The sequence below is a fragment of the Triticum urartu genome, chromosome 7 (assembly GCF_003073215.2).
Source record: "Triticum urartu cultivar G1812 chromosome 7, Tu2.1, whole genome shotgun sequence".
Taxonomy (NCBI): Eukaryota; Viridiplantae; Streptophyta; class Magnoliopsida; order Poales; family Poaceae; genus Triticum; species Triticum urartu.
The window spans coordinates 442,469,303-442,541,197 of NC_053028.1; the positions used below are offsets into that span (position 1 = coordinate 442,469,303).

Below are 71,895 nucleotides of genomic sequence, written 5' to 3' on the forward strand. Positions count from 1 at the left end.
AACTTCTTGACATGGCGGTACGCGGGCGGCGCCTGCGAGCCACCGAGGAGGGCTGCGACGGCGTGCGGTGCTGGTGCCGCGAAGTGCATGATGAAGAGGCTGCGCGGCTCCTCCCAGGATTCCGTAGAAGACCCTGGCAAGTTGAGAAGCCAGGCATGCGGTGCGCCTGCCGGGGCCATGGGGAGCCAGTTCGCCATGACCTTGTCGTCGCCGCCGGCCGCCCAAACAGCCTCCTCGTATGCTTGGAGAAAGCCTGTCGGGTCCGCCGCGCCATCGTATCAGTGCGGCATGTATGGCCTGAACTTGGGTGGCCACTACACCCACCGCAGGCCGAGGGTGAAGGCTCGGAGGCCCTCGGCTCCTCCGAGAGCGTGTGTTGATCCAGTCAATGGAGAAGCGTCCGCCATGAGAACCGAACAACAGAGTGCAGTAGACAAGGTGGCGGATCTCTGACGCACCCCTACCTGGCGCACCAAATGTCGGGTTTTGGGTTCCGCAGACCCTTGAGAGGTTCGAACTCTGGGGTGCGTGCGAAGAACTCGTCCTCCCCAGTCTGCCTGCTTGCTAATCACGGCCTAGCTCGACGAACCGAATGGACAAGAGACACAGTAGTTTGCCCAGGTTCAGGCCACCTTGCGGTGTAAAACCCTACTCCTGCTTTGTGGTGGATTGGCCTTGAGGGGCTGAGGATGAACTAGTACAGTGGAGAATGACCTTAGGAGGAGAGGTGTTCTTGTGCACAATGAGCTGGTGGGTGTGAGTATGATCTGAATCCTTCGTCCCCTCTATGGTGGTGGCTAGGTCCTATTTATAGTTGAAAGTGCTAGTTATCGACTAGAGGGGGGTGAATAGGCAATTTTTATGAAAGTCTTCAAAACATGAAAGTTTCGAAGACAAACGATAGAAATGAACCTATTAACAAGCAGCGGAAGGTAGACTACACTAGGTCAGACATAGTCAAGTATTCGATGAAGTGAAAGCACGAAAACTATTAGCAGCTAGGCAGTATGGATCAGGATGGAAGATAGTATAAAGCCAATCAGAACAAGTAGTCACACAGTGAAGTCTAACAGATGATGCAAGCAGGCAATGACTTCACGAAGACAAACTGTAAGCAAAGAGAAGGAAGAGATAGAACCAGTTGCTTGGTGAAGACAAAGGATTTGTTGGACCAGTTCCAGTTCCTGTGACAACTGTACGTCTGGTTAGGGAGGCTGAGATTCAACTCAGAAGACCATGTCTTCACCTTATTCCCTTTGAGCTAAGGACACCCAGTCCTTGCCCAATCACTCAGGTAAGTCTTCAAGGTAGACTTTCAAACCTTCACAGACTTCGTTCACCGGCGATCCACAATGACTCTTGATGCTCAGAACACGATGCCTAACCGGCTAGAGGATTCACAGTCCTCAAGTGTAACAAGTCTTCAGATCGCACAAAAAGAAAGACTTCAGTGATGCCTAACACTCTTTGGCTCTGGGTGTTTAGGGCTTTGTCCTCGCAAGGATTTCTCTCTCAAAGGCTTCGAGGTGGGTTGCTCTGAAACGACAAAAGCCGTGCACTAACTCTGAGAAGCCACCAATTTATGGTGTAGGGGTGGGCTATTTATAGACACTGGGCAACCCGACCTGATTTGTCCAAAATGACCCTGGGTCACTAAGGAACTGACACGTGTTCCAACGGTCAGATTTCAAACACACGCGGCAACTTGACTTGGGTTACAAGTAAAGCAGACTCATCCAGCTCTGGATAAGATTTGCTCTCATTGTCTTTGCTCGAAGACTTAGGATTTGGTTGAGCATCGCTTTAGTCATTCTGACTTTGTTCACTTGGACCCCACTTAACAGTACGGTGGTTCCTATGACTCAACAAAGAAGAAAATGAAACTACGAAACAACTATGTCTTCGCGCTCCAAAGACTTCATGCGATGTCTTCTCATGTCATAGTCTTCAATGTGAATATCTTCACATACCACCATTATCTTCAATGTCTTCACACATTTTTAGGGGTCATCTCTGGTACGTAAACCGAATCAATGAGGGACTACTACCTATGTTATCCTGCAATTCTCACAAACACATTAGTCCCTCAACCAGATTTGTCATCAATACTCCAAAACCAACTAGGGGTGGCACTAGATGCACTTACAATCTCCTCCTTTTTGGTGATTGATGACAAACTGGTTGAAGTTTTCAGCGGGGATAAAAGTATGTGAAATTGTAAAGGATTAAGGGATTGTCTTCATAAGTAGCAAAAGGCTCCCCCTGAAGATGTGCATATAAGTATTTTGCTTTCGAATGCAAATGCACATGGCAGGTTGTACTTGTGGAGATCCTCTTCAACTTATGAAGACAATTCATCATGCATGTAGAGATATAACAAAGATAATGACATGCATAATGAAAAATGGATGTCTGCAAAATGACTTCGTGCGGAATTTATCGCCGCACATGTGGAATTTATTATCGCATAAAATAGTTAACAGAAAAGGTAGCAGACGACCATCAAGTTTAAGTGTTACAACTCAAAGAACCAAATGTATCAAAAGCAAGAGTTGTAAGCACTTGGCAAATGTAGCAAAAGTATAGCAACCACCCATATGGACCCGCTTGAAGACTATCAACTCATATGCTTCTCCCCCTTTTGTCAGTAATGACCAAAAAGGTTTGAAGACATAGAGCTTTCTACTCGTTCCCATGAGGAGTAGGCGAAGCAGCAGGGTCGTCGTTGAGGTTTGGTGGTGCAGAAGAACTTGGTGCAGTGTCGATACGCGCTGAAGTTGGAGGTGGTGAAGTAGCATCATCTTGGTCATCAATGACTCTGGCATTGACAGTTGCCGCTGAGGATGAGTAGTCAGAGTCTTCGAGTGAGGGAGTCCGATGCAAGTGAGCATTCCTTGGAGGAGTTGAGTCAAACTTGAATCTCTCCGTGAATCCATCGTCTTGAAGATCAGCTTCGGCAGTGAGCAATGTCAAGCTCTTCCACGACCTCCGATAGGTTTCATGAGTGACAAAGGCATTCTTGGTGGCAAGGTTGCGAATGCGAATGACATCCACTAAGAGGCTTTGCATTTGACGCTTGAGCTAGTCATGATGCTTATCCTATTTTTGATGCAAGGCGATGAGAAGCTCTCGGTCATTGAGAACACGAGATCGCTTCCGAGGCCTTTGAGCAATAGTTCTTTCAGTGGCTTCAGTATGGGCATGGTGAGGTGCACAAGGATTGCCAGCCAAAGGATAAACACGAGTGATGGTCTGAACTCCTTCAATGGGTTGGGTGAAACTTTGAGATTGACGTTGTGAAGATAAATTGGCTCCTTGGCAGGCTCTGGGTATATGGCTTCGACAGACAGATCAACCTCTGGCAAGAATATAAGATGATTGCGCGCAGAAGGCTGATAGTTGATAGCGGAGTGAAGCTTGATGAGGAGCATTACCCATGGAGCATAAAACTTCAGACCAAAGAGATCAGAGCCAGATGCAGCCAATTGACTGATGAAGAAGTCTTGAGCATTGAAGCTGATGCCATTGAAGATATACAAAACCAATGTTTTCATTGCTCCTTCAAGCTTTGCTGCAGAAGAATGTCCTTTTACAGGCCAGAGAGTTCGCCTGATAATATGATAAATAGTGTGGAGCAGATACTCTAGGTCTTCAACAAAGAACTCCTTAGGATATTCAGCGTCTTGTGGCAGTGGCTTCATCATGCTCAGCATTTGGCTCATGTTTGGCTCTGGCTTCTGGAAGATGCTCTCCAAGGCATTGAGGTGAAGCTGACAACCTGGTTCATAGTGTTCACCAGGAGTGGGCAGCACAGTAAGCTCAATGATGTCTTAGGCTTTGGCTTCATGGTGTACATCGCCTGTCATCCACTCAAGGATCCAAGTCTTCGGATCATTGTTGTAGCCGCGAATGTGGAGAGTTGCATAGAATTGCAGCAGAAGCTCTTCATTCCAATGCTCTTTATCGGTCACAAACTGTAGAAGGCCAGCATCTCTGAAGCAGTCAAGGGCTTCTTCTAGGCAGGGCAGGCCAGCCATGGCTTTGCAGTCTAGATGCATATGAGGAAAAATGCGCCCCTGATTGTATAGTATGCAGGAATAGTAACTGCGCTGCTGATAACTCCAGAACCTATCAGATGATATTCTTGGCTTGGAATATGGGTTCTTGGCGCTATCAAAGAAGGTGTTGTGTGATATGAAGCCATTCACATTGAATGATCCTGGTGAAGTTGCAGTACCTGGAAACCTTGGCAGCCTTGGCTTCGACTTCTAGACCTGAGACATGTGCTCTACATGATAGTCAAATTATGGACCGACAGCAGGTGGAGGAACCAGAATGGGCCAGAGGATGGTGGTAAGTTGACCTTAATAGAATGCTTGCTCAATGGTGTGTGGCCTGGGAGGTGGTACATGAGCAGATGCATTGTCTTCAAGCTGCGGATTTGCTTCAGGTGCAACATTGGCTTCAGGTGCATTCACTTCTGGCACCACATTAGCTTTAGGCGCCACATTAGCTTCGGCCATGACAATGTCATTGGCTTCAGTAGTGTTGTGGGTGGCCGCCTCAGTGTTTTCAACCTCCACTTGAGTAGCTGGAGAGTCGGGCACAGACTCGTTCTCCTCGAGAACAACTTCAGGGTTGGACGGGGGTGTAGCAACACGTTCTTCTTTTTCTCTTGGTTTTTCTTGTTCATCGGCTGATACAGCCGGAATGTCTTCGGCAGCTTTTGCTTCGGACCCAGAGACGTTCACAGTTGGAGTGGCTTCAGGGAACACTTGTCGTGCCACTGAGTTATGTTGCTCTTCTCCTTTTGGAACGCTCGACAGAGTGACTTGTGGCCTTGGTCCTTTGTGAAGCCTACGGAGTGCGGGCGGCGCCTTTGGAGAGGGAGTCGGCTGGACCGCAAAGTCATCATCTTCAAGCACCAGAGTGGTGACTTGAGGTGGGGGAGTACTTGGGGATTCCTGACGGGGGGAGTCTTGAGGGCGATCAACCCATGAATCATCCTGAGCAATTGGCGTCAAAGGACGACCAATGCTGCTCGTTGTTCGTGAGAACAGGCGATGATGCCATGTTGTGCTCGATCTGAGGAAGGACTTCATCATCTTCTACATTGTCTTGGGGACCAATGTCTTCAGCTGCAGTGGGGTCGACAGTTGGAATGTCTTCAGCTTCAGGAGCCTCTGTGGAAGCAGGCTCATGAACTATCAACTGATGCTCATGGTGTTATGATGCAGGGCGAGCAACTGAGATTGGCTCGACGACCATGGGCTCTGTGGGAGCAGCCTGATCTTTCTTCTTTGTCTTCCTTTTCTTGGTCGGTGGAGCATCGTCAGTGGTGTTCTTGGTCTTGCGCTTTCGGGCTTCGGCTTCAGCTGCCCTTGTCTTCTTCAGTTCTGAAGCAGTTGTGGGGACCTTAGGCTTCGAGCCTGTCATGCTGGCGGGGAAGACAATGCGAGGTTCTTCCTGCCTTGATGCTTCAGCTTGGGCCATAGCAGGCTCCTTCTTCTTCTTTGCAGCCATTCTGGGGTCGATGCCAGGGCGCCCCAAAGCCTTGCGCTTTTCAGCTTCATCGTGAGCTTGAACACTTTTCTCCGCAAAATACTTCATTCTCTCTCTTGAAACTTTTGCTTCCTGGCGTTTCTGGTGAAACTGCTCCTTGAGCTCATGCAGCGTCTGCTTGAAGCTTTGAACATCAGCCACACTGAGGTTAGCCATATTCTTCTTGAACTGAGCCTTCTCATAATCAATCTTGTTCTTCAGTTCAACAATCTTCTAAGCCAGAGCCAGCTCAGTAGCAATGGCACTGTGGAAAGAGACACTGATGCCAATTGGAAGCTCAAGGTCATCGAGGTTGATGTTGGGGTTTTCAAACCATTCATCAATGAAGTTATTTAAGATATCCACATCAAACAGGGGTAGATCATTGAAGATCTCTGCCTCTTCCTTGCTCTTTATCAGTAGCTCAAGAGCGTCATCGCCAAGATCGTCGTCACTTGACAGATCAATGGCTTCATTCTCGTTCCTCAGAACGGCAACTGGGGTCAGTGCTTGACCGGAAATCTGGATGGGCTTCTTCTTCTTCTCAGTCTTGGAGATGCGAGAGAGATCTTCCGACTGCACACTGACTTCAGGAGGTGCAGTGGCCAGAGGCTTCGCACGCGAAGCTTTTGGTGCAGTGGAGGGCTTTGAAGCCTTTGGTTTCTTCTGCTTCTGAGGCTTGGGAGGAGCAGACGCTTCATCAGAATCAGCGTCATCTGCAGAGTGCTCCACGGAGGCCCCCTGAACAGCAATGTGAGTGAGGAGACCGTCGAGGTTGTAGAAAGGCCCGATGATATTGGGTTCGGCATCACGAGTGCCATCGGCACGAGGAGCAGATGGACCCGGGTTGAAGTCTAGACCAAGGTCCTTCTTGTTCTTCTTTGCAGACTCCTTGGCAAACTAGAAGTTTTGCTTAAAGAGATTGTCTTCACGACACCATAACAGAGAGGATGGGTCGGCATTAGCAGGCTGAGGTCCACGGACCATGCAAGGGTAGAAGCCTTGAGAAATGGCTTCGAACTTGGACTTGGGCTGAAGACCTTTGTATATAATATCTCCCCAGGGGCTCTTGATGGCATTCTTTTCAGCATATTCGTCAGTGACAAATTTGTACTTGAACCATTCCTCTGCCCAATGTCTTTGAATCCATTGGATTCGGTTCTTGTGTTCACCATAGGTCTCTTCAGGATCTGACTTGTATAGCTCATAGAGATCTGGTGGCAGGTCCTTAGTTGTGTTCCCACGGAGCTGCCTGCCGCCCTTCCTGACTGACTTCTCTGTTGCCATGAAGTTCAGACTGAATGGCTTCAGAACTTGCAAAGGCTTCCGTCTGCTGGTCAGACAGGAACTGGCTTCGGGAGAATTGATGTGATGCTGTAAGAATTCTGCAAATGAATGCATACTATGAGAACCAAGGGATTCTTCCACGGACATGTACATGTGACAGCATTAGAGATGTGAGGGAAGGGGAAGAGGTCATATGCATTCTCAGAAGATTTTGAAGATAAATCAGTTTAGAAGACATTGACCTCATAGCGCGAAGACATTCACTTATATGATGAGAGTTGGTTCTAGATTTGTACGAATCCAAGAATAAGTACAAGTGAGGAATCTAACTGTGTGTGAAGCATAAGTGAATATAGTAGGCATGTTATGAGATGCAGAACAGGATAGATCCAAATTTGTAGGGACAGAAACCACTTGTGGTTGAAAGGGATGATAACATGCAGAACATGATAGATCCAAATTTGTAGGGACAGAAACCACTTGTGGTTGAAAGGGATGATAACATGCAGAACATGATAGATCCAAATTTGTAGGGACAGAAACCACTTGTGGTTGAAAGGGATGTATGAGATGCAGAACAGGATAGATCCAAATTTGTAGGGACAGAAACCACTTGTGGTTGAAAGGGATGATAACATGCAGAACATGATAGATCCAAATTTGTAGGGACAGAAACCACTTGTGGTTGAAAGGGATGATAACATGCAGAACAGGATAGATCCAAATTTGTAGGGACAGAAACCACTTGTGGTTGAAAGGGATGAATCTACCAGATCAAAAGGACAGTAAAAAGGATGTTTTATTTACCACACGAAGAACTGCTAGACGGAGTAGAAGATGAGGCCGAGCAGTTTGATCTTCCGTGCCCTAACTTGGCGACGGAGGACACCTATGGTGACGGCGGAGAAGACGATGTCCGCGATCGGCGTGAGGACGGCATCGGTGAGGTCGCGGCAGCTAATCGCTTTGTTGCCGGCATCGTCGAGAGCTAGCGGTGGTGCTAGGGTTTGTGTGAGAAGGAGAGGTGGAAGAAGAGATAATGACTGGGGTGTGGTGTGTATTTATAAGGACAGGGACGTCACAGCGTTATTACGCAGGTGCCCCTGGCGGTTCACATCTGAGGGACACATGGCGAACATGCAACACATTGGAAGCTGTTCCATGTTCCCACGCACGCCTGGATTGTCGGGTGGTCGTTCCCGCTTCTCTGGGTTTCGGGAAATAAGGATTGAGCATTTAAAACAGATTTAATGTTTGTTTCTGTATCTTCTGCTGACAAGGACGCAGAGAAGACATTCGACAGTTTCAATAGAATGCATATGATTTGGATAGATAGATTTGAGAAGGGAGCATAGAGAGGTTAGGGTCCGATCACATTCACTTAGTTAAAAAGATTCAAACGAGAAGACATAGCTATAAGTGAATGCTGTAGAGGACAGAACACTAACATATGTAAGTATCAGAATATGTCCAAATCAACATTGTGAAGATAAACATGGAGTCATGTCAATATTGAAGACAAACCAAATGCGAAGACTTTGCAAATGTAACACCAACAGAAAACACTCCAAACAAAAGTTTGGTGGTGGCATTACCCATCGTATAGGAAGTATTAGACCCAGACACGGCGCACAATTATCGTGGCGCTCCGAAGTCAAATTCCGCATTAATGTATTCCCACTTAGAGTGTAAGTCTTCATTAATTGAAGATATATGTTACTTCGTGTGTTGCACATCTAAGTCATCAACATGCATAAGTGTTAGGATGTGTGCCTAATCACAGGACATTTGAGGATTCCAAGATATTTAGCTCACACCGCAACTTGCAAAACCTTTTCTCATCCAAGGGCTTTGTGAAGATATCTGCCAGTTGCTCTTCAGTGTTGACGTGAATGATATCAATATCTTCCTTCATGACATGATCTCTGAGAAAGTGATGATGAATTTCAATGGGCTTTGTCTTTGAGTGCTGAACTGGGTTGTTGGCAATCTTGATGGCGCTTTGATTGTCGCAGTAGAGTGGTACTTGCTTCAGATGGATGCCAAAGTCTTCGAGTGTTTGCTTCATCCATAGAAGCTGAGCGCAGCAAGATCCAGCAGCAATGTATTCAGATTTAGCAGTGAAGAGAGATACACAGTTCTGCTTCTTTGAAGACCAACAAACAAGTGATTGTCCCAGAAAGTGACATGTGCCTGATGTAGACTTGCGATCCACCTTGTCACCGTCATAATCAGCATCCGAGAATCCAACTAGATCAAACTCTGAGCCCTTTGGATACCATAATCCTAGTGTTGGGGTGTAAGCCAAATATCGAAGAATTCGCTTCACAACTAAGTGATGCGATTCCTTTGGTTCCACTTGGAATCAGGTACACATGCAAACACTAAGCATTATATCTGGCCTAGATGCACATAAGTAAAGTAAAGAACCAATCATGGAGCGGTATACCTTTTGATCGAACTCTTTACCATTGGCATCAGGACCCAGATGATTCTTGGTTGACATTGGCGTCGTGTAACCTTTGCAGTCTTGCATTCCAAACTTATTCAGGCAGTCTTTGAGGTATTTCTCTTGAGATATGAAGATGTCGATGCTTTGCTGACGTATTTGAAGACCAAGGAAGAACTTCAGCTCACCCATCATGGACATTTGATATTGCTCTTGCATCATGTGTCCAAACTCATCACTGTATTTTTGATTAGTGCAGCCGAAGATAATGTCATCCACATATATATGGCACACAAACAGTTCACCATCATATGTCTTCATGAAGAGTGTGGGATCCAGGGAACCAGGTTTGAAGCCTTTGCTCTTCAGGAAGTCTTTGAGTGTGTCATACCAAGCACGAGGGGCTTGTTTGAGGCCATACAGTGCCTTGTTGAGCTTGTAAACCATGTCGGGATGTTTTGGATCTTCAAAGCCAGGTGGTTGTGCAACATACACTTCTTCTTAAATCTTGCCATTGAGAAAGGCACTCTTCAAATCCATTTGATACAGAAGGATGTTATGATGATTTGCGTAGGCTAGCAGTATGCGAATGGCTTCAAGCCTAGCCACGGGAGCAAATGTTTCATCGAAGTTGATCCCTTCAACTTGAGTGTATCCTTGAGCAACAAGACGAGCCTTGTTTCTGACAACTTGACCATGCTCATCTTGCTTGTTGCGATATATCCATTTAGTGCCTATGATATTGTGTTTACGAGGATCAGGACACTTGACCAATTCCCACACATTGTTCAACTCGAACTGTTGAAGCTCTTCTTGCATAGCTTGAATCCACTCAGGTTCCATGAAGGCTTCAGCAACTTTCTTGGGTTCAGATATTGAGACAAATGCAAAGTGCCCACGGAAAATTGCTAGATGTGTTGCTCTTGAACGAGTGAGTGGACCAGGTGCATTGATGTCATCAATTATCTTCTCAATCTGTACTTCATTTGCAACACGAGGATGAACTGGACGAAGACTTTTCTCTTGCTGATCATTGTCTTCATCTTCAGCATTGGCTTCAGGCTGAGCAGAGTCTTCAGGTTGATTTGGTGCAGAAATGATAAGTTCCTCTTCAGCCTGTGCCTCTGAAGGTATGATTTCTCTAGTACCCATAAGCTTGATGGATTCCCTAGGTGGAACTTCATCTAGCACATTTGGCAGGTGCTCTCTTTGCGAGCCGTTAGTCTCATCGAACCGCACATCGTTTCAACCACTTTATAGTGAAAGAGGTTGAAGACTCTGTAGGAGTGTGAATCCTTTCCGTAACCAAGCATAAAACCTTCATGTGCTTTCGGTGAAAAATTTGAAGTGTGATGTGGATCCTTGATCCAGCATCTGGCACCAAATACTCTGAAGTAACTTACATTTGGCTTCTTACCAGTCAGTAGCTCATATGATGTCTTCTCTAGAAGCTTGTGAAGATAAACACGGTTGATGACATGGCATGTAGTATCAATAGCTTCAGGCCAGAACTTTCTTGGAGTCTTGTACTCATCAAGCATCGTCCTAGCCATCTCAATGAGTGTTCTGTTCTTACGCTCCACAATGCCATTCTGCCGCGGCATGTCTGGAGCTGAGAACTCATGAGTGATGCCCAATGTATCAAGATAAGTGTCGAGGCTGGTGTTCTTGAATTATGTGCCATTATCACTTCTGATATGCTTGATCTTGACGCCATAGTTGTTCATGGCATGGTTGGTGAAGCGTCTAAAGACATCTTGCACTTCAGTCTTGTAGAGAATTATATGCACCCATGTATATCTTGAATAATCATCAACAACGACGAAGCCATAGAGACAAGCAGTAGTAGTGAGAGTAGAGTAGTGAGTAGGACCGAATAGGTCCATGTGTAGCAGTTCGAAGGGTTGAGTTGTAGTCATAATTGTCTTCGAGGGATGCTTGGCCCTCGTCATCTTTCCAGCTTCACAGGCACCGCATAAGTGATCCTTCTTGAACTTGACGCCCTCGATGCCTATGACGTGCTTCTTCTTTGCGAGAGTATGCAAGTTCCTCATGCCAGCATGCCCTAGCCTCCGATGCCAGAGCCAGCACTCTGAAGCTTTTGCCAGAAGACATACAGCAAGTTGTGGTCCTGCTGAGAAATCTACCATGTACAAATCATCTTTCCAATACCCTTCAAAGACTAGAGACTTGTCAGATTCCATTAGAACAAGGCAACGATATTTTCCAAATATCACAATCATGTTCAAATCGCAAAGCATTGAGACAAACATTAAGTTGAAACCAAGGGATTCAACAAGCATCACTTTATCCATGTGCTGATCCTTTGAGATTGCAACTCTACCTAGACCCAATACCTTGCTTTTACCAGTGTCAGCAAATGTGATGTGAGTCTTGTCAGATGGACATAAGGTGGAGTCCATGAGAAGACTTCGATCACCAGTCATATGATTAGTGCATCCACTATCAATAAACCATTCTGAAGCAGCTGGTGTCATACCCTACAGAGCAGTTAGGGGGATAGGCTTCACGAAGAGTATTCTGAAGCATAAACATTTGACGAGCAAGTGGATTATGAAAGCTCAGACCCAGGTTAGAACTGGTAGGATGCATGTCAAGCGACTCAGGAACAAAATACATAATAAGATCATTTGGGCATTTTATCTTGTGCCCCACAAGATGTTCTAGGTCCCCGGCAATAGCATCTGACGCATTTGATTTCAGGCTGGAGACCTTTCCCTGCAAAAGAGAGTTAAGTCTTCTAAACCACCCACATCTTCAGGGGTGGCTTCGAAGCAATGAGTCTAAGTGCAGCATCTGAGAACTTCGGCTTTGGAGCCCTAGCAAATAGCCTTGCAGAAGGCGAATAGTACTCATATGAATAGGCAGAGTAGTTCTTGGTCTTATGAGCATGGCGGTTTGATAAAACATGCTCATATTCATAGGCCTGAGTATGGTTTCCCTGCAAAACATTGGTGTTAGGGTGACTTAGGTGAGTCATGTGTCTGTATGAAGCCTTTGGACCATATGAAGCCTTTGGTCTGGGGTTTGTCTTCTTCCTTTGAAGATAATCATATGAAAGCTTTTCATGAGTTATTGAGAGTGTTTCATGACGACTTTCAAGTTCCTCATACTTAACATGAAGATTTTTTATGTCTTCAATTAAGGACTTAGATCGGGTCATTTCCACGTCCAACAGGTCATCGCTTTTGTCTAACAGTTTTTGAATATGTTTCATAGCTTTCTGTTGTTCAGTTGCAATTTTAGCAAGTGTTTTGTAGCTGGGTTTGGATTCACAATCAGTCATCTTCACTTGATGTTTGAAAGTAAGCATCGCGTGAGTTTACCTTGGCATCACGTGCCATGAAGCAGTAGGTGGGAGCGGAGTCGTCCTTGTCCTTAGCATCAGCGTAGGTGACGGAGCCATTGTCTTCAGTGTTGAAGATGGACTTGGCAACATAGGTTGTAGCTAAAGCTAGACTTGCAACGCCAGAGTCGGACTCCTCCTCAGACTCCACCTCCGCCTCCTCAGAAGCAGACTCCTCCTCTGAATCCATCTCCTTTCCAACAAAACCATGAGCCTTGCCAGATGAGCTCCTCTTGTGTGATGAAGACTTTGATGAAGACTTGGAAGAAGACTTTGAGGATTTCTTCGTCTTCTTGTCATCATAATCATATTCCTTGCTCTTCTTCTTCTTCTTCTTGTTTTCATTGTCCCACTGCGGACACTCAGAGATGAAGTGACCAGGTTTCTTGCACTTGTGGCATGTTCTCTTCTTGTGGTCATGAGTAGAAGCTTCATCATTTCTTGAGCTGGATCGTGAAGACTTTCTGAAGCCTTTCTTCTTGGTGAATTTCTGAAACTTCTTCACAAGCATAGCAAGCTCCTTTCCAATGTCTTCAGGATCATCAGAACTGCAGTCAGATTCTTCTTCAGATGAGGAAGCAGCTTTTGCCTTCAAAGCGTGAGTTCGGCCATAGTTGGGACAATAGATATCTCTTTTCTCAGATAGCTGAAACTCATGTGTGTTGAGCCTCTCAACTATGTCAGACGGATCGAGTGTCTTGAAGTCGGGGCATTCTTGAATCATCGGGGCTAGGGTGTCAAACGAGCTGTCAAGTGATCTCAGGAGTGTCTTGATGATTTCATGCTTGGTGATCTCAGTGGCGCCGAGAGCATGAAGCTCATTTGTGATGTCAGTGAGACGATCAAACGTGAGGTGGACATTCTCATTGTCGTTTCTCTTGAAGCGGTTGACGAGGTTGCGAAGGACATTGATCCTTTGATCTCTCTGGGTTGAGACACCTTCGTTGACCTTGGAGAGCCAGTCCCAGACTAGCTTCGACGTTTCCAGAGCACTCACACAGCCATACTGTCCTTTGGTCAGATGACCACAGATGATGTTCTTGGAAGTAGAATCCAGTTGAATGAACTTCTTGACATCAGCTGTGGTGACGCCTTTACCAGCCTTGGGAACGCCATTCTTGACGACATACCATAGATCAACATCAATGGCTTCAAGATGCATGCGCATCTTATTCTTCCAGTAGGGGTAATCAGTGTCATCGAAGACAGGGCACGCAGCGGAGACTTTGATTATCCCTGCAGTCGACATAGCCAAAACTTCAGGTGGTTAAACTGAATCACACAGAACAAGGGAGTACCCTGCTCTGATACCAATTGAAAGTGCTAGTTATCAACTAGAGAAGGATGAATAGGCGATTTTTATGAAAGTCTTCAAAACATGAAAGTTCGAAGACAAACGATAGAAATGAACCTATTAACATGCAGCAGAAGGTAGACTACACTAGGTCAGACATAGTCAAGTATTCAATGAAGTGAAAGCACAAAGACTATTAGCAGCTAGGCAGTATGGATCAGGATGGAAGATAGTATAAAGCCAATCAGAACAAGTAGTTACACGGTGAAATCAAACAGATGATGCAAGCAGCCAATGACTTCACGAAGACAAACTGTAAGCAAAGAGAAGGAAGAGATATAACCAGTTGCTTGGTGAAGACAAAGGATTTGTTGGACCAGTTTCAGTTGTTGTGACAACTGTACGTCTGGTTAGGGAGGCTGAGATTCAACTCAAAAGACCGTGTCTTCACCTTATTCCCTTTGAGCTAAGGACACCCAGTCCTCGCCCAATCACTCAGGTAAGTCTTCAAGGTAGACTTCCAAACCTTCACAGACTTCGTTCACCAGCGATCCACAATGACTCTTGGATGCTCAGAACGCGACGCCTAACCGGCTGGAGGATTCACAGTCCTCAAGTGTAACAAGTCTTCAGATCACACAAACAGAAAGACTTCGATGATGCCTAACACTCTTTGGCTCTATGTGTTTAGGGCTTTGTCCTCTCAAGGATTTCTCTCTCAAAGGCTTCGAGGTGGGTTGCTCTCAAACGACAAAAGCCGTGCACTAACTCTGAGCAGTCACCAATTTATGGTGTAGGGGTGGGCTATTTATAGCCACTAGGCAATCCGACCTGATTTGTCCGAAATGATCCTGGGTCACTAAGGAACTGACACGTGTTCCAACAGTCAGATTTCAAACACACGCGACAGCTTGACTTGGGCTACAAGTAAAGCAGACTCATCCAGCTCTGGATAAGATTTGCTCTCATTGTCTTCACTCGAAGACTTAGGATTTGGTTGAGCATCACTTTAGTCATTCTGACTTTGTTCACTTGGAGCCCACTTAACAGTACGGTGGTTCCTATGACTCAACAAGGAAGAAAATGAAACTATGAAACAACTATGTCTTCGCGCTCCAAAGACTTCATGTAATGTCTTCTCATGTCATAGTCTTCAATGTGAATATCTTCACATACCACCATTATCTTCAATGTCTTCACACATTTTTAGGGGTCATCTCCGGTAGGTAAACCGAATCAATGAGGGACTGCTACCTGTGTTATCCTGCAATTCTCACAAACACATTAGTCCCTCAACCAGATTTGTCGTCAATACTCCAAAACCAATTAGGGGTGGAACTAGATGCACTTACAATAGTGGCATTTGTCCTCTTCCCAAATGAAGGCGGGAAGGGATCCCAAAACGGCCAAATTTAAAGGGAGACAACTAGTACATGCTATCTTGACAAAAGTGGTCTTCGCCTACAAAAGTCACTAGTGATGACGCCACGGTGGGCTCGGTGATGACCTCCGTCCTGCCGTCCTGGCGGCTTGGTCTTGTTGCACCGGAATGAAAACCTTTGCTTGATTCCTCGGGGCTCCGTGCCCATGCTTGCCTCCTTAGCACCAAAGAGGAAACTGATACGCTACGCCCGCTGGCGCCCGCCTGGCCTTGGTCGTCATGGCTCACGTCATCTGAACCTCGCGAGGTGTGGCTTGCATAGATATCTCCGCTCCTCGTGAGCCAGCCTGGGGAGGCCGCCCCACGCGGAGGTCTTGAGTTGTTGACGTTTAAGCTGGGTCGTACAAGGCCGTTGATGAAGCCACGCAGTGGGACGCGGGCAGACAAGCCTGGGTACCCCCATTCCCAGAACGCTGACACCCTCTTGGGGCGTCGTCGTGGAGCTCAAGTACCCTTTGGTCACGTATCATCGTCATCAGCCGGCGAGCTCGGATCCTAACTCAACGCTCCTTGGGCTCTAACTAGGGGTGGCCCCGACGGTGTCCTATCTTTTACACGTGGCGTCGTTGCCATCGCGCTCGATCCTCGTTGTTTGCAGGCAGGTTCGGCGCTCCACGGATCGGAGCGAGATGGGAGGGGGCCATATCCGGCGACTTCTTGGTGTGTGTGTTGCATCGATATCCGATGGTTTCTCATGGAGGCGTGGTGTCTCTTCTAGGTAGTAGCCTCGGTGTTTCTTGGTGGGGTGTAGATGCTCTTGTATTTTTGTTTTATCTTTAATCCGCTTTGTAGAGATTTTTCTCATCTTGTATCGGTTCTATCGTGTTGCTTTATATATAAAGCGCGACGAGAGTCTTTTTCCGTATGTGAAGTAAGAGCCTATGATATTGCAGAAGCTCTTAGTATGTATGTTCGTCGCACTAGCAGTAAAACAATTCAGTAAGAGTGGTTGGCTTAAGGGAAAGAGCATGTACGTTCATAATATAATTCAGTACAGAGGTCTCGAGCGTTCTAAAATCTCACAGAAATTCCAAGATAGTATTATCACACCTTCAGAAATCACAGCGAAAATCATCTCAGAAACCACCAACCGATGCTTCTACTGTCTACGTGTGTCCCCTCTCCCCCGCTTGCCAGTCTCGATCCTCAAGACTCGAACGATGACGGCCAAGTGCTCGAATCCGTCGACGTGGAAGCACGGCCGCCGCGGCCCGCGGCCACCCTGAGCCGCAGCCGAGCCGTATTTATCCCACCACCACCCAATCAATCGCCAGAGGCACGCACGCACGCACCCGAGCCCCACAAACCCAATCCCCCACTACACTCCCCACCGAGAACCATGGCGCGGCGGAGCGGCATGCTCCTCCTGCTCGCCGCGGCCGCCCTGCTCGCCGCCGGCGCGGGCGCCGCCGTGCCGCCGTCGTGCGAGCGCATCGAGTGCCCGGCGTACGACGTGGTGGACAGCGCCAACGGGTTCGAGATCCGGCGGTACAAGGACGCGATGTGGGTCTCCACCGCGCCCATCGAGGACATCTCGCTCGTCGACGCCACCCGCTCCGGCTTCCTCCAGTAAGCACGCCGCTCCCTTCGCCATTGCCAAGCAGTAGTGCCACTGACTGAAGCTATCTTCTTGGGCTTGACGTGGGCCTAAACAAATGGGCCTGAGAGAGCAATAACGGGCTTCGCTTGTTTGTATGGGCCAGGCTTTTCAAGTACATCCAGGGGAAGAACGCGTACAACGAGACGATCGAGATGACGGCGCCGGTGCTGACGCGGGTGGCGCCCAGCGACGGGCCCTTCTGCGTCTCCTCCTTCGTGGTCAGCTTCTACGTGCCGGCCAAGAACCAGGCGGACCCGCCGCCGGCCGAGGGCCTGCGCGTGCAGAGGTGGGCCGGGGCGAGGTACGCGGCCGTGCGCCGGTTCGGCGGCTTCGTAGCCGACGCCGACGTCGGCAAGCAGGCCGCGCTGCTCGAGGCCAGCCTGCAGGGGACCAGGTGGGCCGCGCCCGTGTCCGACGGCCGCAAGGCCGACCCGGCGTCCGAGTACACCGTGGCGCAGTACAACTCGCCGTTCGAGTTCAGCGGCAGGGTGAACGAGATATGGATGCTCTTCGACACCATGGCCGCGTCCGACATGTAACTGTGCAAGCTAGCCGCTTGTTAGACTAAACCAGTGAGCTCGTATATATAAGAGTGTCTTGTCTTTTAAGCTTCTATGTAAGCCGACGAATAATGGTAGCGTATAAACTTGCGAGCAATAAAGTGCCTTTTCTTGGTGCAACAAACTGTTTGCCATTTTGGCGGCCGGCCCGTTGCTTTCGTTCGCATTTGAGAAGATTGTTCCGATGATACGCTTCCTATGAATGTCCCCGGCTATCACACTGGCGCTGCTTCCTATCTGGACTAGACTTGCCTACTCTCTCCCCGTGTGCCCATCCGTATTCCCGCATATGTAGCTTGATTTGATTGGAATAAATAAGACCTGGTCCCATCCCCTTAAAATCAGGGGGGAGATGATTAGATTAGAAAAGAAAAAGGAAAAAGACAGCCGTAGGATAAAGTGGGAGCACGGATGGGAGCATGGGGAAGGAGCAGGCAAGCCGGATCCTTCCTATTTGCTGCTCACGTGCGGCATGTTGGACCACGGCACGGCAGGTGGTTTTTTACTCCGTAACGGACGTGCGGCATGCACGAGGACGCCGGATCGCCTCTTCCCGTGTGACCCGATCACTCAGCTCCAAAAGTGGAAACAAACCGGGGGGCACGTACGTACGCCAGCCACTCCGCCGATCCGCCCGGGCGGCATGGCGTGGGTGCGCGTGCGGAGGCCCCCGCTGCTGCAGTCCAAGCTGCTCTGCCTCTCGCTGCTCTACCTCCTCACCACGCTCCCGCTCGCGCTCTACGTCTCCTTCTCCGACCCCTCGCGCTGCCTGTCCCTCCACCGCCTCCTCCTCCGCCCCGCCCGCCGCTCCCCTCCGCCGCCGACGCCGCTCTTCGAGTACCCGCGCGGCTACGGCGCGCACAAGCACGCCCTCCCCGTCCCGCGCGCGCTCTGCTCCGACCCGGCCGTCTTCTCAGGTCCCGGCCTCCGTCGCCCGCGGAGATCATTGCCGCTTTTCAGAGGACCCGATCGTTCGCTGCCTTTCTGACCCGCAAATTTCGTTCTTCGAGCAGATTATAACACTGTTCTGCAAGAGATCAATGGCCTCGGCCGCAACCTCTCGGCGGCTCATCGTCGTGCATCCCCTGCGTTGCGGTACCAGAACGGCAGGAGGGACTCGTTTGCGGGGAATTTGTCCATGGAGGAACGAAGATCGTTCTTCAGTAACACGGACAGCGCGGTGGAAATCCCATGTGGATTCTTCAAGGAATTCCCCCTCGCACAAGCCGGTGAGGTTTTTTTGTCCTCATTTCGTATTTTGCATGTAAAAGAAATTCGCTCTAGTGTAATCACGTCAACTTTTACCTAAAAAGATGCAACTAGACAAAATATTAATTAATGAGGAAAGAGCAATAACCAAAATGTGGCTCTTCTCTCATAAAATGTTGTTAAATCATAAGATACCCCAGTAAAGATGCTAGTGAATGGAAAATTGTACACCTAAAGTACATATTTAATGCATATTATAAGTTAGTACTCCACTACTGTACAAAGTCTTTGGCAGATTGTACTGCTTGAAAACATACTTGGTCCATATTATGATAAAATGTACAGTGTATAGAGATTTTGTGGCAAGTCAAAAAATTGTAGATTTTGACAATGCTTATAGAAACCTCAACATCTATAATTTTTTTAAACTTGGTTAAGCGTTACAAGGTTTAAGGGCTTAGACTTGTTACCATGCTCTTCTTTGACGTCGATGGTTTCAGACAGATTGGCCATGGAGGGCTGCCGAGGGGTCGTGGTCGCCTCGGCGATCCTGAACGACCACGACAAGATCCGGCAGCCGAAGGGGCTCGGCTCCCATACGGTCAAGGCGGCGTGCTTCTTCATGTTCATCGACGACCGTACCCACCGGGTCCTGGCGAGCCACGGCATCCTCAAAGACGAGCACGCCGCGTCGGCCAGCGCGGTCGTCGGCGCATGGCGCGTGGTGACGCTGCAGCAGGAGCAGCTCCCCTACGAGGACCCCGCCATGAACGGCGTCGTGGTGAAGCACCTGCTGCACCGGCTGTTCCCGAACGCCAGGTTCAGCGTGTGGGTGGACGCCAAGATGCAGCTCACGGTGGACCCGCTGCTGCTGGTGCACTCGCTCCTCCTCGGCAAGGGCGTGGACATGGCGGTCTCCAGGCACCCGTTCAACCTCCACGCCATGGAGGAGGCGATCGCCACGGCGCGGTGGCGCAAGTGGCGCGACGTGGACGCCGTCAGGGCGCAGATGGAGGCCTACTGCGGCAACGGCCTGCAGCCATGGTCCCCGGGCAAGCTCCCATATCCTTCAGGTATCCACTCAAGAAGAATTGCTCGCGTGCCCGCATTCTGATTCGATTCTGATTCGTTTGACGCCGTGCAGATGTGCCGGACACGGCGATCATCATGAGGAGGCACGGCTCGGCGAGCGACCTCTTCTCCTGCCTGCTCTTCAACGAGCTTGAGGCGTTCAACCCGCGGGACCAGCTGGCCTTCGCCTACGTGCGGGACCAGATGAGCCCCAGGGTGAGCATCAACATGTTCGAGGTGGAGGTGCTGGAGCACATCAGCGTCGAGTACCGGCACAACCTGAAGCGCGACAATGGCGGCGGAGGAGGAGGGGTCTCCAGGATGGCGTCATCGCGGGACATCGCCGGGAGCAGCTGCGAGGGGTACCTCATGAAGATGTGGGGGGAGCCTTCTGAATAAAAACAAGGTCTATGAAAATGTAGCATTTCATCCATTCATTTGCTCTGAAGATGGGCTTCCATTAAGGGCAGATATACAGCAGGGAAACTTTTGGTAACACAAAGTACCACACAGACTAGTGTGTAGAATATATGCATATGTAGCATTTCATACTTCCTGTAGGGTCTGAAGATTGCACTGTTGGTCAATATGACAGAGGGGAAACTTGGTAAACACAAGCACACAAAGAGATAAGACTTCATGATTACATGAACTCACGGACACTGAATCAACTACACGCGCAACTACGCTGGCAAGGCACAAAGATGCATCACAAGAGTGGTCAGCACTCAACACAAACATTTGCCTTCAGGCTTCAGGCAAGCAAGACACAAAGATTCTTCAGAAGAAATGTCAGTAGTGCACGCATCAGGTGGTCAGGTGCTGGACTCCGTTGTTCCCTTGGCCAGCTCGTACTTGTTCTTGAATTCTTTCCAGGCGTCCATGGCATTCTTGGACATCTTCTCAATGTCGTCGGCGGTGGCCGTCTCCGGGGATAGCATGGTCTCCACCGCCATCATCATGTTCACCACAGCCTGCACAAACACAGAGTTGAGCACACGAGAAATTGATCACATGTAGGCTAGGCAGGATGTATTAGCAGCGGATCTGCTAATTTACATCTGGATGAAAACAATTCGCTTTCATCCGTTTTCTGTGCCGTGCGATTTGTGCGCTGAGATTCGTGTGTTTGACCTGTTATTTGTCTCGTTTCTCTTATCGGGCCCGTGTGGTTGATCCGTTATTTTTCCCATCGCAACACCCGCGTGTCTGTGCCACCCTCTTCCTCCCAGACCCTTTGTCATTTCAATTCAAACACGCAACCCCGAACAGAGTCGAGCGAGAGAGAGATAGCCATGGCGACTGCTGTGGGATTGAGGATGGCGTTCTCTTCTCCTCTCGCTCTCCCCTTTCCTGGGGCGTCGCCGCCCCGCGGCCCTCCCTCGTCGGCGTCCCTGTCTCGTGCGGTTCCCCTCTCCCTCTCCCCTCCCCCGAGGTCTCCTCCGGGCTCCTCGCCGGCGGCGAGTCCAACCCCCTCCCTCTCCTCGGCTCCCCCCCCAGTGCTGCGGTCCTGGCTGCGCCCCGGGCCAACAGGTTTTGGGCGCTCGACTCGGATGACTCCGGCTCGGATTCTGAGGTTCTTCCCCCTCCTTCCCGTCCGGCTCTGGTGGGTGGGTCATCGGCTGCTCTGGCGGTGGGTCGCCGGCGTAAGTTTGCTCCGGGTGGTAGGGGGCGGTCAGTCGGGTTGGGTGTGGATGCGGATGGTTGGTGCCGCGTCGCACGTGGTCGCCGGCGCGCTGCCTCCTGGTCCTTGGATGATTCCCTGGTGGGCCCTAGGGTGGCAATGGTGGTGTCGCCGGCGTCTTCCCCTCCGGCGGCTGCCCTCCCTGGCTCGTCTTAGGCTGTGGTCCCCGCTCCCTCGGCGGCGGCGCCGCCCGTGCCAACCCTAGATCTGGGGTCGGGGCTGGCGCTGGTGCCCCGGGTTGGGTCGCGGGCTCCTTTGGGTGCTGTTGGGCCGGGTGGGCCTGTTTCGGTCCCCTTGTTGGCTTCTTCTGTTGATTTCCCCCCTCCTGTCGTTGGCTCCTGGGCCGAGGTTGGCCCAGATTCAGCCCATTCCTCCCCCGGCCCCCCTTGGTGAGCTCGGCCTGGCTAGCTCTGGCTATATTTGGGTTCGGAAGGGTGCGGTTCCCCCTTTTCTAGGGTTTCCTGCCTCCTCCTCTGACTTGCGCCGGTGCCGTCTCCCTATCCGCTGTTTCGTCAGATCTACTCCTCCACCCCCCTCCTCCTTCCCTTCGCGACGGTGGCCGCGATGGACCGCTCCCCCGGGTCCTCCAGTGAGGCGGTCTCCGGCCACAAGCGGGGGCGTGATGGCTCTGGCGACGCCGCCGCGGATCTGGAGTATGAGGCTTCGCTCCGTGCCAAGCTCCATGCCTCGCTCGCTCCGGGTGCGGGGGCTTCGGTGGAGGCGGCCGGTGCGTCCCCTCGTGCTTCTGGATCTGGGCCGGCGGTCCCTCCGCCTCCCGTGTCTGGTGCTCCGGTGGCTGCGGTCGATCCTTGGGAGCAGGCGGCGCTGGGGAGTCGGGCGGGCTCCTCGGGGCCTTCCTCGTCTCCCCCCTCGCTTGTCCCCCAGGGTGGCGGGCCGCCGCGGGCGCCGACTGGTGGCGGACCGTCTCGCTTCGTTCCCCGTGGTGCGTCGGGGGCCCCGGCCCGCCGCCCTTTCGGCGCTGCTGCGGGGCGTGGCGCCGGTGCTGGTGCTGGTTTCCCTAGTGATGGGATTCTCCCTCCTCCTCCCCCTCGAGGCCCTGGCCGCAATCCCCCTCATTCCCAGGTCTCCAACCCTATCCTCACTTGCTTTGCGTGTCATCGTCCTGGCCATTTCCAGTCCCGCTGTGAAAATCCCCCGTTTTGCCTCATCTGTAGGGAGGACGGCCACCTCACGGTGGACTGTCATAGCCGTGTCAAACCTCTTTCCTTCGTTCACTATGGGATCGGCCTCCCTGGCTGTTCTTTCTTTGCCCTTGATAAGGAGGTTCCTGTAGTTGCTCCCAACCCCTCGCTTTCCAGTGTTGGTGTCATATCTGTTCAGGACAAGCGCATCTCCCCCCAGGCCCTTCTTGATGAACTTCAACTGTGGGACGAGGGCGGGTGGGATTGGTAGATCCGCCAGTTATCTGATTTTGAGTTTGCTGCTACATTTCCCTCTAAAGAGAGCCTCCGCATGATATCCTCATGTACCAGTTTCACGCTCCCTCTGAATCAACTTGTGGTATCGGTCAAGGCCGCCTCCAATGGATCAAAGGCCATTGCTTCTCTTTCTGATGTTTGGGTGCTTGTGGATGACGTGCCTTCTAACATGCGCACTTCGACCTTCCTGATGGCTTTTGGAGTGCTCCTAGGGAAACCCATTGAGGTTGATCAAGACTCGCTGTCTGTTCTTGGACCAGTCCGTCTTCGGGTCTGGTGTGTTGACCCTATCTGCATTCATGGCTATGTTGACGTTTTCCCGGCGGCGGGTGGATTTCGGCTTCGGGTCCGGGTGGAGGGTGTTCCTGGCCCTGCTTCTCCTCCTCCTCCCCCTCCCCCCGGCCTCCGGCAACGATGACAAGAGTAAGGATGGTGTTGGGGGCCATGATGACTCGATGCATGGCACGGATCCTCGCTTTACCCAGTCCGAGTGGGATGGGATGTCCCTTGAAGAACAAGATCTGATGAAAGATTGTGCTCCGGCGGGCGGTGGGATCCAGGGTTCCTTGCCAGGATTGGGTGGTGGGGCTGCGGCTTATGGTGGGACGAAGGGCACCCCGCGTTTGGCGGCGTGTTCTAATCTTCCCACTCGCCCCACCTCCCCTTCGCTGTCTGGCATTGAAGATCTACCCCCGGCTGGCCCGTCGGCGTCCAAGAAGAGGAAGAAATCGTCGGTGAAGAAGTTCTCTGCGATGAGCAGGGCGTCTGGGGATTCCAGGCAGTCCGAGGCTGGGCTTTGCCGCAGGCTGGAGGTGGATTTGGGTGCGGCTTCGGGCCCGTCCTCGGCGGCTGCTTCCCCTGGCCGGGCTCCCCCTGTGCCTGTTCGTTCCCCTGCTTCTACTGCTCGCAAGAGTGGTCGGGTCTCCAACAGCGGCGAGCGTGTGGCTGACCGGGCGGCTCGGCGTGCGGCGGCGCGGGATCTCCCTCCTCCAGGTTCGGGCCCTACTCCGTCTCCTTCCCCTCCTTTGGTTACGTCTCCTGTTAGATTAGTTTTACCTTCTCAGTCTAATGAGCAGTTGTTTAAGATATTAGATGATGTTGGGATTTGTTTAGACTCCAGTTTGGGTTCCCCTTCTTCCTTACTTGATGTGATTAGAGCTAACGAGCTAGCTCAGGCTGACTTTGCGAAAGCCAAGGAGGCTGGGGCTGGTGTGTCCGCCCCTCTGGTTGTGGCCGGGGGGGTAGTGGGGGAGGCTGACAGGTGTCAGGTCTCCTCGGTTCAGAAACGTGGGGCTGGGAAACGCGCTAAACCCTGCAAGGCTCCGTGTAGGTCGAGTCTTAGAATCAAAAATCTTTCCTTCAGATGAAGGCCTTATTTTGGAACATCAGAGGTTTCTGCGCTAGGGGGCGCAGGGACCAACGATTTGGTGCGGTCTGAAAATGTTGATTTTATTGGCCCTGTTGAGACCCTCAAACCCTCCTTCTCCTCGAGTGAACTTTCGGCTATTGCTGGGATAGATAGATTCAGGTGGAATTTTGTGGCCTCTGTTGGTCAGTCGGGTGGCTTTCTTCTGGGCACCAATAATGATATATTTGATTTTGTAGCTTTTGACCATGGTAGGTACTGGGCTAGTACGGTAGTTTCCCATCGTTCCCTCAATTCTCTTCTCGAGTTCATGGTGGTTTACGGCCCGGCAGATCATTCCTTTTCGTACGATTTCTTGGACGAGATTTATAATAAAATTGACTCCTGCCAACTCCCCCTCTTGATTGGGGGTGATTTTAACCTGTTGAGATACCCTTCTGATAAGAGCTCCGCTAATTTCTCTTGGGCTCTGGCTGAGGCCTTCAATGCTTTCATCAGGGATACGACCATTCGTGAAGTCCCTAGGGTTGGGGCCCGCTTCACTTGGACTAACCGTCAAGCTTCCCCCATCCGCTCTGTTCTTGACAGGGTTTTTCTCTGTCCTGGCTGGGATGCCCTTTTCCCTCGGGTTTGTCTGCGTGCCCTGCCCATTGTGGGATCTGATCATGCTCCCCTAATCCTTGACGATGGGTCCGGTCCAATTGGTTGCCAAAGGTTTCAATTCGATGCGTCTTGGCTCTTAGTGGAGGGGTTCCCCACCATGTTGACCCAGAAGATCTCAGCATGTCTTTCATCTCCTCGTCGCTCTTTTGGCCCAATGGATGATTGGCATCATGTTTCCTACTGCCTGCACAAATTCCTCAAAGGTTGGTCTAAGAATCATTTTGCTGAGTTAAGGCGTGACAAAACGAGGCTGGGTGCCCAAATTGGCGATCTTGATATTCGTGCGGACAGTTCTGGTCTCTCTGAGGCCGAATGGCTGCTCCGCTATGGCCTAGAAAAGGCGCTCTTGGATATTCACCGCCAGGAGGAAGTTTATTGGAAACAAAGAGGCAGGATTAACTGGACTCTTAAGGGTGATGCGCCCACAGCTTATTTCTTCGCCATTGCGAATGGTAGACGTCGTAGATGCCTAATTGACAGCCTTCTGATTGATGGTGTTAGGGTTTCGGACCCTTCGGTCATTCTTCGTCATGTGGTCCAATTCTTCTCTAATTTGTTAGCGGCTAAACCTGAGATGGGTTTTTCGCTTGCTCCGGGCTTCTGGCCTCCCCTTGAGCAGTTGTCGAGCGTTGATAATGATCTCCTGCTTATTCCCCCCTCTGAAGAGGAAATATTTGAAACTATTCGGACCGCCAATTCTAATGCGGCTTCAGGCCCTAACGGCTTCTCCATTCCTTTCTTTCAGCATTTCTGGCCTCAGTTAAAATGCCTTATTAAAGCAATCATCCAAGGATTTTGGCTGGGCACCGTTGACATTTCGAGGCTCAATTACGCGGTTCTCACCCTTATCCCTAAAATCAAAGGTGCTGACTTGATTTCGCAATTTCGGCCCATTGCTTTAATTAACAACTTTGCTAAGATGCCAGCTAAGGGCATGGCCACTAGGGTGTCCCCGATAGCTCATCGGGTCATTAGCCCTTTCCAATCTGCTTTCATTAAAGGGAGATTCATCTTGGATGGGGTGCTGTGCCTACATGAGATAATCCATGATCTGCGGATTAAGGGGACCAAGGCTGTGGTCCTTAAGCTTGACTTTGAGAAGGCTTACGACTCGGTGAGTTGGAATTTTCTTCGGCAAGTCCTATTGGCTAAGGGCTTTGAGGGTCCGGTGATGCACCGTTTGATGCAACTTGTTTCTGGTGGGCACACGGCGGTGGTTGTGAATGGCCAAACTAGTGATTTTTTTGCTAATGGTAGGGGACTTAGACAAGGGGACCCGGTGACCCCTCTGCTTTTCAATTTTGTTGCTGATGCTTTATCTCGTATCCTCTCTCGGGCCGCGTTGGCTGGGCATATTTTCCCGGTGAGCTCTCACCTTATCCCTCATGGCATTACTCATCTTCAGTATGCGTATGACACCATCATTATGGTAGAGCTCAATGAGACCAGTCTCACCAATTTGAAATTCCTTCTGCTTTGCTTCGAAGCTCTTTCGGGTCTTAAAATTAACTTTTCCAAGAGCGAGGTCATTGTGACTGGGGTTTCGGATTTGGAAGCGCAACGGGTGGCTCACCTTCTGAACTGTTCCCTTGGGTCTTATCCTCTCAAATATTTAGGAATTCCTATTTCCCCGTTTAAGCTCTTGGCAAAAGATTTTGCACCGGTGGTTGCTAAAGTTGGCAATAGAGTCCTCCCTTGGAGAGGACGATATAACACGCAGGCGGGCAAGGTTGCCCTTACCAACTCATGCCTCTCATCCCTCCCGATGTACCTGATGGGTTTCTACCTTCTGTCCAACGGGATTCACTCTGGTTTTGACAAGCATAGGGGTGCATTTTACTGGAACTCCGCGGACAATAAACGCAAATATAGATTGGTCAGATGGAAAATCATTTGCCGTCCTAAGGACAAGGGGGCTCTTGGCATTATTAATACGAGAGTCATGAACAATTGTCTTTTGATTAAATAGTGGTGGAAGATAATGACACTTGAGGAGCGCCCATTTTGGCTCTCGATTCTTAAAGCTAAATATTTCCCTTCCTCGAGCCCTATGTTCGCCTCTGCTTCTGGCGGGTCTCAATTTTGGCATCAACTGGTTAAAGTTCGGCCGATTTTTCGCTCCCTTGTCAAATTTGTTGTTAGGAATGGTAAGTCCACTCGTTTTTGGCTAGACTGGTGGGTCAGGGACACCACGCTTGCGGCTGCCTTCCCGGCCTTGTTTTCTTATTATGCTGATCCTGAGATCTCTATCTTTGAGCTCTCGGTTCAGGGTTGGGTTTTAGATTTCCGGCGATCTCTTTCCCCTGAAGAGTTGGAAGACTGGCAGCGCCTTACTGCTGGCTTCCCCCTGCTCTCGGAGGAAGAGGATTCCGTGGTTTGGCCCCTCTCATCTTCGGGGCGCTTCTCTGTTAAATCGGCTTATTCTAAGCTTATCTCTGGTGGCCGCTCATTGAAGTTTAAGGATATTTGGTCTGCCCGAATCCCCCCTAAGATTAAAATCTTTCTCTGGCAAGTTGTTCGCCGTAAGCTGCCGGCGGCCAATCAAATTAAGAAGAGGAACGAGCCGGGCACTGATAGGTGCGTGCTTTGTGGGGCACTTGAGAACACTGATCATATTTTCTTTCACTGCTCTTTAGCCAAATTCATGTGGTGTTGCATCAGACTTTGGCTTCATGTTAACTGGACTCCCTACTCCTTTGAGGACCTGAGGCAATATACTAACTCCTTATCAGGGCAGTCCAAGAGGGTCTTCTTAGTGGGCTGGGCTGCGATCGGGTGGTCGCTGTGGATTATTAGGAACAAGTTCACAATTGAACGCATTTTTCCGGCTAACCCTGTCAGCTGCTTATTTAAAGCCAATGTCTTTTTACAGCAGTGGAGATTATTGACTAAGGAAGGGGACCTTCAAGCTTTCGACGACATGTCATCCAAAATGAAATCTACGGCGTCTTCCCTTCTTCGGCGTACTTCAAGGGCAGCTTTCTAATTTCACTGCCAATGTTTTTGGTGATTTGCTGGCCTGCATGCCATGTTAGGCTGGAGGCCTTGTAATGCTACTTATGTTCCCTGGCCGTTAAACTTGTTCTGGGTGTTGGTTCTGCTGGTGTAACTCTGCCTGGTGGCTTTATTTATAAAGTCGGGCTGTTGTCTTTTCTCTAAAAAAAAAGAGATAGCCATGGCGATTTGGAGCTCCGCCTCGCCGCTCGATCCAGTGTCTTGGTGGTGGCTCGTCCGTGCTCTCTGTCGTGTTGCCTCGCTTCCTTCGCCTCCCTTCTGTTCCTGCCATCGGGATCTGCAGCATCTCTCGGCCCCTCACTGACCCGTCCCCATTTCCGCTGCTGGCGATTTTGTTTGTCGGATTCGCCCCCCCCCCCCCCCCCCCCCCCCCTCCCTTTTTGTTGTTCCTGTGATCTGTTAGGTTGGGAGTTGGTTTTGTCTGTCAGATCTGATGATTGTATCCATCCCCTGCAGCTTTTTTCCGTGTAGATTTGTTTAGGTTGCGCCGTTTCTGGGATGTGTTTGATTGATCTGCTAAGCACGGTAGCTGCGGTAGCTGGGATGTGCGTCAGTTTGATCTGCTGATCTGTAATTGATTGGTTGTTGGCATTCGAGTTGTTCATGTGAGGCTGGCTTGCTTAGTTGTACGTAGTAGTCTGATGTATTCAGTCAATTCTAACGGATGTATTCTGTTCCCGGGCCTTTAATCCCAAGACTATTTCTCTTCACTGGTATCGTTTAGTGAGTATGTGGTTTACTCTGTAGTTCCTATTTTGGATTTACAGTGATTTACAGTGCAATCCCCATTGTTTTTTAGAGTGATTTTCAGTGTAATTTATACTTGATTTTCATTGTAATCCGTAGTGGATTTCCAGTGTAATTTTCTAGTGCATAGGTAGAATATTTGTAGTGTAAGTCCAAAGCAATTTGTAGTGTAATCCCCGGTTATTTTACAATGTAATTTCAGTGTATTTTGTCAGTGGATCTGCACTGTATTTGCTAGTGGAATAACAGTGTATATGTCCTAATTGTAGTGTATTTTTTGTCAGTGGGGTTGCACTGTATTTGTTAGTGGAATTACAGTGTATTTGTGAGTGATGTACAGTGTAATTTGATAGCTGATTTACAGTGTAATTGCCATGGATTTGCACTGTATACGCTAGTGGAATTACAGTGTAATTCACTTTAATTTTTATAGTGGAATTGCTTTTTGGATTTACAGTGTATTTGTCAGTGAATTTACAGTGTAATTGATAGCTGATTTTATAGTGTAAAAATTCAGTGTAATTTACACTGTTATTGATAGCAGAGGAATTGTGATTGTTCTTGTGATGCATCGCTAGTTTGTAAGTTCTTGTGATGCATCTGATTCCAGTGTATTTTCTTAGAGGATTTAGACTGTAATTATATTTGGATTTACACCTGTAATCTTCATCGGAATTCCAGTGTATTTTTCTTAGTTGGTGAATACAGTGTATTTTTCTTAGTTGGTTTCCACTGTAATTCGCAGGGGATTTCTTCACTGCAATTCTCAGTGGGTTATGTAGTGAAATAAAAGAGATGTAGACTGTAAATGCTATCAATGCATTTCTTCTTTATATTTTAGTTATGTTTTATCCCTTCTGCCATTTCATCCCAGACTTTTTGTCATTTTCTTTGTGTTTGTACATATTTAGGTTATAGATTAAAGTATGGGGAGACTCATGAAGGCTTTTGGTAAGGGTACTTCTGCTGCTTGTGTTGAAGATTGCGATGATTCAGATGGGGATCCTTTTGTCCCCAATGATTTTGCCGAGGATGATCCTTTTCAAGCTTTGGAGGTTATATTTCTAATTTGATTTTTATTTATTTTATTTCTTGCTTGGTAACTTATTTGTTCCGGGTTTTTAGTTCATTCATTTGTTTCATTTGTTAACTGCACAAAGGTCAAATGGATGATCCTGATTTGGAGAAAGCTTTGTATGAGTTCTACGTGTCTCATGTAAGTGTGGTGCTGTAGTTAATGCTTTTGTACCAGTTTCTTCTGTTAATGCTTTTTTGTATCAGTTAATGCATGTTTTTAGTTAATGGATAATTCCTCTTTTTATGTTTTTGCAGAAAGTGAATTGCTTAAAACGGAAGATTACAAATGCTGGAGCTCGCAATGTGATATTTTATTTTTTGTTGTTTATATTTCCTTTTTTTTGCATGCAACTTCTCTATGATAGATATGGATATAAGTTTTAGATAACTCCTTTTGTAATCTTCATCATATCTATTTTTTTGTGGAATGGCTATTGATGCACAAGAACCTAGTTCCGTCTAGTTCTAGTTGTTGTTGCTAGATGTATTTTTCTTTTGTTTATTTTAGTGTAATTTATCTTGATTCTTTCTTTTTTTGTGTTTCTTTGTTGTGTTGTAGAAGTGCAAGAGGTCTTCTGATTTTCCTGTAGCAAATACATTCACTAGATACTCTGGCAAGTTGCCCTCCACTATTATTGGTGGCTTGTCTCCTAGCCAAGTAAGTGTTCTACAGAGTTACAGGGCAGATTGCCTTCTCAAATTTGTGAGGACAGAGGTGCCTCTTAGGTTTGTCAAATGGTTAGCATCCAAATTTGATGTTCTTGCTTCAGAGATTCAGATTAGGAGGAAGTTTATCCGATTTCCAAATATTATGTCATCCATGACATCTTATATCTTCCTATTGATGGTGAGCCTATTGTGTCCGATGCTGATGCTGGGCGTGAGTTTATCTTGTCCCATTTCAATGAGACTAGCATCCCACCAGTTTCTTTCTTCCGCAATAAACTCAAATCTGAAGAATTGCCTGATGAAGACATTTTCATCTGCTTCATGTGTATTGCCTTGTCCACTTTCTTGTGTCCAAATTCAAGCCTTTCTCCTAGTCCCAAATATCTCCACTGTATGTTAATTGGTCTTACATAGTAATTTGTAGCGGGTTTACACAGTAATTTACAAAGTAGTTTACACAGTAATTTTAGCACTTCTTACTGTTGGTTAGTGTTCATTTTTGTTGGCTTGTTCAAAAGTGTAATTCTTATAGTGTAATCCTAGGTACATTTACAGTGAATTCTAGGTGGATTTACACTGTAATTCCTACTATATTTACACTGTAATTCTAGGTCGATTTATAGTGTAAATCTAGGTAGAATTACAGTGTAATTCTATGTGGATTTACACTGTAATTCCTACTATATTTACACTGTAATTCTAGGTCGATTTTACAGTGTAAATCTAGGTAGAATTACAGTGAAATTTTAGGTGGATTTACAGTGTAATTCCTACTGGATTTACACTGTAATTCATACGGATTTTCAGTGTTTTTCTTAGTGGATTTAAACTGAAATGCTTAGTTTAGTAGATTTTACAATGGATTCAAGCTGGATTTACGGTGTTTTTAGTAGATCTACAGTGGTATTTTATAGTGTGAATCTTAGTGTAATTTTAGTTGATTTATAGTGTAATTTTAGTGTTTTTTGTCATTTTCATTTTAATTCTGTGTGGTTAGTTTTAGATTAGAGATGGGAAAGTTTTGCCTTATAACGTTGGGTTCTTTTTCTCCTTTCTCGCTACTTTGCCTGTGTGGGTTGAAAAGAGTTGGGGTGTGGACCCATTAACATCTTGATGCGGGTCCATTTAAAAGCTGGACAAAAAGGAACATAAGGGGAAGCGGGACAAGGACACTTGTCATCCTCTAACTGGCGGAAAAATATGAGTGAAAGCCAATTTGTTTTCATTGCCAGTCTTTTTAGTGGATTTACAATGTCATTTTAGTGGATTTTACAGTGTCTTTTCAATTGCAATCTTACACTGTAAGTCTTAGTGGGGCATGGTAGAAATTAGTGTGTATTTTAGTGGGTTTTACACTCAGTTTTCTTGATGATAATATCATTGTAATTTTACCTATTCTTGTCAATGTATTTTTTGTAGGTTGGAAAAGTGCATGTGTGGACCCGTTAGTCTACTTAAAAGGACAAACAGAGGACAAGGGACTATCTATCTGTTCGCTCCAGGTTGGAAAAATGCATGTGTGGAACCGTTAGTCTACTTTAAAGGACAAACAGAGGACAAGGGACGGTGGACAATTGTCATCCTGTAGTTGGATGAAAAATATGGATGAAGGCCAATTGATTTTCATCCGGATGAGCAATAGACAGTCCCATTAGCAGTGGCAAGAAAGCATTTACCAGATGTAAATATGGCCTCGGGTCGCGTTGGTAGCGGCCAGTCAGCTGCTGGCAGACTTCCTTGGCCCTCTGCCATTCTCTCTACGTGACGATTAAACAGTGTGTCAGCACGCAGCAGAGCACACGAACGGAAGAGACGAACTCACCTGATTGATGAGCACATCGGCGAGCAGCAAGCCGAGGTCGAGCTTTCTCTCCGAGTCGCGCGACGCCGCCCACTCCTTCTGCAGCAGGCTCGTCAGCTTCCCCCTGTCGCCGATGTGCTGCGCATGACATCAACACAAGCTCCAACTCATTGGCATGTCATCATGCATTCTAAAGAACAGAGCAATGGTATAGCAGAAGCAGAGAGAGAGAGGGAACCTCCTTGGTGACTTGCTCGAAGACGAGGTCCATGAGCGTGGCGTGCTCCCTGGGCGCGTCCTCGCGCCGGAACCGCGAGTCCGAGAGCGCGCCCACGCTCGTCCTCACCGCCGCCGCCGGGGTGCCGCCCCGCTCCGTTCCGTCCGTGACGGCGTTGAGCGTGTACACCATGGCAGGCTGCACGAGGACGGCGCCGCCGCCGCCGCCGCGCGCTGACCACGAGGCGCCGCCCAGGGCCAGCGCGAGCGCGACGCCGGCGCCCACCCTCAGCGCGGTCCAGGGCAGCGCCGGCTGTCGTCCCTTCGCCGGTGCCAGGTGCAACGGCTCTGTCGCGCTCGCCTGGGCGCGCAGAGCGTGAGGCCACCATCGTCCCGACGTGCCGGCACGGGCCGGGGCGCGGCGGCGCCGCATGCCGGCACCCGCTCCGGTCACCGTGGCGCTGGCGCGCGATGCTGTGCAGAGCGAGGACTCCATGCGCTTGTTAGATCGCTCAGCTCGATGGAGGCGTCTAGTAGCACCATGGCCTGTGCTTGCATGGCGCTTTGCATCTTCTGCTACAGCAAGCAAGGCATCAAGTGCGACCTGCCCTTTTAGTACAGTTAACAGCCAGGTCCTTTTATTTTTTTTATTTTTTAGTAAGGTCCTTTTATTTTCTTTCGAGACGACAAGCTCAGATCTTTTTTATGAAACTAGTAATATCGAGGTTTCCGGATTGAGATCTTCACGGTCTCAAGCAATTACAAACCTTCCATAAGCATAAAGTCAGGCGGAATCGGCACGCGCGTTCTCTTTTGCTAATCCTGGGTGGGATACGGCCTTCAGGATTTGCTCCTTGGACAAGCAAAGAATTATTTCGAGTGACCACGTAACATATGTGGTAAGCAATTTAATCAATTCAAAAATAACTATTTTGAGTGCTCTGTTCTTTTTTTTGTAATAAAGCTAGAGTCGACGTACAACTCGGCCACTTGGGTTCAAGTCTTCATGAATGTGATTCATATTCATTTCGAAATATGTAAGTGGCAACCGTGTGGCAGTTTCTTCCTTTCTCGCATGTCCTCGTGATCTCGTCCTTCCTTTCCCGCGCCTTCCAGATTTGGGGGCAAAAATAATGCTTGAATTGAGATTTGATCTCTGGTCTGCAAGTAATCAACAAAGGGAGCTAACCATCTCGTCTATGACACTTATTGTTGAACAAGCTAAGAAAAAAATTATTTTAACATGTTTTGCCTTCAATGTTTTAGCACTGAAAAGCTTTTGTTTCACCTATCAAACCTGGCACATAAACTTTTCCCGTGGTAAATTCTCCATCACCACCACGATAAATGACGCACCACCAACATGATAACTTTTGTATACCACGCGGTACATTATGTGTAAGTAGTATTGTCATAAGCATTGAAGGCGTGATAACTTTGGTGAAAGCATCGTGGTAACTTTGATCATTGGGAAGAAATTTGTTGAACCCCGGCCCCCGGTAATTTCTGTAAATAGCACGATAACATTCACGACATAGACCTGATAATTTAGATACAAACATCGTGGTAACTTTAACAATTGAGGAAGAAAAATATGAAAATATACCAGATAATTTATGTGTAAATAGATGGTAATATACGCAACACACATCTGACAACTGAGATAGAAACACCATGGTAACTTTGACCATAGGGAAGATTTATTTTAAGATACTCCGGTATCTTCTGTGTAAATAGCATGGTACTATACCTCCCTCCTCTGGTATTTTCATGTGTAAATAGGATGAAAACATATGCGCCGCGATAACTAAACACCATGATAAGTTTTTGACCTGGGGGAGGGATTTTATTGAAACATACCCCTGATAAATTTTGTGCAAATAGCATGATATTTTAAGCACTGCGGGCTTGATAGGTTACCTAGAATCACCATGATAACCTTTTGTCCCGGGGAAAAGTTGTTCAAAACATTTCCGATAATTTTTGTGTGAATAACATGATAATATAAGCACCGCATAACTAATAACTTACAATATAAACAGGATGGTAACTTTTTACCAAAGGAAAACAAGTTGTTAAAAACATGCACTTGCCTCGCGGGGCCTCTTAGATGAACACAACACATGATGTGTCACAGAAAAGCCACATAATGTTTAGTGTCATGAGGAGGCACACGTGCTCGTGGGTTGGCCCAGAAAAATGGCCCACTTTGACCCGCTATAGGCGTGATAAGTTACGCAAAAACATCATGGTAATTTTTGACCTATGGAAAAAGTTACCGAAACACACCCAGGTTTTTAGGTGTAAGTACCATGATAATATACGAACTGTAGACCCGGTAACTCATGTACAATCCCCCATGGTAACTTTGACCAGGGACGAGGTTGATGTACACATACCCTGATAACTTATGTGTAAGTACCACAGTATTTTACACATCGAAGACCTTATAACACAGTGGTAACTTTGAAAGGGGTGTAGTTGTTGAAACATATTACCTGGTAAGTTCTATGTAAATGGCACGGTAACTTACGCAACACAGGCCTGATAACTTGCATGCGAATACCATCGTAACTTTGTCCTGAGGGAAAATCATGGTAATTTTCTGTACTTTCTTTTATAGTAACACAATTGTAAAAAGGGGATCAAAATGATTAGTTTCTTTAGTTTGAGAAACAAGTACTAAGGGTGAGGTTGTTGTGGTGGCGCACTTTGGCGCCAAGAAGGTGTGGGTTTGAATCCCACATGCGCAATATTTCTTTTATCATGTGGTAGACGTGAAGAAGTGGCAATTTTCTCGGGGGTGGGCGTGCGAGATGTGCGGGAGAAGCAGGTTTCTCGGGCGAGCCTGCAGGGTCGTTCGGGAGAAAGTGGGGTCGAAGGAAGGGGATCATGTGGTACTTTAAAGTGAAAGAAGTAGTGGTGTGCCAGTTTTGCTTATATAGCACACATGTGCCAAATATCATAGTCCTATTCATTTTATTTGAAAAGGGTGGCTAGATCTCAGACTTAATCAAGTCTCAATCAAGTGACAAAATATATATAAAAAAGAAGAAACTAAAATAAATTGTTTGCATGGGATCCACATGTAAGATCACACAAATATAGAATTGACTGGGACTTGAGTCTCGATCGACTGACATTTAGCAACCCGATTTCAAAAAGCAATATCTCTGTAGGGGCATCCCTATTGCAGTTCCCCAATTAAAAATAAAAAACTAACAAAACAATGAAAGCAAAAACCTCTTGTTAAAATCAAAGTTACATCAAAGTTTGTCTATGTCAATAGATACTACTATGTTAACATCATTGTATTTATTTCGCATGTTCATGTTCTTCTAAGCCTCGGTGAAGTAATCAACAAATGAAAGCCTATACAACCCGCCCACCAAAGTTTGAACTAAGGACATCTTACCAATTTTTTCTGTGTTGTTGTTTGTTCTATGACACGTCCCCAACGTATCTATAATTTTTGATTGTTCCATGCTATTATATTATCTGTTTTGGATGTTAATGGGCTTTATTTTACACTTTTATATTATTTTTGGGACTAACCTATTAACCGGAGGCCCAGCCCAAATTGTTGTTTTTTTTGCCTATTTCAGGGTTTCGCAGAAAAGGAATATCAAACGAAGTCCAAATGGAATGAAACCTTCGGGAACGTGATTTTCTCAACAAACGTGATCCAGGAGACTTGGAGTGGGCGTCAAGAAACAATCGAGGAGGCCACGAGGCAGGGGGCGCGCCAACCCCCTGGGCGCGCCCTCCACCCTCGTGGGCCCCTCGTTGCTCCACCGACGTACTTCTTCCTCCTATATGTATCCACGTACCCCCCAAACATCAAGGAGCACCACGAAAACATAATTCCACCGCCGCAACCTTCTGTACCCGAGAGATCTCATCTTGGGGCCTTTTCCGGAGCTCCGTCGGAGGGGGCATTGATCACGGAGGGCCTCTACATCAACTCCATGGCCTCTCCGGTGATGTGTGAGTAGTTTATTTCAGACCTTCGGGTCCATAGTTATTAGCTAGTTGGCTTCTTATCTCTTTGGATCTCAATACAAAGTTCTCCTCGATCTTCTTGGAGATCTATTCGATGTAATCTTCTTTTGCGGTGTGTTTGTCGAGATTCGATGAATTGTGGGTTTATGATCAAGTTTATCTATGAACAATATTTGATTCTTCTCTGAATTCTTTTATGTATGATTGGTTTATCTTTGCAAGTCTCTTTGAATTATCAGTTTGTCTTGGCCTACTAGATTGATCTTTCTTGCAATGGGAGAAGTGCTTAGCTTTGGGTTCAATCTTGCGGTGCTCGATCCCAGTGACAGAAAGGGAAACGACACGTATTGTATTGTTGCCATCGAGGATAAAAAGATGGGGTTTATATCATATTGCATGAGTTTATCCCTATACATCATGTCATCTTACTTAAAGCATTACTCTGTTCTTACGAACTTAATACTCTAGATGCATCCTGGATAGCGGACGATGTGTTGAGTGAAGGAAATATGCCCTAGAGGCAATAATAAAGTTATTATTTATTTCCTTATTGACTCTAGTAAACCCTTTGGGTGTTGGTCACATGATGATGTGAACTATGGGTGTTAATCACATGATGATGTGAACTATTGATGTTAAATCACATGGCGATGTGAACTAGATTATTGAGTCTAGTGCAAGTGGGAGACTGAAGGAAATATGCCCTAGAGGCAATAATAAAGTTATTATTTATTTCCTTATTTCATGATAAATGTTTATTATTCATGCTAGAATTGTATTAACCGGAAACATAATACATGTGTGAATACATAGACAAACAGAGTGTCACTAGTATGCCTCTACTAGACTAGCTTGTTAATCAAAGATGGTTATGTTTCCTAGCCATAGACATGAGTTGTCATTTGATTAACAGGATCACATCATTAGGAGAATGATGTGATTGACTTGGCCCATTCCGTTAGCTTAGCACACGATCGTTTAGTATTCTGCTATTGCTTTCTTCATGACTTATACATGTTCCTATGACTATGAGATTATGCAACTCCCATTTACCGGAGGAACACTTTGTGAGCTACCAAACGTCACAACGTAACTGGGTGATTATAAAGGTGCTCTACAGGTGTCTCCGAAGGTACTTGTTGGGTTGGCGTATTTTGAGATTAGGATTTGTCACTCCGATTGTCGGAGAGGTATCTCTGGGCCCACTCGGTAATGCACATCACTATAAGCCTTGCAAGCATTGTAACTAATGAGTTAGTTGCGGGATGATGTATTACAGAACGAGTAAAGAGACTTGCCGGTAACGAGATTAAACTAGGTATTAAGATACCGACGATCGAATCTCGGGCAAGTAACATACCGATGACAAAGGGAACACCGTATGTTGTTATGCGGTCTGACCGATAAAGATCTTCGTAGAATATGTAGGAGCCAATATGGGCATCCAGGTCCCGCTATTGGTTATTGACCAGAGAGGTGTCTCGGTCATGTCTACATAGTTCTCGAACCTGTAGGGTCCGCACGCTTAACGTTCGTTGACGATATAGTACTATATGAGTTATGTATGTTGGTGACCGAATGTTGTTCGGAGTCCGGGATGAGATCACGGACATGACGAGGAACTCCAGAATGGTCTGTAGATAAAGTTTGATATATGGGATAATAGTGATTGGTCACCAGAAGGGTTCCGGAATTCACCGGAAGGGGTTCCGGATGTTTCTCGAAATGTTTGGGTACGAGAACACTTTATTTGGGCCAAAGGGGAAAGCCCACAAGGTTTATGGAAAGCGCAAAAGGAAGTTTTGCGGAGTCCAGGGGCCAGACGCCAGGGTCCCTGGCGTCTGGGTCCAGACGCCGGGAACCCTGGCGTCTGGCCCTGGAGTCCGAGAAGGACTCTTGCCTTTCAGGTGAAACCGACTTTGTGGAGGCTTTTACTCCAAGTTTTTACCCCAAGGCTCAACATATAAATAGAGGGGTAGGGCTAGCATCCAAGACACATCAAGAAACACCTAGTTGTGTGCCGGCTACCCCGTCCCCTCTAGTTTATCCTTGGTCATAGTTTTGATTGTGCTTAGGCGAAGCCCTGCGGAGATTGTTCTTCACCAACACCGTCACCACGCCGTCGTGCTGCCGGAACTCATCTACTACTTCGCCCCTCTTGCTGGATCGAGAAGGCGAGGACGTCACCGAGCCGAACGTGTGCAGAACTCGGAGGTGCCGTGCTTTCGGTACTTGGATCGGTCGGATCGTGAAGACGTACGACTACATCAACCGCATTGATACAACGCTTCCGCGAATGGTCTACGAGGGTACGTAGACAACACTCTCCCCTCTCGTTGCTATGCATCACCATGATCCTGTGTGTGCGTAGGAATTTTTTTGAAATTACTACGCTCCCCAACAGTGGCATCCGAGCCAGGTTTTATGCGTAGATGTCATATGCACGAGTAGAACACAAGTGAGTTATGGGTGATACAAGTCATACTGCTTACCAGCATGTCATACTTTGGTTCGGCGGTATTGTTGGATGAAGCGGCCCGGACCGACATTACGCGTACGCTTACGCGAGACTGGTTCTAGCGACGTGCTTTGCACACAGGTGGCTGGCGGGTGTCAGTTTCTCCAATTTTAGTTGAACCGAGTGTGGCTAGGCCCGGTCCTTGAGAAGGTTAAAACAACACTAACTTGACGAACTATCATTGTGGTTTTGATGCATAGGTAATAACGGCTTTTGCTCAGCCCGTAGCAGCCACGTAAAACTTGCAACAACAAAGTAGAGGATGTCTAACTTGTTTTTGCAGGGCATGTTGTGATGTGATATGGTTAAGGCATGATGCTATATTTTATTGTATGAGATGATCATGTTTTGTAACCGAGTTATCGGCAACTGGCAGGAGCCATATGGTTGTCGCTTTATTGTATGCAATGCCATCGCCCTGTAATGCTTTACTTTATCACTAAGCGATAGCGATAGTCGTAGAAGCATAAGTTGGCGAGACGACAACGATGCTACGATGGAGATCAAGGTGTCGCGCCAGTGACGATGGTGATCATGACGGTGCTTCGGAGATGGAGATCACAAGCACAAGATGATGATGGCCATATCATATCACTTATATTGTTTGCATGTGTTGTTTATCTTTTATGCATCTTATCTTGATTTGATTGATGGTAGCATTATAAGATGATCTCTCACTAAATTATCAAGATATATGTATTCTTCCTGAGTATGCACCGTTGCGAAAGTTCTTTGTGCTGAGACACCACGTGATGATCGGGTGTGATAGGCTCTACGTTCAAATACAACAGGTGCAAAACAGTTGCACACGCGGAATACTCAGGTTAACCTTGACGAGCCTAGCATATAACAGATATGGCCTCGGAACACTGAGACCGAAAGGTCGAGCGTGAATCATATAGTAGATATGATCAACATAGTGATGTTCACCATTGAAACTACTCCATCTCACGTGATGATCGAGCATGGTTTAGTTGATATGGATCACGTGATCACTTAGATGATTAGAGGGATGTCTATCTAAGTGGGAGTTCTTAAGTAATATGATTAATTGAACTTTAATTTATCATGAACTTAGTCCTGGTAGTATTAGCATATCTATGTTATAGATCAATAGCTCGCATTTAGTTCCTCTGTTTTATTTTTGATATGTTCCTAGAGAAAACTAAGTTGAAAGATGTTAGTAGCAATGATGCGGATTGGATCCGTGATCTGAGGATTATCATCATTGCTGTACAGAAGAATTATGTCCTTGATGCACCTCTAGGTGACAGACCTATTACAGGAGCAGATGCAGAAGTTATGAACGTTTGGCTAGCTCAATATGATGACTACTTGATAGTTTAGTGCACCATGCTTAACAGCTTTGAATCGGGACTTCAAAGACGTTTTGAACGTCATGGATCATATGAGATGTTCCAGGAGTTGAAGTCAATATTTCAAGAAAATACCCGAGTTGAGAGATATGAAGTCTCCAACAAGTTCTATAGCTAAAAGATGGAGGAGAATAGCTCAAGCAGTGAGCATGTGCTCAGATTGTCTGGGTACTACAATCGCTTGAATCAAGTGGGAGTTAATCTTCCAGATAAGATAGTGATTGACAGAGTTCTCTAGTCACTATCACCAAGTTACTAGAACTTCATGATGAACTATAATATGCAAGGGATAAACGGAAACGATTCCCAAGCTCTTCGTGATGCTAAAATCGACGAAGGTAGAAATCAAGAAAAGTATCAAGTGTTGATGGTTGACAAGACCACTAGTTTCAAGAAAAGGACAAATGGAAGAAGCGGAACTTCAAGAAGAATGGCAAGCAAGTTGCTACTCAAGTGAAGAAGCCCAAGTCTGTACCTAAGCCTGAGACTAAGTGTTTCTACTGCAAAGGGACTGGTCACTGGAAGCGGAACTGCCCCAAGTATTTGGCGGATAAGGACGGCAAAGTGAACAAAGGTATATTAGATATACAGAGTATTGATGTATATTTTACTAGTGTTCATAGCAAACACTCGGTATTTGATACTGGTTCAGTTGCTAAGAGTAGTAACTCGAAAGGCGAGTTGCAGAATAAACAGAGACTAGTTGAGGGTGAAGTGACGATGTGTGTTGGAAGTGGTTCCAAGATTGATATGATCATCATCATACACTCCCTACACTTTCGGGATTAGTGTTGAACCTAAATAAGTGTTATTTGGTGTTTGCGTTGAGCATGAATATGATTTGATCATGTTTATTGCAATACGATTATTCATTTAAGTTAGAGAATAATTGTTAGTCTGTTTACATGAATAAAACCTTCTATGGTTATGCACCCAATGAAAATGGTTTGTTGAATCTCGATCATAGTGATACACATATTCATAATATTGAAGCCAAAAGATGCAAAGTTAATAATGATAGTGCAACTTATTTGTGGCACTGCCATTTAGGTCATATTGGTGTAAAGCACATGAAGAAAATCTAGGCTGATGGGATTTTGGAATCACTTGATTATGAATCAGTTGATGCTTGCGAACCATGCCTCATGGGCAAAGATGATTAAGACTCCGTTCTCTAGAACAATGGAGCGAGCAACTAACTTATTGGATATAATACATACTGATGTATGAGGTGCGATGAGTGTTGAGGCTCGCGGCGAGTATCGTTATTTTTCTAACCTTCACAGATGATTTGAGCAGACATGGGTATATCTACTTGAAGAAATGTAAGTCTGAAACATTTGAAAAGTTCAAAGAATTTCAGAGTGAAGTGGAAAATCATCGTAACAAGAAAATAAAGTTTCTACGACTGATCGCAGAGGCGAATATTTGAGTTACGAGTTTGGCCTTCAATTAAAACAATGTGGAATAGTTTCACAAAACTCATGCCACCTGGAACACCACAGCGTAATGGTGTGTCCGAACGTCATAACCGTACTTTATTTGATATAGTGCAATCTATGATGTCTCTTACCGATTTACCACTATTGATTTGGGGTTATGCATTAGAGACAGCTGCATTCACATTAAAAAGGGCACCATCTAAATCCGTTGAGACGACACCGTATGAACTATGGTTTAGCAAGAAACCTAAGCTGTCGTTTCTTAAAGTTTGGGGTTGCGATGCTTATGTGAAAACGTTCCATCTTGATAAGCTCAAACCCAAGTCGGAGAAGTGCGTCTTCATAGGATACCCAAAAGTAACTGTTGGGTACACCTTCTATCACAGATCCGAAGGCAAGATATTTGTTGCTGAGAATGGATCCTTTCTGGAGAAGGAGTTTCTCTCGAAAGAAGTGAGTGGGAGGAAAGTAGAAATTGATGAGGTAACTGTACCTGCTCCCTTATTGGAAAGTAGTTCATCACAGAAATCTGTTTCTGTGACTCCCACACCAATTAGTGAGGAAGCTAATGATGATGGTCATGTAACTTCAGATCAAGTTACTACCGAACCTCGTAGGTCAACCATAGTGAGATCCGCACCAGAGTGGTACGGAATCCTATTCTGGAGGTCATGTTAATTGACCATGACGAACCTACAAACTATGAGGAAGCGATGATGAGCCCAGATTCCGCGAAATGGCTTGAGGCCATGAAATCTGAGATGGGATCCATGTATGAGAACAAAAGTGTGGACTTTGGTTGACTTGCCCGTTGATCGGCAAGCCATTGAGAATAAATGGATCTTCAAGAAGAAGACTGACATTGACGGTAATGTTACTGTCTATAAAGCTCGGCTTGTTGCAAAAGGTTTTCGACAAGTTCAAGGGATTGACTACGATGAGACTTTCTCACCCGTAGCGATGCTTAAGTCTGTTCGAATCATGTTAGCAATTGCCGCATTTTATAATTATGAAATTTGGCAAATGGATGTCAAAACTACATTCCTTAATGGATTTCTTAAAGAAGAGTTGTATATGATGCAACCAGAAGGTTTTGTCGATCCTAAAGGTGTTAACAAAGTGTGCAAGCTCCAGCGATCCATCTATGGACTGGTGCAAGCATCTCGGAGTTGGAATATACGCTTTGATGAGTTTATCAAAGCATATAGTTTTATACGGACTTACAGTGAAGCCTGTATTTACAAGAAAGTGAGTGGGAGCACTACAACATTTCTGATAAGTATATGTGAATGACATATTGTTGATCGGAAATAATGTAGAATTTTCTCGAAAGCATAAAGGAGAATTTGAAAGGAGTTTTTCAAAGAAAGAACTCGGTGAAGCTGCTTACATATTGAGCATCAAGATCTATAGAGATAGATCAAGACGCTTGATAAGTTTTTTCAATGAGTACATACCTTGACAAAGATTTTGAAGTAGTTCAAAATGGAACAGTCAAAGAAGGAGTTCTTGCCTGTGTTACAAGGTGTGAAGTTGAGTAAGACTCAAAACCCGACCACGACAGAAGATAGAGAGAGAATGAAAGTCATTCCCTATGCCTCAGCCATAGGTTCTATAAAGTATGACATGCTGTGTACCAGACCTATTGTATACCCTGCCCTGAGTTTGGCAAGGGAGTACAATAGTGATCTAGGAGTAGATCACTGGACATTGGTCAAAATTATCCTTGGTGGAATAAGGATATGTTTCTCGATTATGTAGGTGACAAAAGGTTCGTCATAAAGGGTTACGTCGATGCAAGTTTTGACATTGATCCAGATGACTCTAAGTCTCAATCTGGATACATATTGAAAGTGGGAGCAATTAGCTAGAGTAGCTCCATGCAGAGCATTGTTGTCATAGAAATTTGCAAAATACATACAGATCTGAATGTGGCAGACCCGTTGACTAAACTTCCCTCACAAGCAAAACATGATCACACCTTAGTACTCTTTGGGTATTAATCACATAGCGATGTTAACTAGATTATTGACTCTAGTAAACCCTTTGGGTGTTGGTCACATGATGATGTGAACTATGGGTGTTAATCACATGATGATGTGAACTATTGATGTTAAATCACATGGCGATGTGAACTAGATTATTGAGTTTAGTGCAAGTGGGAGACTGAAGGAAATATTCCCTAGAGGCAATAATAAAGTTATTATTTATTTCCTTATTTCATGATAAATGTTTATTATTCATGCTAGAATTGTATTAACCGTAAACATAATACATGTGTGAATACATAGACAAACAGAGTGTCACTAGTATGCCTCTACTAGACTAGCTTGTTAATCAAAGATGGTTATGTTTCCTAGCCATAGACATGAGTTGTCATTTGATTAACGGGATCACATCATTAGGAGAATGATGTGATTGACTTGACCCATTCCGTTAGCTTAGCACACGATCGTTTAGTATTCTGCTATTGCTTTCTTCATGACTTATACATGTTCCTATGACTATGAGATTATGCAACTCCCATTTACCAAAGGAACACTTTGTGAGCTACCAAACGTCACAACGTAACTGGGTGATTATAAAGGTGCTCTACAGGTGTCTCTGAAGGTACTTGTTGGGTTGGCGTATTTCGAGATTAGGATTTGTCACTCCGATTGTCGGAGAGGTATCTCTGGGCCCACTCGGTAATGCACATCACTATAAGCCTTGCAAGCATTGTAACTAATGAGTTAGTTGCGGGATGATGTATTACAGAACGAGTAAAGAGACTTGCCGGTAACAAGATTAAACTAGGTATTAAGATACCGATGATCGAATCTCAGTCAAGTAACATACCGATGACAAAGGGAACAACGTATGTTGTTATGCAGTCTGACCGATAAAGATCTTCATAGAATATGTAGGAGCCAATATGGGCATCCAGGTCCCGCTATTGGTTATTGACCAGAGAGGTGTCTCGGTCATGTCTACATAGTTCTCAAACCCATAGGGTCCACACGCTTAACATTCATTGACGATATAGTACTATATGAGTTATGTATGTTGGTGACCGAATGTTGTTCGGAGTCCGGGATGAGATCACGGACATGAAGAGGAACTCCAGAATGGTCCGGAGATAAAGTTTGATATATGGGATAATAGTGATTGGTCACCGGAAGGGTTCCGGAATTCACCGGAAGGGGTTCCGGATGTTTCTCGAAATGTTTGGGCACGAGAACACTTTATTTGGGCCAAAGAGGAAAGCCCACAAGGTTTATGGAAAGCGCAAAAGGAAGTTTTGCGGAGTCCAGGGGCCAGATGCCAGGGTCCCTCGTGTTTGGGTCCAGACGCCGGGAACCCTGGCGTCTGGCCCTGGAGTCCGAGAAGGACTCTTGCCTTTCGGGTGAAACCGACTTTGTGGAGGCTTTTACTCCAAGTTTTGACCCCAAGGCTCAACATATAAATAGAGGGGTAGGGCTAGCACCCAAGACACATCAAGAAACACCAAGCCGTGTGCCGGCTACCCCGTCCCCTCTAGTTTATCCTCGGTTATAGTTTTCGTAGTGCTTAGGCGAAGCCCTGCGGAGATTGTTCTTCACCAACACCGTCACCACGCCGTCGTGCTGTCGGAACTCATCTACTACTTCGCCCCTCTTGCTGGATCGAGAAGGCGAGGACGTCACCGAGCCGAACGTGTGCAGAACTCAGAGGTGTCGTGCTTTCGGTACTTCGATCGGTCGGATCGTGAAGACATACAACTACATCAATCGCATTGGTTGCGAGGTCCTTATTTGTTTGTGTAGGTGCGTGGGACTCGAGCGTGATCTCCTAGTGGATTGATACCTTGGTTCTCAAAAACTGAGGGAAATACTTACGCTACTTTACTGCATCACCCTTTCCTCTTCAAGGGAAAACCAACACAGTGCTCAAGAGGTAGCAAGAAGGATTTTTGGCGCCGTTGCCGGGGAGATTCACCGCCAAGTCAAGTCAAGATTTTACTCCCGACAACGAGCCATTTCTGACACCGTTGCCGGGGACTCTATGCACAAGTCAAGACATACCAAGTACCCATCACAAACTCTTATCCCTCACATTACATTATTTGTCATTTGCCTCTCATTGTCCTCTCCCCCACTTCACCCTTGCCGTTTTATTCGCCTTCTCTTTTTCTGTTCGCCTCTTTTTCGCTCGCTTCTTGTTTGCTCGTGTGTTGGATTGCTTGCTTGTCACGATGGCTCAAGACAATACTAAACTATGTGACTTTACCAATACCAACAACAATGATTTTCTTAGCACTTCGATTGCTCCTCTTACCGATGCCGACTCTTGTGAAATTAATGTTGCTTTGTTGAATCTTGTCATGAAAGATCAATTCGCCGGCCTTCCTAGTGAAGATGCCACTACCCATCTAAACAACTTTGTTGATTTGTGTGATATGCAAAAGAAGAAAGATGTGGATAATGATATTGTTAAACTTAAGCTATTTCCATTTTTTCTTAGAGATCGTGCTAAAGCTTGGTTTCCGTCTTTGCCTAAAAATAGTATTGGTTCATGGAATAAGTGCAAAGATGCTTTTATCTCTAAGTATTTTCCTCCCGCTAAGATCATCTCTCTTAGAAACGATATTATGAATTTTAAGCAACTTGATCAAGAACATGTTGCACAAGCTTGGGAGAGGATGAAATTAATGATACGTAATTGCCCTACACATGGTTTGAATATTTGGATGATTATACATAATTTTTATGCCGGATTGAATTTTGCTTCTAGAAATCTTTTAGATTCAGCCGCGGGAGGCACTTTTGTGGAAATCACTTTAGGAGAAGCTACTAAACTCTTAGATAATATTATGGTTAATTATTCTCAATGGCACACCGAAAGATCTACTAATAAAAGTGCATACGATAGAAGAAATTAATGTTTTGAGTGGAAAGATGGATGAACTTATGAAATTGTTTGCTAATAAGAGTGCTCCTACTGATCCTAATGATATGCCTTTGTCTACTTTGATTGAGAATAATAATGAATCTATGGATGTAAATTTTGTTGGTAGGAACAATTTTGGTAACAAAGTGTATATAGGTAATTTTAATTCTAGGTCATTTCCTAGTAATTCCTCTAATAATTATGGTAATTCCTACGACAATTCTTATGGAAATTTTAATAAGATGCCCTCTGAATTTGATACTAGTGTTAAGGAGTTTATGAATTCGCCAAAGAATTTCAATGCTTTGATTGAAGAAAAATTGCTTAAGATTGATGAATTGGCTAGGAACGTTGATATGATTTCTCTTGATGTTGATTCTTTGAAACTTAGATCTATTCCATCTAAGCATGATATCAATGAGTCTCTCAAAGCCATGAGAATTTCCATTGATGAGTGCAAAGAAAGAACTGTTAGGATGCGTGCTAAGAAAGATTGCTTTGTGAAAGCGTGTTCTTCTAGTTTCTATGAAAATAAAGATGAAGATCTAAAAGTTATTAATGTGTATCCTATTAAATATTTGTTTTTCAATATGAATCTTGATAATTATAGGACTAAAGATGAGCCACCTTTACCTAGAAGGCGTTCCAAAAATTTGGAGTTTTCAGATCTTGATGCAAAAATTGGTAAGAGTGGGATTGAAGAGGTCAAAACTTTAGATATCAATGAACCCACTATTTTGGATTTCAAGGAATTTAATTGTGATAATTTCTCTTTGATAGATTGTATTTCCTTGTTGCAATCTGTGCTAAATTCTCCTCATGCTTATAGTCAAAATAAAGCTTTTACTAAACATATCGTTGATGCTTTGATGCAATCTTATGAAGAAAAACTTGAATTGGCAGTTTCTATCCCTAGAAAACTTTATGATGAGTGGGAACCTACTATTAAAATTAAAATCAAAGATCGTGAATGCTATGCTTTGTGTGATTTGGGTGCTAGTGTTTCCACGATTCCGAAAACTTTATGTGATTTGCTAGGATTCCGTGAATTTGATGATTGTTCTTTAAACTTGCACCTTGCGTATTCCAATATTAAGAAACCTATGGGAAGAATTAATGATGTTCTTATTGTTGCAAATAGGAACTATGTTCCTGTAGATTTCATTGTTCTTGACATAGATTGCAATCCTTCATGTCCTATTATTTTTGGTAGACCTTTCCTTAGAACGATTGGTGCAATTATTGATATGAAGGAAGGGAATATTAGATTCCAATTTCCGTTAAGGAAGGGAATGAAACACTTTCATAGAAAGAAAATTAAATTATCATATGAATATATTATGAGAGCCACTTATGGATTGCAAACCAAAGATGGCAATACCTAGATCTATCCTTGCTTTTATGCCTAGCTAGGGGCGTTAAACGATAGCGCTTGTTGGGACGCAACCAATTTTATTTTTATTCCTTGATTTTTGCTCCTGTTTAGTAATAAATAATTTATCTATCCTCTATTTTGGTTGTGTTTTTTGTGTTTAATTAGTGTTTGTGCCAAGTAGAACCGTTGGGAAGACTTGGGGAAAGTCTTTTTGATCTTGCTGTAAAAAACAGAAACTTTAGCGCTCACGAGAATTGCTGCCATTTTTATTTGGAAAGTGATATTTAGTTAATTATTTTTGAATATGATTAATAGATAAATTTCTCACGTCCAGAAATTTGTTTTAGAATTTTTGGGGTTCCATAAGTGGTCGAAACCTACAGATTACTACAGATTGTTCTGTTTTTGACAGATTCTGTTTTTCGTGTGTTGTTTGCTTATTTTGATGAATCTATGGCTAGTAAAAGAGTTTATAAACCATAGAGAAGTTGGAATACAGTAGTTTTAACACAAATATAAATAAAGAATGAGTTCATTACAGTACCTTGAAGTGGTGTTTTGTTTTCTTTCGCTAACGGAGCTCACGAGATTTTCTATTTAAGTTTTGTGTTGTGAAGTTTTCAAGTTTTGGGTAAAGATTTGATGAATTATGGAACAAGGAGTGGCAAGAGCCTAAGCTTGGGGATGCCCATGGAACCCCAAGGTAAAATACAAGGACACCAAGAAGCCTAAGCTTGGGGATGCCCCGGAAGGCATCCCCTCTTTCGTCTTCGTCCATCGGTAACTTTACTTGGAGCTATATTTTTATTCGCCACATGATATGTGTTTTGCTTGGGGCGTATTGTATGATTTGACTCTTTGATTTTTAGTTTAACATAATCATACTTGCTGTACACAAATTTTTAGAGAGACTCACATGATTCGAAATTTATTAGAATACTCTATGTGCTTCACTTATATCTTTTGAGCTATATAGTTTTTGCTCTAGTGCTTCACTTATATCTTTTAGAGCACGTCGGTGGTTTTATTTTATAGAAATAATTTATCTCTCATGCTTCACTTATATTATTTTGAGAGTCCTTTAGAACAACATGGCAATTTGCTTTTAGTCATAATAAAAACTTTCATATAAGTGCATTGAATACTAAGAGAAGTTTGATACTTGATGATTGTTTTGAGATATGGAGATAGTGATATTAAAGTTGTGCTAGTTGAGTAGTTGTGAATTTGAGAAATACTTGTGTTGAAGTTTGCAAGTCCCGTAGCATGCACGTATGGTAAACGTTGTGTAACAAATTTGAAACATGAGGTGTTATTTGATTGTCTTCCTTATGAGTGGCGGTCAGGGACGAGCAATGGTCTTTTCCTACCAATCTATCCCCCTAGGAGCATGCGCGTAATACTTGGTTTTTGATGACTTGTATATTTTTGCAATAAGTATGTGAGTTCTTTATGACTAATGTCAAGTCCATGGATTATACGCACTCTCACCCTTCCATCATTGCTAGCCTCTTCAGTACCGTGCATTGCCCTTTCTCACCTTGAGAGTTGGTGCAAACTCCGCTGGTGCATCCAAATCCCATGATATGATACGCTCTATCACACATAAACCTCCTTATATCTTCCTAAAAACAGCCACCATACCTACCTATTATGGCATTTCCATAGCCAATCCGAGATATATTGCCATGCAACTTTCCACCATTCCCGTTTATTATGACACGCATCATCATTGTCATATTGCCTTGCATGATCATGTAGTTGACATCTTATTTGTGGAAATGCCACCGTTCATAATTTTTCATACATGTCACTCATGAGTCATTTCACATCCCAATACACCGCCGGAGGCATTCATATAGAGTCATATCTTGTTCTAGTATCGAGTTGTAATCATTGAATTGTAAATAAATAGAAGTGTGATGATCATCATTAATAGAGCATTGTCCCAAAAAAAGAAAGGCCAAAAAAAGGAAAAAAAAGGAAGGCCAAAAAAGAGAGAATAAAAAGGGGCAATGCTACTATCCTTTTTACACACTTGTGCTTCAAAGTAGCACCATGATCTTTATAATAAAGAGTCTCTTGTTTTGTCATTTTCATATACTAGTGGGAACTTTTCATTATAGAACTTGGCTTGTATATTCCAACAATGGGCCTCCTCAAGTGCCCTAGGTCTTCGTGAGCAAGCAAGTTGGATGCACACCCACTTAGTTTCTTTTGTTGATCTTTCATACATTTATAGCTTTAGTGCATCTGTTGCATGGCAATCCCTACTCCTTGCATTGACATCAATTGATGGGCATCTCCCTAACCCATTGATTAGCCACGTCAATGTGAGACTTTCTCCTTTTTTTGTCTTCTCCACATAACCCCCTGATGACCCACAAGTATAGGGGATCTATCGTAGTCCTTTCGATAAGTAAGAGTGTCGAACCCAATGAGGAGCAGAAGGAAATGATAAGCGGTTTCCAGCAAGGTATTCTCTGCAAGTACTGAAATAAGTGGTAACAGATAGTTTTGTGATAAGATAATTTGTAACGAGCAACAAGTAACAAAAGTAAATACGGTGCATTAAGGTGGCCCAATCATTTTTGTAGCTAAGGACAAGACTGGACAAACTCTTATATGATGTAAAGCGCTCCCGAGGACACATGAGAATATCGTCAAGCTAGTTTTCATCACGTTCATATGATTCACGTTCGGTACTTTGATAATTTGGTATGTGGGTGGACCGGTGCTTGGGTACTGCCCTTACTTGGACAAGCATCCCACTTATGATTAACCTCTATTGCAAGCATCCGCAACTACAACAAAAGTATTAAGGTAAACCTAACCATAGCATGAAACATATGGATCCAAATCAGCCCCTTACGAAGAAATGCATAAACTAGGGTTTAAGCTTCTGTCACTCTAGCAACCCATCATCTACTTATTACTTCACAATGCCTTCCTCTAGGCCCAAATAATGGTGAAGTGTCATGTAGTCGACGTTCACATAACACCACTAGAGGAGAGACAACATACATCTCATCAAAATATTGAACGAATACCAAATTCACATGACTACTAATATCAAGACTTCTCCCATGTCCTCAGGAACAAAAGTAAATACTCACAAAGCATCAACATGTTCATAATCAGAGGGGTATTAATATGCATATAGGATCTGAACATATGATCTTCCACCAATTAAACCAACTAGCATCAACTACAAGGAGTAATTAACACTACTAGCAACCTACTAGCACCAATCCCGGACTTGGAGACAAGAATTGGATACAAGAGATGAACTAGGGTTTTGAGATGAGATGGTGCTGATGAAGATGTTGATGGAGATTGCCCTCTCCCGATGAGAGGAGCGTTGGTGATGACGATGGCGATGATTTCCCCCTCTGGGAGGGAAGTTTCCCCGGCAGAACAGCTCTGCCAGAGCCCTAGATTGGTTCCGCCAAGGTTCCACCTCATGGCGACGGAGTTTCGTCCGAGAAGATGGCTTATGATTTTTTTTCCATCAAAAGACTCCATATAGCAGAAGATGGCCACCGGAGGGCCACCAGGGGGCCCACGAGGTAGGGGGGCGCGCCCAGGGGGTAGGGCGCGCCCCACCCTCGTGGGCAGGGTTTGGCCCCCCTGGTGAAGTTCTTGCTCTCAGTATTTTTTATATATTTGGAAAACATCTTCCGTGAAGTTTCAGGACTTTTGGAGCTGTGCAGAATAGGTCTCTAATATTTGCTCCTTTTCCAGCCCAGAATCCCGGTTGTTGGCATTCTCCCTCTTTATGTAAACCTTGTAAAATAAGAGAGAATAGGCATAAGTATTGTGACATAATGTGTAATAACAGCCCATAATGCAATACATATTGATATAAAAGCATGATGCAAAATGGACGTATCAACTCCCCAAGCTTAGACCTCGCTTGTCCTCAAGCGAAAAGCCGAAATCGAAAAATATGTCCACATGTTTAGAGATAGAGGTGTCCATAAAAATAAAATACGGACATGAGGGCATCATGATCATTCTTAGAACATCAACTCATATAATTCTTTGTCATATAATCTCTAATGCTAGAGTAATAATTCAATCACAATATCAAGTATGAATCGTAAACTTCATTGAAAACTAACAAACTACAATCTCAGTCATTGAAGCAATTGCAATTTATCATAACATACGGAAAGAGTCTATGTCAGAGCTAAAAAGCAAGTCCACATACTCAACTATCATTTAGTCCTCCATAATTGCTAACACTCACGCGATACTTGTGGTTACGGAGTTTTAATCGGACACAGAGAAAGATAGGGGCTTATAGTTTTGCCCCACAACCTTTTACCTCAAGGGTAATGTCAAAAATAATGGTTCATGCTCCCCTACATCCAAATTTATATATATATATATCATGTTCTTTCCAACATGCTGAGCTTGCCAAAGGATAAAATGAAAAAGAAAAGGTGAAGATCACGACTCTTGCATAAGGTAGAAGATAATAATAAAGGATAGGCCCTTCGCAGAGGGAAGCAGAGGTTGCCATGCACTTTTATGGTTGGATATATAAAATCTCAATGCGAAAGAACGTCACTTTATTGCCCCTTGTGATATGAACCTTTATTATGCAGTCCGTCGCTTTTATTACTTCCACATCACAAGATCGTATAAAGCTTATTTCTCCCACACCAATCAATCATACATATTTAGAGCAATTTTTATTGCTTTGCACCGATGACAACTTACTTGAAGGATCTTACTCAATCCATAGGTAGATATGGTGGACTCTCATGGCAAAACTGGTTTAAGGGTATTTGGAAGCACAAGTAGTATTTCTACTTGGTGCTGAGAATTTGGCTAGCATGAGGGGGAAAGGCAAGCTCAACAAGTTAGAGGATCCATGACAACATACTTTATCTCAGATATAAGAAAGACATAACTCATTACGTTGTCTTCCTTGTCCAACATCAACTCTTTAGCATGTCATATTTTAATGAGTGCTCCCAATCATAAAAGATGTCAATGATAATATATCTATATGTGAAAACCTCTCTTTCCTTATTACTTCCTATTAATTGCAACAATGACCAAAGCTATGTCTGCCAACTCCCAACAACTTTTAATCATCATACTCTTTCTATGTGAAGTCATTACTCTCAATAAGATCAATATGAACTTTTTGTTTCTTATTTTTTTTCTTTTCTTTTATTCACCCAAGATCATGGCAAAATAATCAAGCCCTTGACTCAACACTAATCTTTATTATATATAGTCTCACGGACTCGATTACATAGAGAGATCATAAAGCAAAACTCAAAACTAGATCATGCCATAAACTTTATTCTACTAGATCAAGATACTACTAATAGGATCGAACTAAGAAAATGGTAAAGATAGGAGTTGTGATTGTGATACGATACCGGGGCACCTCCCCCAAGCTTGGCAGTTGCCAAGGGGAGTGCCCATACCCATGTGATTATATCTCCTTTGTCGGTGAAGAAGGTGGGGTGTCGGATAATCGCACATCGAGCGTAAGAGGTCCTCCAGCTTGCGAATAATGCCCTTGAGTGTGACAATATGCTCCTTCAACAAAATATTTTCTTGTGTGAGATACTTGTTTTGTATACGAGCTAACTCAATCATCTTGAAAGCTTCGATCTCAGTTGGGGTAAGAAGGTTATGATCAAGTTGAAGTATGTCTTTTGCTGCTGGAGCTTGATCCTCCGTGGCCTTCTTGATCCTTTCATCCTTGTTGACCCTCGTGGGTTCTTCCCTCTTCAGATCTATCTTCATTAGCCAAGCATCGTTGTCACCATTGTTGGAGGAGGGAGACGACATGATGCCTAGCCTAGAAAACCCTGACAGAAAACAGCTCGAAACAAGAACAGAGGAGGTTTGCGTGATACGGGAGTCAAAACCTTCCGGGAGAGGTTATATAATGAATTTTTACCGACCAAAATACGTATCGTGCAAGAAAACGGAGTCCGGAAGGCACACGAGGTGCTCACGAGGTAGGGGGCGCGCCCACCACCCTCGTGGGGCCCTCGTGTCCTTCCCGACTGCTACTTATTTTTCTATTTTTCTAAATATTCCAAAATGGAGAAATATTGCCTTAAAAATTGTTTTGGAGTCGGTTTACTTACCGTACCACATACCTATTCCTTTTCGGAGTCTGAAATGGTCTCGAAAGTGTCCCTTATGTATTCCTCCGGGGTTACGGTTTCAATAATATTGGTTTCAACATTTATGGGATTACCTGAGATATAGTGTTTAATTCTTTGACCGTTTACCACCTTCGGATTTGTGCCTTCGAAGTTGTTGATTTTTATGGCACCGGAACGATAGACCTCTTCGATAACATAGGGGCCTTCCCATTTAGAGAGAAGTTTTCCTGCAAAAAATCTTAAATGAGAGTTGTATAGCAATACATAATCACCTACATTAAACTCACGCTTTTGTATCCTTTTGTCATGCCATCTTTTAACTTTTTTTAAACAACTTGGCATTTTCATAAGCTTGGGTTCTCCATTCATCAAGTGAGCTGATATCAAATAACCTCTTCTCACCGGCAAGTTTAAAATCATAGTTAAGCTCTTTAATAGCCCAATATGCCTTATGTTCTAGTTCGAGAGGTAAGTGACATGCTTTTCCATAAACCATTTTATACGGAGACATACCCATAGGATTTTTATATGCTGTTCTATAAGCCCATAATGCATCATCAAGTTTCTTAGACCAATTCTTTCTAGACCTATTAATAGTCTTTTGCAAAATTAATTTGAGCTCTCTATTGCTCAACTCTACTTGACCACTAGACTGAGGGTGATAAGGAGATGAAATTCTATGATTAACATCATATTTAGCAAGCATTTTATGAAAGGCACCATGAATAAAGTGTGAACCACCATCAGTCATTAAATATCTAGGGACTCCAAACCTCAGAAAATAACTTCTTAAGCATTTTAATAGAAGTGTTATGATCAGCACTACTAGTTGGAATAGCTTCTACCCACTTAGTAACGTAATCAACAGCAACTAAAATATGTGTGTATCCATTAGAGGCAGGAAAAGGTCCCATATAATCAAAGCCCCAAACATCAAATGGTTCAATTAACAAGTGAATAATTCATAGGCATTCTTGACGTCTACTAATATTACCAATTCTTTGACATTCATCACAAGATAAGACAAACTTACGGGCATCCTTGAAGAGAGTAGGCCAATAAAAACCAGATTGCAATACCTTATGTGCAGTTCTATCTCCAGCGTGGTGTCCTCCATAAGACTCGGAGTGACACTTGCGTAGGATCTGTTCCTGTTCATGCTCAGGTACACAACGTCTAATAACACCATCTACTCCTTCTTTATAAAGATGTGGGTCATCCCAAAAGTAATGTCTCAATCATAGAAGAACTTTTTCTTTTGTGGTATGTGAAGCTAGGTGGTATAAACTTAGCAACAATATAATTAGCATAATCAGCATACCATGGAGTACTACGAGAAGTACTTATAACATTTAATTGTTCATCAGGAAAGCTATCATTAATAGGTAGTGGGTCATCAAGAATATTTTCTAACCTAGACAAGTTGTCTGCAACAGGGTTCTCAGCTCCCTTTCTATCAACAATATGCAAATCAAATTCTTGTAGCAAGAGAACCCATCTAATAAGTCTAGGTTTAGCATCTTTCTTTTCCATAAGATATTTAATAGCAGCATGATCAGTTTGAATAGTTACTTTAGAATCAACAATATAAGATCTGAACTTATCACAAGCAAATCAACTGCTAAAAGCTCTTTTTCAGTAGTAGCATAATTTCTTTGAGCATTGTCTAGAGTCTTACTAGCATAATGAATAACATTTAATTTCTTATCAACTCTTTGCCCTAGAACAGCACCTACAGCATAATCACTAGCATCACACATAATTTCAAAGGGTAAATTCCAATCAGGTGGCTGAACAATAGGTGCAGAGACTAATGCTTTCTTAAGTATCTCAAATGCTTCTACACAATCATCATCAAAGACAAATGGTATATCTTTTTGCAATAAATTAGTCAGAGGCCGAGAAATTTTTGAGAAGTCCTTAATGAACCTCCTATAAAATCCAGCGTGACCAAGGAAACTTCTTATACCTTTGATGTCCTTGGGACATGGAATCTTTTCAATAGCATCAACCTTGGCTTTATCAACTTCAATACCTCTTTCAGAAACTTTATGCCCCAAGACAATACCTTCATTAACCATTAAGTGGCACTTTTCCCAATTCTAGACAAGATTAGTTTCTTCACATCTCTGCAAAACTCGATCAAGATTGCTCAAGCAATCATCAAAAGAGGAACCATAGACGGAAAATTCGTCCATGAAAACCTCACAAATCTTTTCACAAAAGTCAGAGAATATAGCCATCATGCATCTTTGAAAGGTAGCAGGTGCATTACATAAACCAAAAGGCATACGTCTATAAGCAAAAGTACCAAAAGGGCATGTAAAAGTAGTCTTTGATTGATCTCTAGCCGACACAGGTATTTGAGAGAAACCGGAATAACCATCTAGAAAGCAATAGTGTGTATGTTTGCATAATCTTTCTAGTAATTGATCAATAAAAGGTAAGGGGTAATGATCTTTCTTAGTAGCTTTATTTAATTTGTGGAAATCAATTACCATCCTATAACTGTTGATAATTCTTTGGGAATCAATTCATCTTTATCATTAGGAACAACAGTAATACCTCCTTTCTTAGCGACACAATGGACAGGACTTACCCACTCACTATCAGCAACGGGATAGATTATACTTGCCTCCAGAAGCTTTAGTATTTCTTTTCTTACCACTTCTTTCATTTTAGGATTCAGACGTCGTTAGGATCACGAACTGGTTTGGCATCTGCTTCCAAATTTATTTTATGTTGACATAGAGTGGGACTAATGCCCTTAAGATCATCAAGAGTATATCCAATAGCAGCATGATGCTTCTTCAGAGTTTTCAATAATCTTTCTTCTTCATGCTCTGAAAGGTTAGCACTAATAATAATACAGGATATATCTTCTTTTCATCAATAAGCATATTTAGATTATCAAGGCAACGGTTTAATCTCAACATGGATCACCCTTGGGTGGAGAGATCCCTAAAATTTCAACACACAAATTGTGATGCAGCATAGGTTCCTGTTAAAATTACTTCATCTATTTCCCTCTTCATTCATGAACATATCATTTTCATGTTAGCAAATAGTGTTCTAAAGGATCACTAGGAGGTACGGCAATAGAGCAGACCAATATTTCATCCTTACTAGGTAATTCTTCCTCACGATGTTACTAAATTTAGAGAAATAAACTCATGAACCATTATCAATCCAGCCAACAGTAACCACATTCTTTGTGCAATCTATGGTAGCATTGACAGTATTTAAGAAGGGTCTATGAAATATAATGGGACAAAAGCTATCTTGCAGAGAAGTGAGAACAAGAAAATCAGTAGGATATTTAGTCTTCCCACACAAGACTTCAACATCTCTAACAATTCCAATTGGTGCAATAGTATCTCTATTAGCAAGTTTAATTGTGACATCAATTTCTTCTAACTCAACAGGTGCAATATCATGCATAATTTCTTTGTATAAGTCATGAGGTATAACACTAGCACTAGCACCCATATCACATAAGCCATGATAACAATGATCTCCTATTTTAACAGAAATAACAGGCACGCCTACCACAGGTCTATGTTTATCTTAAACTCGAACTGAATAACATGCCCATCAATATTATCAGACAAGAGATCTTTAACAATAGCAATATTAGGTTCTACTTTAACTTGCTCAGGAGGTGTATAAGTTCTAATATTGCTTTTACGAACAACAGTTGAAGCTTTAGCATGATCCTTTACTCTAACAGGGAAAGGTGGTTTCTCAACATAAGAAGTAGGAACAATAGGATCATTATAAGTGACAGTCGTTTCTTCAACTTTAATAGGTGCAGCTACTTTTACTTCTATGGGAGGATGATATTTAAACCACTTCTCCTTAGGGAGATCAACATAAGTAGCAAAAGATTCACAGAAGAAGCTACTATCTCAGTCAAGTCCATATTTAGTGCTAAACTTACGGAAAATCATCGGTATCCATAAAGATTTAACACAATCAAACTTAGGTGATACTGACTCCTTACCTTCTAGTCGAGGTCCCAATCTTCAGAGTGCGTTTAATCTATCCAATAAATTCCATCGAATTCAATAGTCTTCAATCATAAAAGAGCCAGCACAAGAAGTATCGAGTGGTGCGATGTTTCAGAAAGCGAAAAAACTTTGCATAATATTTCTCGGAGCTCATGATTGGGGCATGAATATAACATTGATTTAAGCCTCCCCCCAAGCTTGAGCGATGCTTTCTCCTTCGCGAGGCTAGAAATTATATATATAATTGCGATCACAATGAACAAGATGCATAGGGTAATACTTTTGATGAAATTCCAGCTTCAATCTTTTATAGTCCCATGATCTCATATCATCACATAGCCAATACCATATCAATGCGTCTCCCTTCAAAGATAAAGGGAAGACCTTCTTCTTAGCAACATCATCGGGTATACCTGCAAGCTTAAATAATCCACAAACTTCATCCACATATATTAAGTGATTATCAGGATGCTTTGTTCCATCTCCTGTAAAAGGGTTAGCTAGCAGTTTTTCCATCATACCCGAAGGAAATTTAAAAGGAGTTTCATTTTCAATAGGTTCAGTAGGTTGAGGAGCAACTCTTTGCTCTACTGGACGGGGTGAAGATACTCCGAACAAGCCCCTCAGAAAATTACTTTCCATAGTAACAAGTGACAGTAAATATCAGCACACTATATAAATTTTTCCTAAACAAATTCCACCTACCAAAGGCGCTACACTCCCCGGCAACGGCGCCAGAAAAGAGTCTTGATGACCCACAAGTATAGGGGATCTATCATAGTCCTTTCGATAAGTAAGAGTGTCGAACCCAACAAGGAGCAGAAGGAAATGATAAGCGGTTTTCAGCAAGGTATTCTCTGCAAGTACCGAAATAAGTGGTAACAGATAGTTTTGTGCTAGGATGAATTGTAACGAGCAATGAGTAACAGAAGTAAATAAAGTGCAGCAAGGTGGCCCAATCCTTTTGTAGCAAAGGACAAGCCGGAACAAACTCTTATAATAGGAAAAGCGCTCCCGAGGACACATGGGAATATCGTCAAGCTAGTTTTCATCACGTTCATATGATTCGCGTTTGATACTTTGATAATTTGATATGTGGGTGGACCGGTGCTTGGGTGTTGTTCTTACTTGAACAAGCATCCCACTTATGATTAACCTCTATTGCAAGCATCCGCAACTACAACAAAAGTATTAAGGTAAACCTAACCATAGCATGAAACATATGGATCCAAATCAGCCCCTTACGAAGCAACGCATAAACTAGGGTTTAAGCTTCTGTCACTCTAGCAACCCATCATCTACTTATTACTTCCCAATGCCTTCCTCTAGGCCCAAATAATGGTGAAGTGTTATGTAGTCGACGTTCACATAACACCACTAGAGGCTAGACAACATACATCTTATCAAAATATCAAACGAATACCAAATTCACATGACTACTAATAGCAAGACTTCTCCCTTGTCCTCAGGAACGAACGTAATTACTCACAAAGCATATTCATGTTCATAATCAGAGGGGTAATAATATGCATATAGGATCTGAACATATGATCTTCCACCAAATAAACCAACTAGCATCAACTACAAGGAGTAACCAACACTACTAGCAACCTACTAGCACCAATCCCGGACTTTGAGACAAGAATTGGATACAAGAGATGAACTAGGGTTTGGAGTTCAGATGGTGCTGGTGAAGATGTTGATGGAGATTGCCCTCTCCCGATGAGAGGAGCATTGGTGATGATGATGGTGATGATTTCCCCCTCCCGGAGGGAAGTTTCCCTGGCAGAACAGCTCTGCCGGAGCTCTAGATTGGATCAGCCAAGGTTCCGCCTCGTGGCGGCGGAGTCTCGTCCCGAAAAGTTCCTTCTAATTTTTTTCTCATAGAGAGACTTCATATAGGAGAAGATGGGCGTCAGAGAGCCACCAGGGGGCCCACAAGGTAGGGGGCGCGCCCTATGGGGGCGCCCCCACCCTCGTGAGAAGGGTGTGGGCACCCTGGCCTTCATCTTTGGCGAGGATTTTTCTTAGGGCGCGCCCCCACCCTCGTGAGAAGGGTGTGGGCACCCTGGCCTTCATCTTTGGCGAGGATTTTTCTTTATTTATTTTAAGATGTTCCGTGAAGTTTCAGGACTTTTGGAGTTGCGCAGAATAGGTCTCTAATATTTGCTCATTTTCCAGCCCAGAATTCCAGCTGCCGGCATTCTCCCTCCTTATGTAAACCTTGTAAAATAAGAGAGAATAGCCATAAGTATTGTGTCATAAAGTGAAATAACAGTCCATAATGCGATAAATATCGATATAAAAGCATGATGCAAAATGGACGTATCTGGTCACCCCATGTCAAATGATGGGCCATTCATAACATTGGCCGAAGTGTTTACAGCTTGACCTCGTCTGTCACCGAACACTAACTGGGGGCTAGTAACTAGCCTCCCAACATTAAGCTCCTATGACTAAGTGAAAGTTATAAAGCCCGCATATCTGATTGCCTCGTTTCCGCTAACACAACCGCCTTCGGGCACCGAGACGTCGACTAAGGGTTGTTTTTTTATTGCGGAAACACCCTGCGTAGCATCTACAAAGGGGTGGAAGCCGACGATGGGCCACTTTCAACTGATAAACGGTCGCAACGAAGTCAAAATAAACATATCATCGGTGTTTGTATTTAATATATGAGGGTTACCTTCCGTAATCATCATTATAAAGCCATAAATATGCATCCATTTGACTTAAGATTTTTGCCAAGCTGGGTTGCCTGGCTCCTGTGCTTACCCCTACGTTCCCGATTGTTCGGCTAGGCGGTAAAGGGAGCACCTCTGTGATTGTTACTACCGGGTCATCCGAGTTAGTACCTCGGACTGGGTGAAGCCAAAAGCTAGCAATCTTAAAGGATATAATTGGTTGGAAACGACGGAAGTGAAAATTTAGGTTCGCTATGGACCACATAGTTCGGGAAATTTCCCAAACTAAATCCTCAATATTTTCCTCCCACATTGATCGGAGGTGAGGTTTCATGATCATGATCAGCATGACAACCCAAAGAAAGGAACCGATAGCGGGACTATTTTCTTTGGAAGATGTTTTTTATATTTAATAGCAATATAGCATATATCTTCGCATACCTTTGTTTATAAAACCGTATGGACGAATTGCCTTGTTTGTCCTAAAACTTTGCCCTTGTAAAGGCTTTATAAAGTAGGACAAACACTCCCCAGCTACTGGTCGAGGAGGTTGAAGCCGATGGTTGGTCAACAAAGTTTTGTACCATGCGAATGCGAGCATTAATAATGTAAAGTACTTGGATGCATAGAATCATTACATATAAAAATTGTGAGTAAAATCCATTTACTACCACCCATCTTTTAAACCCCTTGGGGCCTACCTTGGCGAGCTTGGATTTCGACCAGCTCTAAGCTCCTTTAAGAGATCTTATTCTCTTCTTGAGAAGTTTGTGTTAAACATAACAAATTTTTATGTCGAACGGATGTCGATCCTTAATTCGGCCACCCGTGCCCACATTAAGGCTCGGGGGCTACTGGGCTTCGCGCTCACTATTTATAAATATTAAAGGGGCACATCGATCCCCTGATCTGGTGTTGCCACCCGACTAGTGGCTCGGGAGCTACTGCAGTGCCTATTCAATGCAGAAAATTCAAAGTGCTCAAGTGTTCGGCTTGACCGAGCTAAGGGCAAACGCGTCTTCGGACAACAATAGGCACCATCTGGAACCTATCCGGCATCAAGCTAGTATATTACGGCGACTTCTCAAGACCCTCTCTCAAGGGCCCGTCTGCTGATCACTATTTCCTCTAATATATTGCACCGTGTTTCTATTCCTAAGTATGCTGGAGAGCTAGGAGTTGATCCTCAGGCCGATTTCGTGAATCGACCTGAGTCTCAGGGGCTACTGGGATCAGCGGTTTTTATGTTTTCCTTCAGGTGCATCTCGGATTTTTGGCCGACACACACCTTGAGGGCTACTGGCTATATATCTCATCATTAAATAAATTGCATCAATCAGAAATAAAATCTGCAAACAATCAGCCCAAGCACGAGGTGGTGCATCACCTCGGAAGCAGTCTGGCATAAAGCTCGGATGCCAGTGGCTGGCTCTATAGAGGGCATTTCCGGCATTAAGCTCAGCTAACCTCCTTCAAACTTCTTCAAGCCAATGTGATATATAACACCTCGGATATACTCCAACGTTGGAACTCGGATACAGTCCTGCGTTGGAGCTCGGATACAGTCCGGCGTTGGTGCTCGGCTACAATGGATACCTCGAATGCAGTCCGGTGTTGCGGCTCGGATGCAAGAGGACACCGCCGCACGGGAACAACTTCAAACCCGAGGTGTGGTGTAAAAAATAACAAGGCATTGATAAAGGCCGAGAAATTAAAGGGGCTCCTCGGATACCCGACGTGTAAACTCTTCGGATTCACTTCGGTGATCCTCAAGATTGAAGATGAGAAAGATTTGTTGAACCCGTTTTCAAGGCCGACGACCGAAGATGAAGAACAGTTCGGAAGAATCGAGGAGCGTCCCCAACTTGAAGACCGGTTCAGGGGGCTACTGACGGTGTCCTGGACTAGGGGGTACTCACCATGTCATCTCCTGATCAGTTGGATTGGGTCGAGGAACCCCATGGCTGTTTACTCATGGGCCAGTTCGGACAGCCGATGTATACATGAGGAAGATTCCACAAGACTTGGTGATCAAGACAAGGACTCCTCTCCACCGATGTATTCGACTAGGACTCTTGTTATCCTAGGCCTCTGGTACATTATATAAGCCGAGGCCGGGCTAGTCGATAGGGATATATGCTAGATCATTATGATATTACTCATCATACCCTTAGGTTTTAAACCACAACATATGATCTCGAGGTAGATCAACTCTTGTAATCTCTATATTCATCAAGATCGATCAAGTAGGAAGTAGGGTATTACCCCCATTAAGAGGGCCCGAACCTGCGTAAACATCCCCTGTCTCCTGGTACCCATCGATCCATGACCCACAACTTGGGACCCCCTACCCGAGATCTGCCGGTTTTGACACCGACAGGCGCGCCACGCCTCTCGCTCTGCGGCGCTCCAACGGTCTCGTCGTGCGGTGAGCCGCAGCCTATCTGCGTGGATGCACCTACCTTGCTCTGTGGAGTGCCATTGATCATATTGTGCGGTGAGCTGCAGCCTCTCGACGCTAACATGCCTATCTTGATCTGCGACGCTGAAGCGCCATGCGCCAAGGGTCTGCTCAACCCTGGCGATGACGCGCATCATGGCGTCGTCCATCGTGTTGCCGGGGAGCACCTCGGCCCAGACGGGTAGTGGCGCCTTCTCGTTTTCCTCATCAACGAGGTTGATGGCAAAGGCAGCGCTTTGGTGGGTTTGCATGCTTGGAAAAGGTGGGTGTGCTACAGGCTGCACTTGTTGCCTCAAAGCGTCACACGCCGCCTAGGTTTACGCGCAATATCGCTGGGTGGCAGGAAACCAGTGAGGAAATGGTGGGAAACAGTGGTGTGTTCTTAAAACATCATCAATTAATGGAAACTTATCATAGAAGGAACATCGAACTAGCACAAGAAGTAGATGATGATCAGATGATCGTTTATCATAGTTAATTATCCATGTAATAGTTTACTTTGGTGTGTGGAAATGTCATGTGTGTACTAGCCACCTATGTAATTGGATGTTTGCCGCGTATTACACACATCTTGTTTATGTGAAATGTTTCTGTTCTCTTGGCTCAACATAAACAGTTTATCAGAATGAACTGTATGCCCTCCATTGCACACACCTTGATCTGGCTGAACTGTTCTTGTTGCATTGCCTACTCAAAAACAGTTCATCCAAGTGAACCGTATGCCGTATATCGCACACACCTTGATATGGCTGACTGTTTCTTTTGTGATACCTAATCAAAAACAGTTCATCCGAGTGAACTGTATGCCGTATATCACACACACCTTCATCTGGCTGCCCATTTCTATTGTTCCGCCTCATCACAAACAGTTTATCCGAGTGAACTGTATGCCGTATATTGCACATGCCTTCATCTGGCTCCCTATTTCTTTTGTTCTTCCTCATCACAAATAGTTAATTGAACTAAATTGTCTGCCCTGCATCGCAGACGCAACTAAAATCTGAATCATATTTGATGAATCCTTCATCGCAAACATTTTGCATCTTTTGACAGGTTTTTTGCATCATCGTTTGCGATTAATGCATCGCACATAGTTTCGTCAAAGGGTCTTTGATCATAGTGTCGCGTTAGAAGCATCCTGCAGTAGTGATTGGAAGCAACAGGACATAAGGAAAACAATGCTTGAGGAGCTCTCTGCTAATGTGACCATTGCATAGTGCAGGAGGGCAAAGAAAATAGTCATGCAGGAAATGATGCATTCTATAGAAGGAGAGTATTCAAAAGTTTTTGAACTGTCAGTTAGAGCTGCTCAAAACAAACCCAGGTAGCATAGTTGCAGTAGAATTGGATCTATATGAAACAGATAGCCCGTATCTTTTCAGATGTTTTACATGTGTTTTGATGCATGTAAAAAGGTTTCTCATTGGGTGTAGAAAAGCAATAGGGGTTGATGGGTGTTTATTTAAAGGGGCTTGCTATGGCATATGTTATGTGCTATAAAAGAGTTCCAAGCAATCAAATGTATCATATTGATTGGACATTTGTTGAGAAAGAGACATATTAATCATGGTTCTGGTTTCTTGTCGAACTTCACATGGATTTGGAAATAAAAGAACAAGGGTTGTGGTTGGGTATTTATCTCGGATTAGCCAGAAGGCGTTAGGTCTATTGTGGATATTCTCCCAAAAGCAAAGCATTGAATGTGTGCAAGACACATATGCAAATTGGAAGAAAAAACATCTTGAACATTATCTAAATGGTTTTGGAGGTGTGCTAAATCTCCTAATACAGTATTGTTCAACTACAATAGAGCAAGGCTTGCACAGTTCACTATTGAGGGAGCTAAAGACATGATGAACACTAATCGAGTGCACTTAAGTAGGGCCTACATAAAGTGGGGTCCAACTGTGATTATGTTGACAACATGTGCGGATCTTTTAACAAGTTTTGTTAGCAAGGTACTTAGCTACTTGTTGGGGAACGTAGCATGCAATTTCAAAAAAAATCCTACAATCACGCAAGATCTATCTAGAAGATGCATAGCAACGAGAGGGGGAGAGTGTGTCCATGTACCCTCGTAGGCCGAAAGCGGAAGCGTTATGTTAACGCGGTTGATGTAGTCGAACGTCTTCATGATTCAACCGATCCAAGTACCGAACGTACGGCACCTTCGTGTTTAGCACACGTTCAGCTCGATGACGTCCCTCGAAATCTTGATCCAGTAGTGGGTCGAGGGAGAGTTCCGACAGCACGACGGCGTGCTGACAGTGATGGTGATGTGATCCGCGCAGGGCTTCGCCTAAGCACTATGACGCTATGACCGGAGGAGTAAACTGTGGAGGGGGGCACCACACACGGCTAAGAGAAATATTGGTTTGCCTTTTGGGTGCCCCCACCCCCGTATATAAACGGGGGAGGAGGAGGCCGGCGGCCTAGGAGGGGCGCGCCAATGGGGGAGTCCTACTTGAGTCGACCCCCCCCCACCTTCTCCTTCCAATGGAGGGGCAAAGAGGGAAGGAGAGGACATGAAGAGGGAAAGGGGGGCCGCGCCCCCTCCCCTTCCTATTCGGACTCCCCTTGGGGGCGCACTTCCCCCTTGTGAGTTGTCCCCTCTTCTCTCCCATGGCCTATGACTATGAGGCCCATGATTTCCCTCAGGGGGTTCCGGTAACCCCTCGGTACTCCGATAAAATACCTGAATCACTCGGAACCATTCCGATGTCCGAATATAACCTTCCAATATATGAATCTGTACCTCTCGACCATTTTGAGACTCCTCGTCGTGTCCGTTATCTCATCCGGGACTCTGAACAAACTTCGGTCACCAAAACACATAACTCATAATACAAATCGTCATCGAACGTTAAGTGTGCGGACCCTACGGGTTCGAGAACTATGTAGACATGACTGAGACACATCTCCGGTCAATAACCAATATCGGAACCTGGATACTCATATTGGTTCCTACATATTCTACGAAGATCTTTGTTGGTCAAACCGCATAACAACATACGCCATTCCCTTTGTCATTGGCATGTTACTTTCCCGAGATTCGATCGTCGCTATCTTCATACCTAGTTCAATCTTGTTACTGGCAAGTCTCTTTACTCGTTCCGTAATGCATCATCCCGCAACTAATGAAGGAAATATGCCCTAGAGGCAATAATAAAGTTGTTGTTTATATTTCAATTATATCATGATAAATGTTTATTATTCATGCTAGAATTGTATTAACCAGAAACTTAGTACATGTGTGAATACATAGACAAACAAAGTGTCACTAGTATGCCTCCACTTGACTAGCTCGTTAATCAAAGATGGTTAAGTTTCCTAGCCATGGACATGAGTTGTCATTTCATGAACGGGGTCACATCATTAGAGAATGATGTGATTGACATGACCCATCCGTTAGCTTATCACTTCGATCGTTTAGTTTGTTGCTATTGCTTTCTTCATGACTTATACATGTTCCTATGACTATGAGGTTATGCAACTCCCGAATACCGTAGGAACACTTAGTGTTTTATCAAACGTCACAATGTAACTAGGTGATTATAAAGATGATCTACAGGTGTCTCCGATGGTGTTTGTTGAGTTGGCATAGATCAAGATTAGGATTTGTCACTCCGATTGTCGGAGAGGTATCTCTGGGCCCTCTTAGGTAATGCACATCACTATAAGCCTTGCAAGCAATGTGACTAATGAGTAGTTGCGGGATGTTGCATTACGGAACGAGTAAAGAGACTTGCCGGTAACAAGATTGAACTATGTATGATGATACCGACGATCGAATCTTGGGCAAGTAACATACCGATGACAAAGGGAACAACGTATGTTGTTGTGCGGTCTGACCGATAAAGATCTTCGTAGAATATGTAGGAACCAATATGAGCATCCAGGTTCCGCTATTGGTTATTGACCAGAGATGAGTCTCGGTCATGTCTACATAGTTCTCGAAACCGTAGGGTCCGCACGCTTAACATTTGATGACGATTGGTATTATGAGTTTATGTGATTTGATGTACCGAATGTAGTTCGGAGTCCCAGATGAGATCACGGACATGATGAGGAGTCTCAAAATTATCGAGACATGAAGATTGATATATTGGAAGGTTATGTTTGGACATCAGAAAGGTTTCGGATGAGTTCGGGCATTTCCGGGAGTACCGGGGGTTACCGGAATCCCCCTGGGAGTTAATGGGCCTTAATGGGCCATGGTGGAAGAGAGGAGGAGGAGGACAAGTGGTGGGGCGCGCCCCCCAAAGCCCAATCTGAATTGGGGAGGGGGGCCGCCCCCGCTCCCCTCCTTCTCTCCCTCTTCCCCTTCCTTCCCCCTCCTAGTTGGACTAGGAAAGGGGGAAACCTACTCCTAGTAGGAGTAGGAATCCCCCTTGGGGCGCGCCATAGGAGGACGGCCCTCCCCCTCCTCCACTCCTTTATATATGGGGGAGGGGGCACCCCATAAACACACAAGTTGATCTCTTAGCCGTGTGTGGTGCCCCCTCCACAGATTTCCACCTCGGTCATATTGTCGTAGTGCTTGGGCGAAGCCCTGCGTCGGTAACTTCATCATCACCGTCACCATGCCATTGTGCTAACGAAACTCTCCCTTGGCCTCATCTGGATCTAGAGTTCGAGGGACGTCACTGAGCTGAACGTGTGCAGATCGCGGAGGTGTCGTGCGTTCGGTACTTGATCAGTTGGATCGCGAAGACGTTCGACTACATCAACCGCGTGACTTAACGCTTCCGCTTTCGGTCTACGAGGGTACATGGACACACTCTCCCCGCTCATTGCTATGCTTCTCCAAGATAGATCTTGCGTGATCGTAGGAATTTTTTTGAAATACTACGTTCCCCAACAGTGGCATCAGAGCCAGGTCTATGTGTAGATGTTATATGCATGAGTAGAACACAAAGAGTTGTGGGCAATAATAGTCATACTGCTTACCAGCATGTCATACTTTGATTCGGCGGTATTGTTGGATGAAGCGGCCCAGACCGACTTTACATGACCGCGTTCATGAGACTGGTTCTACCGACGTGCTTCGCACACAGGTGGCTAGTGGGTGTCTGTTTCTCCAACTTTAGTTGAATTGAGTGTGACTACGCACGGTCCTGGTTGAAGGTTAAAACAGCAAACTTGACAAAAAATTGTTGTGGTTTTGATGCGTAGGTAAGAACGGTTCTTGCTAGAAGCCCGTAGCAGCCACGTTAAACTTGCAACAACAAAGTAGAGGACGTCTAACTTGTTTTTGCAGGGCTTGCTGTGATGTGATATGGTCAAGATGTGATGATATATAAATTGTTGTATGAGATGATCATGTTTTGTAAAAGTTATCGGTAACTGGCAGGAGCCTTATGGTTATCGCTTTATTGTATGAAATGCAATCGCCATGTAATTGCTTTACTTTATCACTAAGCGGTAGCGATAGCCGTAGAAGCAATAGTTGGTGAGACGAGAATGATGCTTCGATGGAGATCAAGGTGTCAAGCCGGTGACGATTGTTATCATGACGGTGCTTTGGAGATGGAGATCAAAGGCACAAGATGATGATGGCCATATCATATCACTTATTTGATTGCATGTGATGTTTGTCCTTTATGCATCTTATTTTGCTTAGTTCGGTGGTAGCATTATAAGATGATCTCTCACCAAATTTCAAGGTATGAGTGTTCTCCCTGAGTATGCACCGTTGCTATAGTTTGTCATGCCGAGACACCACGTGATGATCGGGTGTGATAAGATCTACGTTCACATACAACGGGTGCAAGCCAGTTTTGCACACGCAGAATACTCGGGTTAAGCTTGACGAGCCTAGCATATGCAGATATGGCCTCGGAACACTGAGACCGAAAGGTCGAGCATGAATCATATAGTAGATATGATCAACATAGTGATGTTCAGCATTGAAAACTACTCCATCTCACGTGATGATCAGACATGGTTTAGTTGATATGGATCACGTGATCACTTAAATGATTAGAGGGATGTCTATCTAAGTGGGAGTTCTTAATTAATATGATTAATTGAACTTTAATTTATCATGAACTTAGTACCTGATAGTTTTTTTTGCATGTCTATGTTGTTGTAGATGAATGGCTCGTGCTACTATTCCATTGAATTTTAATGCGTTCCTAGAGAAAGCTAAGTTGAAAGATGATGATAGCAACTACATGGACCGGGTCCGTAACTTGAGGATTATCCTCATTGCTGCACAGAAGAATTAGGTCCTGGAAGCACCGCTAGGTGCCAAACCCACTGCAGGAGCAACTCTAGATGTTATGAAAACCTAGCAGAGCAAAGCTGATGACTACTCGATAGTTCAGTGTGCCATGTTTACGGCTTAGAACCAGGACTTCAACGACGTTTTGAACGTCATGGAGCATATGAGATGTTCCAGGAGTTGAAGTTAATATTTCAAGCAAATGCCCGGATTGAGAGATATGAAGTCTCCAATAAGTTCTACAGCTGCAAAATGGAGGAGAATAGTTTTGTCAGTGAACATATACTCAGAATGTCTGGGTACCACAACCACTTGACTCAACTAGGAGTTAATCTTCCTGATGATAGTGTCATTGATAGAGTTCTTCAATCACTGCCACCAAGCTACAAGAGCTTCGTGATGAACTATATGCAAGGGATGGATAAGACTATTCCCGAGCTCTTCGCAATGGTAAAGGCTATGGAAGTAGAAATCAAGAAGGAGCATCAAGTGTTGATGGTCAACAAGAGCAGCAGTTTTGAGAAGAAAGGCAAAGGGAAGAAGGGGAACTTCAAGAAGAACGGCAAGCAAGTTGCTGCTCAAGTGAAGAAGCCCAAGTATGGACCTAAGCTTGAGACTGAGTGCTTCTACTGCAAAGGTACTGGTCACTAGAAGCGGAACTACCCCAAGTATTTGGCGAAGAAGAAGGTGTTGGGGAACGCAGTAATTTCAAAAATTTCCTATGCACACGCAAGATAATGGTGATGCATAGCAACGAGAGGGGAAGAGTGTTGTCCACGTACCCTTGTAGAACGTAAGCAGAAGCGTTATGACAACGCGGTTGATGTAGTTGTACGTCTTCACGATCCAACCGATCCTAGCACCGAAGATACGGCACCTCCGCGATCTGCACACGTTCAGCTCGGTGATGTCCCTCGTACTCTTGATCTAGTTGAGGCCGATGGAGAGTTTCATCAGCACGACATTGTGATGATGGTGATGATGACACTACTGGAATAGGGCTTCGCCTAAGCACCGCTATGATATGACTGATGTGGATTATGGTGGAGGGGGGCACCGCACACGGCTAAGAGATCAATGATCAACTTGTGTGTTCTAGGGTGCCCCCTGCCCCCATATATAAAGGAGCAAGGGGAGGGGGCCGGGGGCCTCATAGGATGTGCCCCAAGGGGGGAATCCCACTCCTACTAGGAGTAGGTTCCCCCTTTCCTAGTCCAACTAGGAGGGGAAGGAAAGAGGAGGAGGGGAGAAGGAAAGAGGGGGCCGGCCCCCAAAGCCCTAAACCAATTCGGTTAGGGCCGAAGGGGGGCACACCCCACACTTCCTTGCTGCCCTCTCTTTCCACTAAGGCCCATGAAGGCCCATTGACCCCTCCGGCGAATTGCCGTAACTCTCTGGTACTCTGAAAAAATACCTGAATCACTCGAAACCTTTCCGATGTCGGGAATATAGCCTTCCAATATATCAATCTTTACATCTCGATCATTTCGAGACTCCTCGGCATGTCCATGATCTCATCCGTGACTCCGAACAACCTTCGGTACATCAAATCACATAAACTCATAATACCGATCGTCACCAAACATTAAGCGTGCGGACCCTACAGGCTCGAGAATTATGTAGACATGACCGAGACTCATCTCCGATCAATAACCAATAGCGGAACCTGGATGCTCATATTGGTTCCTACATATTCTACGAAGATCTTTATCGGTCAAACCACATAACAACATACTTTGTTCCCTTTGTCATCAGTATGTTACTTGCCAGAGATTCGATCATCGATATCATCATACCTAGTTCAATCTCGTTACCGGCAAGTCTCTTTACTCGTTCCGTAATGCATCATTCCGCAACTAACTCATTAGTAACATTGCTTGCAAGACTTATAGTGATGTGCATTACCGAGAGGACCCAGAGATACCTCTCCGATACTCGGAGTGACAAATCCTAATCTCAATATATGCCAACCCAACAAATACCTTCGGAGACACCTGTAGAGCATCTTTATAATCACTGAGTTACGTTGTGACGATTGATAGCACACAAGGTGTTCCTCCGGTATTCGGGAGTTGCATAATCTCATAGTCATAGGAACATGTATAAGTCATGAAGAAAGCAATAGCAATATACTTAAACGATCAAGTGCTAAGCTAACGGAATGGGTCAAGTCAATCACATCATTCTCTAATGATGTGATCCCGATAATCAAATGACAACTCATTCCCTAATAATGAAGCGGAGTACATAG

At 44.9% G+C, this 71,895-nt stretch overlaps 3 protein-coding genes across 3 annotated transcripts; 2 read left to right on the forward strand and 1 right to left on the reverse strand.

Annotated features, from left to right (window-relative positions):
* Window positions 1-16,718: 16,718 nt before the first annotated feature.
* LOC125525469 (heme-binding protein 2-like) lies at window positions 16,719-17,659 on the forward strand. Its single transcript, XM_048690470.1, has 2 exons — window positions 16,719-16,948; window positions 17,083-17,659. The coding sequence occupies exons 1-2, from the start codon at window positions 16,719-16,721 to the stop codon at window positions 17,516-17,518; spliced, it is 666 nt and encodes a 221-aa protein (XP_048546427.1). The 3' UTR covers window positions 17,519-17,659.
* Window positions 17,660-17,802: 143 nt separating this feature from the next.
* LOC125525467 (probable hexosyltransferase MUCI70) lies at window positions 17,803-20,219 on the forward strand. Its single transcript, XM_048690467.1, has 4 exons — window positions 17,803-18,456; window positions 18,553-18,768; window positions 19,249-19,821; window positions 19,893-20,219. The coding sequence occupies exons 1-4, from the start codon at window positions 17,892-17,894 to the stop codon at window positions 20,216-20,218; spliced, it is 1,680 nt and encodes a 559-aa protein (XP_048546424.1). The 5' UTR covers window positions 17,803-17,891; the 3' UTR covers window position 20,219.
* A 129-nt stretch (window positions 20,220-20,348) lies between these two features.
* On the reverse strand, window positions 20,349-33,427 carry LOC125525468. Its single transcript, XM_048690469.1, has 4 exons — window positions 32,519-33,427; window positions 32,302-32,418; window positions 32,156-32,236; window positions 20,349-20,793 (listed from the first exon to the last, which is right to left on the reverse strand). Exons 1-4 carry the CDS (start codon window positions 32,990-32,992, stop codon window positions 20,635-20,637), a joined length of 831 nt encoding a protein of 276 aa, XP_048546426.1. The 5' UTR covers window positions 32,993-33,427; the 3' UTR covers window positions 20,349-20,634.
* Between the last annotated feature and the right edge of the window lie 38,468 nt (window positions 33,428-71,895).

Excerpts from the sequence above, each read along its gene's own strand:
- LOC125525469 (XM_048690470.1), top strand. The coding sequence starts at position 16,719 with ATGGCGCGGCGGAGCGGCATGCTCCTCCTGCTCGCCGCGGCCGCCCTG. Across the intron at positions 16,949-17,082 it reads ACCCGCTCCGGCTTCCTCCA|GCTTTTCAAGTACATCCAGG; the intron begins GTAAGCACGCCG and ends TGTATGGGCCAG.
- LOC125525467 (XM_048690467.1), top strand. The coding sequence starts at position 17,892 with ATGATTAGATTAGAAAAGAAAAAGGAAAAAGACAGCCGTAGGATAAAG. Across the intron at positions 18,769-19,248 it reads ATTCCCCCTCGCACAAGCCG|ACAGATTGGCCATGGAGGGC; the intron begins GTGAGGTTTTTT and ends CGATGGTTTCAG. Across the intron at positions 19,822-19,892 it reads CAAGCTCCCATATCCTTCAG|ATGTGCCGGACACGGCGATC; the intron begins GTATCCACTCAA and ends GACGCCGTGCAG.
- LOC125525468 (XM_048690469.1), bottom strand. The coding sequence starts at position 32,992 with ATGGAGTCCTCGCTCTGCACAGCATCGCGCGCCAGCGCCACGGTGACC. Across the intron at positions 32,419-32,518 it reads TCGAGCAAGTCACCAAGGAG|CACATCGGCGACAGGGGGAA; the intron begins GTTCCCTCTCTC and ends TGTCATGCGCAG. Across the intron at positions 20,794-32,155 it reads CGAGGCCATATTTACATCTG|GCTGTGGTGAACATGATGAT; the intron begins GTAAATGCTTTC and ends GTGTTTGTGCAG.